We start from the raw sequence: 68,779 nt of genomic DNA on the forward strand, positions 1-68,779 counted from the left end.
CGGGAAAGCTGCCGCCAGCTCCCGGCGGGGCGGGGAGCGGGAAGAGGGGCGGGGGTGGATAAGTGGGGAACAGGAATGTTGGAGGGGCGCTGAAGGGGGGGTGGGGCGATGTAGGGGAATCGTGGAGGTTTATGGGGCGGATGGGAACAGGGCTGCAATTGAGAGAAACTCGGGGGGGGGGTCACTGCGAGGGAAAGGGGGGATGTGGTGGGGGGAGACTGAGAGCCAGACTAGCTGGGGAACGGAGAGAAAGAGGGAAGGGGGCGGGGAAAAGGGGTGGGGAGAGACACGAGGCAGCTCCCCCGCCCCATGGGGCAGGAGAAGAGGACGAGGGGCTGCCCCCACCCAGCAGCCAGACGGGGTCAGAAGCTACAAGGCAAATATCCAGACACCCCCCTTCCCTTACCCCCCCACACCCCCCCCGCTCCCAGTGTGTTATTTTCAGACACACCTGTGCTGGTGGGGTCTGTCTCTCCTGAGTGTTGGGGGCTGCACAGGGCCCTGGTCTGATTTCCAGGCAGGATCCAGATCTCAGCCACACCGGAGTCAGACCGGAGTCACTGCTGGCTCTGGCATGGGGGATGGGCCAATGGGATCAGCCTCTGTCTGCCTGTCCCTGGGGGCTTCAGGAGCAGGACAGGGAGGCTCAGGAATTCGCTGCTGCCAGCAGAGGGCTCCGGTTCTGACTAAGGGAGAGGAGGAGGCTGGTGCTGAAACTGCTGCTCCCCAGCTGGGGCTGTACCAGGACAGACCTTCATTAACCACCCACCCCACCCCGGGCCAGCCCAGGTGGGGCCTTTCACCGTGCCTGGAACCAGCCCCCGCAGCAGCCCCGGGCTCTGCCCACACCAGCCCCTGAGCCGCAGCCTGGAGGTGATGGGGAGACCTGGGAGGAAGCGCTGGGGCTGGGCAGGAAAGGGGAGGGGTGAGACCAAAAGGGGCAGCAGGAAGTGGGGAGGGAGGTTCCCAGCTCCCAGCCCTGCCTGGATCCATTCACTGCACCCCCACCTCCAGCCCGACAGACTGACTCCCCTGGGAACAAGGGGAGGAGCTGACAGAGGAGAAGCCAGGTCCTGCCCCAGCCAAGTCCCTTTGCTGCTGGGGGGGACACGCTGCCCTTGGGGCCAATGTCAGGGGGGATCCCCCAAAGAGGCTCCATTGATTCTGCTCCTTTCTAGCATTTGTCTTAGTGACTCTGTCCCTGGGGGGGTTAAAGGTGTCTTAGGGGTTCCGTGCTGGGGGGAGGGGCCGGGTCTGTGTTGGGATAAAGTGACTGAGGGTTTTCCCAGCGTGGCAGAGTCCAGAGCGTCTGTCTGCAGGGAGAGAGCCTGGGGGGAATCGGGGTGTGACATGGACTCAAGCCCCTTCTGGGACCACCCCCATCACCCCTCTCACCCCGACAGGCTGAGGAATCACATCCACAAGTTGCTCCAGATCGTCCCGTCTTCCAGGGGACAGGGAAGGGAAATGGCTGCGATGGAGCCACCTAAGGTAGGGGATTTTCAAGACAGGGCTGGGAAAACTGATCAGACTCCCACTGGTGGTGCCTGACCCCACTGGGTACAGGCTGCTGTGAAATACAAATGGAAGTTGTCGAGATCCCTGTCCCCTGCTCAGAGCTCTGCTTCCCGTATCAGCCTGTGTCCAGCAGGCAAGTGGGAAATGAGGAGACCCTGCCCTGCTCCATGTTCTGGGGGGGACAAGGAGTTCTCACCTTCTCCCACCCCCTGAAGCCTCCTGGCTGCTCTGAGCAGGGTGCGGGGAGGATTCTGCTTCTCTGGCCCTTCTCCCCCATGACTAGTGGGATTGTGGCTGGGGCAGCAGGTGCTGAGTGGGGGACTCTTGTTGTTTCAGATGCCGGTGACCTTCGAGGAGGTGGCTGTGTATTTCACACAGGGGCAGGGGGCTCTGCTGGACCCCGCTCAGAGAGCCCTCTACAGGGACGTCATGCAGGAGAACTATGAGATGGTGATCTCTCTGGGTAAGGGATTCCCGTCCCCTCGGATATTAGAAGCCGTGTGGTCTGCTTATCTGAATCTTCCCTGCTCAGGTAGATCAGAGGCAGTTGGGTTCCACAATGCACAGCTGCCATGTGAGAGAGACTTGCATCTCCGTGCCCTCTCCAGTGGGACATGGGTGTCAAAACCTAATTGCACAACATACGGGCCCGTGGGTAGGCAAGCGGTGGGGTGGGGCAAGCCGCTGGCTGGCTGGCTGGCTGGCCGGCCGGCGGCTGAGCTGGGTGGTGAAGAGTCCAGTGGCAGGCTGGGGAGTGAGGGTGAGCCAGCAGCAGAAGGTAAGAGGCCGGCGGTGGTCAGGCAGGTGAGCTGGCGGCAGGGAAGGGGGGCTGAGGAGGTGAGTGGACGGGCAGTGGGGGGGGTGGGGGAGGGGGGCTGAGAAGGCGAGCGGGCGGTGAGTAGGCAAGCCAGGGTGGGTAGGGGGCTGAGAAGGCGAGCGGGCTGCGGAGGGGTGAGTAAGCGAGCCTGGGGGGTGGGGGGATGACAAGCCAGGGGAGCAGTGGCGGGGGGGCTTTATACTTGGTGGGGGTGAGGAAGCAAGTGGCAAGTCGGTGGCTGACTTGTTCTACTGATCTTGTCTCTCATAAAAATTGGTCCTTTTTGCCATTTTTCTCTGGGCTGAGGGCTGTCCCAATGCTGCAAAGAGGGTGTTCCCAAAGGAAGGCGCTTGCTTCTAACCCCCGAGGCCGTCAGTACCTCTGCTCTTCTCTAGTCAGCCCACTTGACAAGTGTGATTGTCCTTGGTCCGGCTCCCAGCCCCTCTCCAAGGGTTGCAGCTGCCTGGAGGTGCTGCCTTCCACGCCTTCCTCCTTCACACCTCGTTCATTCAACAGGGCAATTGATTACAAAGTGGGGGGAAGATCTTATTCTACTTCTAGCAAAAAGACATTTTTCTTTTACCTTAATTATCCTACCTTAGGGCCCACTATAACATATTACGAAGGTTTATTTCTGGGTGGGCGGCGCTAGGGGAAGGATTCAGGGGGTGGGCTGGGTGGTGCTGGGGAGGTGTTTCGGGGCGGGGGGTGGTGGGTTTTGGCCCTCAGCTGTTTTCTTTGGAGTAATATGGCCTTCACTGCTTTACAAGTTGTGCAGGCCTGAGTTAAACCATCCCCACCACTCCAACTTTCAAAGAAGCATAAATCCAGCATTGTCCTGTCTCTGTTGTTTCTCGGCTGCACACAAAATCCCCGTTCACCTCCCTCGTTGGGACTAGCTCCAGCCCTGGGGAGGGCTCTGGGCTCTGCAGGTTTAGAAAGAGGCAGGGGTTTAAATCCAGAGCCGTGTGTGAGTCAGCAAGGCCCCCAGAGTGCACAGATCCTGGGAACGCCTAGCGAAGGTGTAGTAATAATTCAACTCACCTCCCCAGACAACTTCCTCTGTCCATGGGGGCTCAGTGACCATTTTCCCATCCTCTTGGAGTCCACGTTCCTTCAGCAGAGCACAGGGAAACATTCCACTCACAGAATGTCCTTTGTGACGAATGCTCCATGCACCCTGATCCAGTCTGATTCCACCCTCTGCACAGGATTTCCCATTCCCAAACCTGAGCTGATTGTCCAGCTGGAACGAGGGGAAGAGCCGTGGGTGCCCGATCTCCAGGCCTGCGAGGAAAGAAAGCTTCCGAGATGTACCCGCACAGGTGAGGACTGACACAGAAACCATCTAGGGAATGAAGGAAAAAGTTGAGAATCCCCAAATATGGTGTGAGTAACACCCTCAGTTCTTTCTCATCTCACCCAGAGCAGGGCTGGAGTCAGCAGATATCGCTCACGACTTTCCAGCCATCCTGTTAGCTGCAGGAGTTTCCTTCCCATCTTTCCTTCCCTGTGAGTGTTTGGGTGGGATCTGGAGGCGGAGTCCAACTGCTCAGTCTTTGTGTTGGGTTTTTCCTTTGTGCTATTCCTCTTTCTCCCCAGCACAATGACTCCTGTCTGGATTAAGAACAGGAGTACTTGTGGCACCTTAAACACTAACAAATTTATTTTAGCATGAGCTTTCCTGAGCTACAGCTCACTTCTTTGGATGCATAGAATGGAACACACAGACAGGAGATATTTATACATACAGAGAACATGAAAAGGTGGAAGTATGCATACCAACAGGAAAAGTCTAATCAATCGAGATGAGCTATCATCAGCAGGAGGGAAAAAAAACTTTTTGAAGTGATAATTAAGATGGCCCATTGAAGGTGTGAGGAGAACTTAACATAGGGAAATAGATTCAATTAGTGTAATGACCCAACCATTCCCAGTCTCTGTTTAGGCCAGTGTTAATTGTATCTAATTTGCATATTAATTCGAGTTCAGCAGTTTCTCTTTGGAGTCTGTTTTTTTGTTGCAAAATTGCCACCTTCAAGTCTGTCACTGAGTGGTTAGAGAGGTTGAAGTGTTCTCCCACTGGTTTTTGAATGTTATGATTCCTGATGTCCATTTATACTTTTGCATAGAGACTGTCCGGTTTGGCCAATGTACATGGCAGAGGGGCATTGCTGGCACATGATGGCATATATCACGTTGGTAGATGTGCAGGTGTACGAACCCCTGATGGCGTGGCTGATGTGATAGGGTCCTATGATGGTGTCACTTGAATGGATATGTGGACAGAGCTGGCATCGGGCTTTGTTGCAAGGATAGGTTCCTGGGTTAGTGTTTATGTTGTATGGTGTGCGGTTGCTGGTGAGTATTTGCTTCAGGTTGGGAGGCTGTCTATAAGCGAGGACTGGCCTGTCTCCCAAGATCTGTGAGAGTGAGGGATCATCTTTAAGGATAGGTTGTAAATCTTTGATGATGCGCTGGAGAGGTTTTAGTTGGGGGCTGTAGGTTATGGCTAGCGGCGTTCTGTTATTTTCTTTTTTAGGCCTGTCCTGTAGTAGGTGGCTTCTGGGTACTCTTCTGGCTCTGTCAATCTGTTTTTTCACTTCAGCAGGTGGGTATTGTAGTTTTAAGAATGCTTGATAGAGATCTTATAGGTGTTTATCTCTGTCTGAGGGATTGGAGCAAATACGGTTGTATCGTAGAGCTTGGCTGTAGACAATGGATCATGTGGTGTGTCCGGGATGGAAGCTGGAGGCATGTAAGTAAGTATAGCGGTCAGTGGGTTTCCGGTATAGGGTGGTATTTATGTGACCATCGTTTATTAGCACAGTGGTGTCTAGGAAATGGACCGCTTGTGTGGATTGGTCTAGGCTGAGGTTGATGGTGGGATGGAAATTGTTAAAATCACGGTGGAATTCCTCGAGGGCTTCTTTTCCATGAGTCCAGATGATGAAGATGTCATCAATGTAGCGCAAGTAGAGTAGGGGCGTTAGGGAACGAGAGCTAAGGAAGCGTTGTTCTAAGTCAGCCATAAAGATGTTGGCATACTGAGGGGCCATGCGGGTACCCATAGCAGTGCCACTGACCTGAAGATATATATTGTCCCCAAATGTGAAATAGTTGTGGGTGAGGACAAAGTCACAAAGTTCAGCCACCAGGTTAGCCGTGATATTATCGGGGATACTGTTCCTGATGGCTTGTAGTCCATCTTTGTGTGGAATGTTGGTGTAGAGGGCTTCCACATCCATAGTGGCCAGAATGGTGTTTTCTGGAAGATCACCGATGGATTGTAGTTTCCTCAGGAAATCAGTGGTGTCTCGAAGATAGCTGGGGGTGCTGGTAGCATAGGGCCTGAGGAGAGAGTCCACATAGCCAGACAATCCTGCTGTTAAGGTGCCAATGCTTGAGATGATGGGGCGTCCAGGATTTCCAGGTTTATGGATCTTGTCTCTCCCAGCAGGTGCTGAGCAAGGGAGTGAAAACGAGGAGGAGAATCATCATGAGGAAGTTCCTGGGGAAGTGAGACCACAGGGGACCTTTGTGGGAAGAGCTGAAGGGAATTTTTCCCATTGGTGGGAGAAGGGAGAAGCATTGGGAAATTGGCACAGGTCAAAGAGGCTTTTGGGAAACCACCCAAGGAAGAGAGTGGATGAATCTATTAATGGCAGGGGAGGAGAGGAGGATCCCAGAGCGCAGCAGACAAATCCCAATGAAGAGACACCCTGTCACCGCCTGCAGTGTGGGAAAGGATTCATTGTGAGATCACAACTTGTTACACATCAGACAATCCATACTGGAGAGAAACCCCTTCAATGCTTGGACCGTGGGGAAAGCTTCAGTAACCGCTCAGATCTTAATAACCACGGGAGAAGCCACACTGATGAGAAGCCCATTCAGTGCCTTGAGTGCGGGAAATGTTTCAGTTCAAAGTCAGTACTAAATTCACATAAGAAAAGCCACAGAGGAGAGAGATCCCATAAGTGCTTAGACTGTGGGAAAAGTTTCAAGCGGAAGTCAGACCTTGTTAATCATCAGGCAATCCACACTGGAGAGAGACCCCATAAGTGTTTGGACTGTGGGAAAAGTTTCACATGGAGGTCAGCGCTTGTTAATCATCAGGCAATCCACACAGGAGAGAGACCCCATAGGTGTGTGGACTGTGGGAAAAGTTTCACATGGAGGTCAGCGCTTGTTAATCATCGGGCAATCCACACAGGAGAGAGACCCCACAAGTGCTTGGATTGTGGAAAAAGTTTTAGGCAGAGGTCGGCGCTTGTTCAACATAAGGCAACCCACACAGGAGAGAGACCCCACAAGTGCTTGGATTGTGGGAAAAGTTTCATACAAAGGTCAAGTCTTGTTCAACATCAGGCAACCCACACAGAAGAGAGACCCCACAAGTGCTTGGATTGTGGGAAAAGTTTCAGACAGAGGTCAACCCTTGTGAAACATAAGGCAACCCACACAGGGGAGAGACACAAGTGCTTGGACTGTGGGAAAAGTTTCATAGAGAGGTCAACCCTTGTTAAACATCAGGCAATCCATATATGCGAGAAACCCCACAAGTGCTTTTACTGTGGGAAACGTTTCAAGCGGAAGATAGACCTTGTTAATCATGAGGCAATCCACACAGGAGAGACCCCATAAGTGCTTGGACTGAGGGAAAAGTTTCACTTGGAGATCAGCGCTTGGTTATCATAAGGCAATCCATATAGGAGAGAGACCACACAAGTGCTTGGACTGTGGAAAGAGTTTCATATGGAGGTCAGATCTCATTAAACATGGGAGAATCCACACAAGTTCTAAACTTGTGCAACACATGGCAAGAAAGGGTTAAGCAACTTGCATGAAATTGACTCAGGTCAACCTTTAGAGAGAGATTTCAGAAGTGTGTCCACCTTAGATAAGCTAGAGTTTGAAATGTAAACGTGTATTGTTAAAGATTTGGAAGAAGAGGGGTAACTGTAGTGGTCTATGTTTAGCTGTATCTTGTTAGAGGTTAACAATTTATCCCAAGGGTTCCTGTGTTCTGTTAATTCAGGGATCAATAATTCAGAGATTATACCCGTCGCCCCTGCCACCTGCCCAATTCTAGCTCAGTCACATTGAACTCACTAGGGGTAGGGCTGAAGGATGGAGGGAATGTTTATAGCTGAAATCACCGAAATGTGTTTTGTGAGGTTAGTGTTAATCGGATCTGTTCCCCTCTCCTGCTCGGACATTTTCTGTGGGGATTCCAGAGACAGAAAGGAGTAGGTGTTACCATCTTGGCTACCAATCCTCACAGTGACTCTCTACACTAGCAATTCTCAAACTGTGGCCAGAGCCTCCCAATGGAGGGACAGGAATGTGTCAAGGGAGGCGTGATCAGTGTGGGTTGTTTTTTTTTAAGAGCACTGGCTGTCGTCCCCAGGTGGTTGGGGCTCATGAAGGAGGAACAGGCCCATCTGGGAGGTGGGGATAAATGCTCAAGCTCTCAAACCCAGGTGGAGCGGCAGCACAGAAGTAGGTGTCAATGGGGTGATAAGTCTGCTTATTGAGGAACATCACTTTTCACGTTGCCACCCTCACTTCTGTGCTGCTATTGGAGGCCTACAGAGCTGGGCGCATCGCCAGCAACTACTCTGCCGTTAGAGCTGGGTGGCGATATATGTGCTTGTGAGAGTGGGGACGTAAATGACCACAGACACAAAGTTGGGGTGGTGTGTGGGGGGGTGATGAAACACCTTTGAGAACCACTGGTCTGCACTATTATGGTCACCACACTTACAAAATGATAAATCTACAAAGCATGTCTTGTGAGGTATCATAGGAAAAGTCATCATCTGCTGAATATTATTGTCTGGTTAAAATGTGTCTGTCAACTTTCCTGGGCCTCCCCGCCCCATCCGGGAGCATTGCAGAGCTGAAGCCGGCAGGGCCCCCCATCCCTAAAGCCGGCTACCCCTCGGCCTGCACCCCGAGCTACCCCCCTATCTGTACACAGCCCCTAGCTATCCCCCTGCCTGCACCTCGAGCTACCCCCTGCCTGCACACAGCCCCTAGCTACCCCCCTGCCTGCACCAAGAGCTACCCCCTGCCTGTACACAGCCCCTAGCTACCCCCCTGCCTGCACCCCGAGCTACCCCCTGCCTGCACACAGCCCCTAGCTACCCCCCTGCCTGCACCAAGAGCTACCCCCTGCCTGCACCCCGAGCTACCCCCCTGCCTGCACCCCGAGCTACCCCCTGCCTGCACACAGCCCCGAGCTACCCCCTGCCTGCACACAGCCCCTAGCTACCCCCCTGCCTGCACCCCGAGCTACCCCCTGCCTGCACACAGCCCAGCTACCCCCTGCCTGCACCCCGAGCTACCCCCTGCCTGCACACAGCCCCTAGCTACCCCCCTGCCTGCACCCCCAGCTACCCCCTGCCTGCACACAGCCCCTAGCTATCCCCCTGCCTGCACCCCAAGCTACCCCCCTATCTGTACACAGCCCTTAGCTACACCCCTGCCCATAACTTGAGCGGTTTTCAAACTTTTTAAGCTGAGTCCCCCCCCCCACTGAGTTACATTTTTTTGGTTGCATCCCCCCACTACCCAGACTGGGTGGCCTCCTGAGTGAGTCGGGGTGGAGGTGCCGCGCCCTCCCTGGACCCTGCTGTGCAGAGCTGGCTTGAGCCCTGCCAACCCTTACCCCCCTGCCCTCCCCCCCAGAAGTAAAACTATGCCTACGCCCAAGGGTGTCCCCTGGCCTGGTGCCCCATGCTCCTCCACCCCTCCCCGCCTCTCCCCCGCTTGGGCCCTGGCATTTTTATAGGATGCAGAAGGGGGCCTCAGCCAGAGAAAGGTTGAGAACCCCTGCCCTGAAGGACGGCTGGACGCTCAGGCCACAGACTGATTGTCACCTGCCCCCTGGTTGGGGGGTGAACTTCAAAGAGGAGAGTGGTACAAAAGCACAGGGGAGAATTGCCTCCATTTTCACCTCTCCTCTCCCATCTTTACAGAAGGCAACAAGATGGCTTGAAAGGCAACAGGGGCCGTGGAGTGGGGAGGGCAGGCCAAGGCTGGAAGGAATCCAGCCTGGGTACTCAGAACTGTGAACTGCCTGCAACAGCGGGTGGGGTGGGAAATCCTGTTAGCTTTGCATTTTCCTTAGTTTAGTAATATTTAGGATTTAAAATGCATGTTTAAATTGTATTTTTTTAACCAGTTCTGACCTTTTACATCCTTCTCCCTTGTAATCCCTGAAAACCCCCTTGCTCCAGTTAGTAAAGTGGTGTTAGTGTTTTGTCTGGACCTGTGTGTTTTCATTGGAGTGTTTGGGGTATTTGACTGGAGAGAACAAGGCTGTGGCCTAATCCGGCCCCTCTGTGGGGGTGACCCACTAATGACTGAGTTTGTCCATCCCAGTGACCAGACTGATCAGTCCAAGATGCACATTCCCGGGGCGCAAGGCTGGGAGGAGAAAACTGGCTGATGTTGCTGTGTCGTTTGGTAAGTTCCTGAGTGTCTGGCTAGTCGCACTCAGTACAGTGCAGCCAGAAGTGACTTTGCAGGCTGGTGGCTGTGTGTGAGCAGAGCGTGGAGGGGTTTGTTGTTCACACAGGGCAGCAGTGTAAAACATGCCCTGGGATGGAGAATTTAAGCAGGACAACAGTCCAGATTGTACCCTGGGGTGTGTCTCACACCCGCTGTCTCCTGGGCCCCACATGGCACCGTTGGGCTTTCATCATCCTGATCCTGAAAGGGAAGCTGAGCAGGGCAAAGCAGAGAAGAGGAACCAGCCGACATCCTCAACTGCTTCGGCTTCAGCTAAACCCTGAACTCCCCCTGGCACGTGAGACTTGAGGTTCTGCTGCCAGCCTTCCCCTCATGTGTCTGTTTCCTTCCCAATGGTCTAAACTATTATGCCAGCCTCCCTCCCCCTTATATTCTCTATCCTTTTGCCTTCTCTCTCTCTCTCTCCCCACTACAAATCTGGCCCAGCCAGCTGAGACACCCAGAGGTTTTGCACCAGTGCCAATAGCCTGTGACCAGGGAGGCAGGTTAAAGCCAGGCCTTAGCCAGCCCAATGTGAAGAGAAGTTTGCCACAGACGAGTGCTGAGTGAGGGAGTGAGAATGAGGAGGGGAATCATCATGAGGAAGTTCCCAGGGAAGTGGAACCGGTGGGAATCTTTGTGGGAAGAGCTGAAGGGAATTTTCCCCAGTGCTTGGAACAGGGAGAAGCCTGAGGAAATTGTCACATGTCAGAGAGTCTTCTTGGAAACCACTCAGGGAAGAAAGGGTGGGAGGAAACAAAGATCCCACAGCCCAGCAGACAAATCCCAAGGAAGAGACACCCAGGCACTGCCTCCAATTTGGGAAAGGATTAATTCTAAGATCACAGCTTGTGACACTTCAGACAATCCATTCTGGAGACCAGGGCCGGCTCCACGTTTTCTGCCACCCCAAGCAGCAAAAAAAAATAAAAAAGCCGAGGCAGCGCAATCGCACCGCTCCACTCTGCGGCGGCAATTTGGCAGCAGGCCCTTCGTTCCGACAGAGACTGAGGGACTTGCCGCTGAAGACCCGGACGTGCTGCCCCAGTAGCGACCAGAGTGCCGTCTCTTGATATTGGCCGCCCCAAGCACTTGCTTCCTTAGCTGGTGCCTGGAGCCAACCCTGCTGGAGACAAACCCCTTCAATGCTTGTACAGTGGGGAAAGCTTCAGTAAGTGCTCAGATCTTAATAAACATGTGAGAAGGCACACTGGAGAGAAACCCTATCAATGCCTTGAGTGTGGGAAATGTTTCAGTTCTAAGTCAGTACAAATTTCACATGAGAAAAGTCACACAGGGGAGAGACCTCACAAGCACTTGTACTGTGGGGAAAGTTTACCATGGAGATCAGTCCTTGTTAAACGTCAGGCAATCCACAGAGGAGAGAGAGACCCCATAAGTGTTTGGACTGTGGGAATAGTTTCAGACACAGATCACATCTCATGAAACATGGGAGAATCCACACAGGGTCTAAACTTCTGTGACACGGGGCCAGAAAGGGTTAAGCAAGTTGCAGGTTAATTGACTTAATTTCAACCTTTAGAAGCATGTTAGAGAAGGATGTAAATGGCAATTAGGGCCATTTTATGTTAGTTGAGGTAGAGTTTGAAATGTACACTTCTATTGTTAAAGACCCAGAAGAAGATGATGTTAGATGATTAACGATGTAACCAAACGGTTCCTGTAGTCTGTTACTTCTGAGATCAAAAGGAAATATTAACATTTAGAATAATAGAATATCAGGGTTGGAGGGGACCTCAGGAGGTATCTAGTCCAACCCCCTGCTCAAAGCAAGACCAATAGCCAGACAGTTTTTTGTTTTGTTTTTTTTAATACCCCAGTTCCCTAAATGGCCCCCTCAGGGATTGAACTCACAACCCTAGGTTTAGCAGGCCAATGCTCAAACCACTGAGCATTTCAAAGAAACATCTATGTAATAATATCATGGTATATCTCTTTAAAGTTTGTGGTAAATCGTCTATGAACTGCTTTATGGATCGTTCTTTTATGTTAATCCCACATAATTAATTACCAGTGATGTTTAGGAAATAGAAGGATACTTCATTAGCCTATTCTTCACCCAAAGACTGTGTGCTGTTAAGAGAATGAAAAAAATCCATACTAAAACTCTTGGGACCTGATTATTTTATCTCAGATCTTCATTGGTCACAACTTCAGAAATGTGGGAAAAGTTTCATTCAGCCATCGCACTTCATTAAATATCAGGAGTACTTGTGGCACCTTAAAGACTAACAAATTTATTTTAGCATGAGCTTTCGTGAGCTGCAGCTCACTTCTTCGGATGCATAGAATGGCACACACAGACAGGAGATATTTATACATACAGAGAACATGAAAAGGTGGAAGTATGCATACCAACAGGAAGAGTCTAATCAATTGAGATGAGCTATCGTCAGCAGGAGGAAAAAAAACTATCACTTCAAAAAGTTTTTTTTCCTCCTGCTGACGATAGCTCATCTCAATTGATTAGACTCTTCCTGTTGGTATGCATACTTCCACCTTTTCATGTTCTCTGTATGTATAAATATCTCCTGTCTGTGTGTGCCATTCTATGCATCCGAAGAAGTGAGCTGCAGCTCACGAAAGCTCATGCTAAAATAAATTTGTTAGTCTTTAAGGTGCCACAAGTACTCCTGTTCTTTTTGCGGATACAGACTAACACGGCTGCTACTCTGAAACGTGTCATTAAATATCAGAGAATCCACAAAGGTGTGAGAGACCCTAGGAATAGCTTGACTGCAGGAAAAGATTCCATCTGAACTCCACATAGAATCATAAAAGATTAGGATTGGAAGAGACCTCAGGGGATTATCTAATCCAGTCCTCTGCTCAAAGCAGGACCAACCCCAACTAAATTATCCCAGCCAGGGCTTTGTCAAGCCCGGCTTTAAAAACCTCTAATGATGAAGATTCCACCACTTCGCTAGGTAATCGATTCCAGTGCTTCAGCACCCTCCTAGTAAAATAGTGTTTCCTAATATCCAACGTAAATCTGCTGCAATGCGACTTGAGATCATTGCGCCTTGTTCTGTCATCTGCCACCACTAAGAACAGCCGAGCCCTATCCTCTTTGGAACCCCCCTTCAGGTAATTGAAGGCTGCTATCAAATCCCCCCTCATTCTTCTCTTTTGCAGACTAAACAATCCCATTTCCCTCAGCGTCTCCTCATAAATCATGTGTCCCATCCCCCTAATTATTTATGTTGCCCTCCACTGGACTCTCTCGAATTTGTCCACATCCTTTCTGTCGCAGGGGGCCCAAAACTGGGTGCAATACTCCAGATGTGGCCTCATCAGTGCTGAATAGAGGGGAATAATCACGTCCCTCGAGCTGCTGGACGTGCTCCTACTAATGCAGCCCAGTATGCCGTTAGTCTTCTTGGCAACAAGGGCACACTGCTGACTCATATCCAGCTTCTCGTCCACTGTAACCCCCAGGTCCTTTTCTGCATAACTGTTCCTTAGTCAGTTGGTCCCCAGCCTATAGCAGTGCGTGGGATTTCCCACTGTGGCAGGGAGAGCATGCTGCTCTGGTATGTAAGGATCAGGCCCTTTTCATGTAGCCATATTGTAAGGCCTAAAACTCTACGGCCTTTGTCTGCAGCCAGACTGAAAGAGCAACAGTCATTAGTTGAGTAGCAGGAAGTCACATCCTCTCGTTCTATCTAAATTACATTAATATAATGCAATGTCAGGCTGTTAAGGACACCCCGTCCTAATGGCACCCACTAGCACCAGATAAAGAACCAGATCTTAAGATGGTTAATGCTACCAAACTACGTTTTTCTTTCTGTCTGACAAGAAATCACTTATCAATAGCTGGGGTTGTGAAATCCCCATTTCTTTACTGTTTTGTCTTTATGGTCCCCGCTTCTCTGGTGGGTCTCTGTCTGGTTCTTTGACAGTTTCTGTCTGTTATATAATTAATTTTTCTAGGTGTAAATCAGTTAAGGGGTTGGGATATAATTGGTTAGAGAATTACATTACAATATATAAGGATTGGTTAGTAACAGTTTAATATAATGATTGGTTAAGGTAGAGCTAAGCAGGGCTCAAGTTTCACTATATAAACTGGGGTCCAAAAGGAAGTTCTTTGGGGAGCCAACTCCAGGACACAGCCCCAGAGATCAGAGCTGCCAGACCTCAACACTCTGCCAATGACCCTGTGCAGAAACTGGAGTCCCCCAGATGGACCTGATCCTGACTGGCCACCAAGAAAAGTTCATCTGTCTTATTGGGAGTGGTGAGCACTGTATGCTTAGCGTGTGTATTCTGTTCTGGTGACCGTTAATAAATAGAGGTTGTCAGGGTTCCTTCCCCACTCTGAACTCTAGGGTACAGATGTGGGGACCCTCGTGAAAGACCCCCTCAGCTTATTTCTACCAGCTTAGGTTAAAAACTTTCCCAAGGCACAAATTCCACCTTGAACAGTATGCTGCCACCACCAAGTGATTTAAACAAACATTCAGGGAGGGCCACTTGGAGCCCTACCTTCTCCAAATATCCCCCCAAGTCCCTACACCCCCTTTCTTGGAGAGGCTTGAGAATAATATCATCACCAATTGGTACAGATAAACACAGAGCCAAACCCTTGGATCTTAAGAACAATGAAAAATCAATCAGGTTCTTAAAAGAAGAATTTTAATTAAAGAAAAGGTAAAAGAATCACCTGTAAAATCAGGGTGGTAAGTACTTTACAGAATAACAAAAGACTCAAGAACACAGAGGACTTCCCCTGTAGGAAAAACGTTAAAGTTACAAAAACAGAGATAAACCTCCCTCTTAGCACAGGGAAAAATTCCCAAGCTAAAACAAAAGGTAATCTAACGCATTTCTTTTCTGCTACTTCTGCAAGACTAGATGCTTAGTTCAGAAATATTTTCCCCTGCCTTGTTTCCTGGCTGGCTCCTACAGACCCAGACCAAAAACCTTCCCCCACAGATCTGAAAGTTTCTTCTCCCCTTATCGGTCCTTTTGGTCAGGTGCCCCCAGGTTATCTGAGCTTCTTAACCCTTTACAGGTAAAAGAGGAATTAACCCTTTACAGGGTAAAGAGGGATTTTATGCTACCCTTAGCTGTATGTTTAAGACAGAGGTTAAATAGGATATTACTGTGTAAGGCTCTTTCACTGGTAAAAGACACCTCAAACATGGAGAGTGAAAAGGTTACACCTAAGCCCTAGGAAATGGGTAAGGATAATGCCTGGAGAGTGTGTGAGTGACAGAGAATTTTCTGTGGGTAACAGGTAAGGAAGGGGTTAAGCAGCCCAGGAAAGGGTTGTATCCCCAAGGTAATGGTGGGAGAGACACCACTCAGCACAGGGGCTGCTCTAGACATTTCGCTGCCCCAAGCACGGTGGCATGCCGCGGGGGGCGCTCTGCCGGTCGCTGGTCCCGCGGCTCCGGTGGACCTCCCGCAGGCGTGCCTGCAGAGGGTCCGCTGTGAAGCCACGGGACCAGCAGACCCTCCGCAGGCATGCCACCGAAGGCGGCCTGCCTGCCGCCCTCCCAGTGACCGACAGAGCGCCCCCCGCGGCATGCTGCCCCAAGCAGAGGGTGCTCCGCAGCTGGCCAGAGCTAATTCTCAGGGGCAACCAGCAGGAGAAGGTGCGGTGGTGAGTCTCCATGTGCTACAGCCAGGTAGCCTGCAATGACCTGCTCAAGGTCATTCTTGGCAGTACCATTGGTGCCCACATGGAGAAGTAGGAAGGGTAGCAGTCCGGGGGCTTGATCTGTCTCGGCAGACACTCCGTCACATCCTGAATTCTAGCTCCAGGCAAGCGGCACTCTTCTCGAGTCTCCCAGTATGGTCGGCAGATGGATGACTGCGTTCCCCTTAGGAGAGAGTCCCTGACCACCACCACTCATCTCCTCTTCTTGGGAGTGGTGGTCATGGAACCCCCATCCCTAGGGTAATACATGTCATGCCTTCCAGTCGATGGAGTCTCCTTCTGATCCCTTCCCTCAGATGGCTCTTCCAAACCATTCTCTGCCATAGTACCTGTGCAGAGAGCCTGAAAATGGTTTCTTACCTCTATCTGCACTGGGGGTACCTGGGTTCTTCTCTTTCTTCTTCTGGAAGTCACATGCTGGCAATTTTCTTCCCTGTTCTGTGCTGCCCTCTCTGATTCTTCAGTATGTTGTGGCCTCCAGAACCAAACAATAACTTCTGTCCAGAAAGTCTTCATTTTCTCTCATGCAACGCAGGATTGATGCTTGGTTCTCTAGTCCTTTACCCTTCTCTTCCAATATGGAGACCAGCCTGCATTTCGTACAGATGAAGTTGCTTCTATCCTCTGGGAGAAAGGACAAACATGGCACATCCTGTACAGGTCAAAGAGCTGTTCACTCATTATCCGTGTTTTCCTTCTAAGAGCCTCCTCATACGCTGTATTTACTGCTCACAGAAGCCTGAAAGGGAAAAACATTCTGTGGGAACTCCCACCAGGCGAACTCCCTCTGTTTGCAGCTCATTCAGTTCGCTACTGGCTGCTTTTTTATAGGTCTGCTGACTTGAAGCAGTAGGCCCAGCTCAAAGCTCATTGATCCACACAACAGAGAGACCTTGAATGCTGCAAGTGGAGTGAAAACCATGTTAGACATCAGAGCAGGGAAATTCTCTGAGTGCCCTGGCTAGGGCTGGAAATAGTAACAACCCCATTTCCTCGTAACATTCCCACACACATCAGGGGGATTTGGCTCCCAAGGATCCAGCTGCCCATTGCTGGGGTGAGGATCCAGCAGGAGCTGGTCAGTGACCCTCTGGCTGCGCCTGGTCTAAGCAAACCCCAGGCAGAGGAGGAGAAGCCCCCATCAGCTCCCTGCTGCAGCCCTGGCTGCTGAGCTGATGGGCCACAGGTGGGGAAAGGGAGAGAGAGAAACTCCTCCAGCCGCTCCCGCTGCCTGGCTGAAGTCCCCCCTGTGACGGGTTGGATCACAGAATCCCCCTTGGAGCTGCGAACTGATGCACCAAGTCTACCTCTGCTCCTGCTTTCCCTCTGCCAGCCTGGGACTCCAGAACCCTGCCTGGGTGCACCAGACACGCTTGCTGGCCACAAATAGAAACCCAGGTCTGAACCACGTCCCCCAAACTGCAAGCTTAATTAAAAGCAGCTTAGGAAGTGTTCCTGTCTTTAACACTCAGCTGCCCAATTCCCAACGGGGTCCATACCCCCAAAAAATCCGTTTTACTTTGTATAAAGCTTATACAGGGTAAACTCACAAATTGTTTGCCCTCTATAACATTTACTGTCTGTACATTTTCTCCCTTATGGGCCAGCATTGACTGGATGCTAAATAGGTGGGGAGCAGGGACAGTAAAATGTGGTCTTGGGGCTTCTGTGCTATTTCAGGTCAATGCAGTGAGTTTGAGGGATTCCCTCCTTCCCCGCTCACCACCAGGGCCGCCCAGAGGATTCCAGGGGCCCGGGGTCTTCGGCGGCGGGGGGCCCTTCCGTTCCGGGACCCGCCATCGAAGTGCCCCGAAGACCCGCGGCGGGGCCCCCCCCCCGCTGCCGAATTACCGCCAAAGCCGGACCCGCCGCCGAAGTGCAGCCCGGTCTTCGGCGGTAATTCGGCGGAGGGGGGGCCCCCGCCGCGGGTCTTCAGGGCACTTCGGCGGCGGGTCCCGGAAGGGAAGGGCCCCCCGCCGCCGAATTACCGCCGAAGACCGAGCTGAACTTCGGCGGCGGGTCCCGCTCAGTCTTCCGCGGTAATTCGCCGGCGGGGGGTCCTTCCACCCCGGAGCGGAAGGACCCCCCGCCGGCGAAGACCGGGAGCAGAAGAAGCTCCTGCGCCCGGCCCCGCAAGAGTTTTCCGGGCCCCCCGGAGGGAGTGAAAGACCCCGCTCCAGGGGCCCCGAAAAACTCTGGTGGGGGCCCCTGTGGGGCTCGGAGCCTGGGGCAAATTGCCCCTCTTGCCCCCCACTCTGGGCGGCCCTGCTCACCATCCTCCTCCACTCTTGACACTGTAACATCTGTCCAAGCAATGGAGAGATTTATCCCATCCCCGTTCTACTCCTCTGCATTCAAAGATGTAACTTACCACTGGGTCCCTGGTTCTCCATGCTAAAGAATCACAGTTTTGATGTCTGTGATCCTAAGTCAGACTCTGGAGGGCTGGAGAACAAAGTGTCATAGACCTGAGAGTGGGCAGGGAAATCCCAATGAACCTCAAAGGACAGTTTGACCTTTCAAAGCTCATAGCCCTGTTTCCACCTATTGGTAAAATTGTTTCCCGGCTCTTTCTCGGCTTAGTACAGATCATTTGTAGATGGGAAGGTTTCTCTTCCTTTTTCTTTTATTAAAAGAAAGTTTTTAGTTGCTAAAACTTTTGCAACTAATACAACCGAATAATGAAGTGAGAAATGAAACCAGTTTAGCCACTTCAGAAGAAAATGGGTACGTTTATTTTCCTGATTTTATGAGTCTTGAAGGATTCTCTGAGATTTCACTTTATGAATGTGAAAGAGTTTTATAGCCCACCCTGGACTGTGGATTTTTCTCTCTTTGTGAAGGCCGTGAGGTCATTTACTTTGATATTAGTGTAGTTTGACAGGATGTAGCTCAGATTTATTGAGGACTTCACGAGACAAATGATCATTTGCTAGAATCGTCCTTTTTTAGATTTTATTTTATCTCAATCTTTATCGAACTCTTTGTCATGAGATTCTTTTGTGTGGTTTGAAAAATGACAGTGATCAGTATCTCTCAGCAGGAATACAGATGGTGCAAACTAGATCGACACTCCGGCGAGGCAGAGACTGAAACGGAAATGAAGTTACTGCCTGATCTCTGCAGTGATGTGAGATATCATTCGGAGGGGGAGAAGGTGAAGGGGAACAGAGCTGGGAAACTGCTGGGTTTGCTCCTCGGAGCCAGATGGCTGAGACTGAGAACTTGCTGCACCAGTGCCAGAGAGCGACCAGACTTGGCCTGTGTAGTGTGAAGCTGGACCTGAAATCTAAAAGCCCATGAACAACACCCGAAGAGAAATGATGTGAGGAGGGGGCAACGTCTCCCTATTGCTAAGATGCTGAGGTTGGGCACAGGCAAGAAGGGAGCAGGGGATGTTAGGAGACCTGGGCAGCCTTGAAGCCAGGCCGATCCCCATCACTGAGGCCAGAGGGAGATGAGGACCCTGACAGCCCAGCCAGTCACGCCCTCCCCATATACCACCCTGACCTGCGTTGGGATGACAGAGAGTTTCTTTGCCCCACTCGCCCATCACTGCATCCCTCTTGTGACTAAGCCCTGGGCCCCATGTTTGCCACTGTATATGGTTTGGATATATTGTGTGCAAAGTGTGCCTGGTGAGGAATCATTGGAATCTCATGATCTCCTGAATGTTGTGCCGTTGAAATATGTGTAACCCCAGGGCATGTAGAATGGTAAGATTTGAATATGTTTGTTGCTAGGCTGATCATATTCCAGGTGCCCCAAAAGAGGGCACCGATGGGGGGTGGGAGCTGGCGGGGGGTGTAGATTTAGGAGTGCTGGAGGGGGTATGGTGGGGGGTACTCATGAGGTGAGGACAGTGTTGGGCGCTCTCACAGTGGCAGGGTGCTGGCAACAGCTGTCAGTCAGCGCTGACCTGTGGGACCCCCTCCCCAGAGCTGGAGCCAGGGCCTGGATGGGCGGGATCCAGCAGCAATCAATCAGCTATTCATCACCAACAGGAAGAAAGGGGTAAATGAAGAAACAAATAAATGTATAGGTTTCAGAGTGGTAGCCGTGTTAGTCTGTATCAGCAAAAACAATGAGGAGTCCTTGTGGCACCTTAGAGACTAACAAATGTATTTGGGCATAAGCTTTCGTGGGCTAGACCCCACTTCATCAGATGTATGGAGTGGAAAATACGGGAGTAGGTATAAATACATGAAAAGATGGGAGTTGCCTTGCCAAACATGAGGTCAGTCTAAGGAGACAATTCAATTAACAGAAGGATACCAGGCGAGGAAAAATCACTTTTGTAGTGGTAATGAGAGTGGCCGGTTTCAAACAGTTGACAAGAAGGTGTGAGTAACAGTAGGGAGAAATTAGTATGGGGGAAATTAGGTTTAGGTCATTACAAAACCTAAATCTAATGAAGAGAGCACCCCAGACTGGGGATAGGACACTGTAACTTCCGTCCTGAGTGATCACAACAAGATGGGGGGTGAAGACCCTCAGGAATCCTGGGTCCAGCCTTGTTGGGGTTTCAGGGACGAGCGTGGAAGGGGAGTCCTTGAGGTCAGGCAGGCCTATGGGTAAAGGGAGTGGGAGCGAGGACTCAGATCCTTTTACTATTCAATTCCACTGGGGTGCTGTATAAGCCAGAGAAGTTCCCCACAGTAGTTGGACCGTTCCCCCGCTTACCTCTGTGTATATTTATTGGTTTCTCCTAAAGTTAGTTAGGATTATAGGGGAAAGTGTCAGAGCGGCCACCAGCGAGAGTTGCTGGCCACACTCTGAGATAATCAAATTTGTTTGTGAGACCCCCTGGGCCAGATGCTCGTGATGGGCCCTTCTGTCCTGAGCGCCTGGGAGTGGAACAGGAGCCGGACCCAGAGATGCTGCAGCGCGATCCCTTCAGCGCTAGGACCCAGGAGCCGCCGGGAGGCGGCTCCGGGCAGCGAGCGCTGGGCTCCGGCCCGGCCGCAGGAAGTGACTCGCAGCCGCTGCGGTGACTCTGGCTCCCAGGCTCCTGGCGAGATCCCCGAGCCCCGGGGGGCGGCTGGTGCTGGGAGCCCGGAGCCCTGGCTGCAGCCGGGAGAGGGGAATCTCCAGCAGGGCCCTTCCCGCTGCTCCCCCCCCCAGGAGCCTCTCCCAGGGCAGAGCCCCCAGCCCGGCCCGGCCCCTGCCCCGGGGGCCCCGCTCGGAGGGAAGGTGAGAGAGACCCGCCCCCCCCGGCACCCCCGGGCTGCAGGGGGAGGTTTGGCCCCAGGCTGCTCCCAGCGGAGCTGGCTGCGATTCCCGCCCGGGGCCCGGGAAAGCTGCCGCCAGCCCCGGTGGGGGCGGGCCGGGGGGAGCCACTCCTGGGGGGCTGAAGGGGTGGGAGCGGGAAGAGGGGCAGGGTGTAGATAAGGGGGGAACAGGGATGTGGGAGGGGCAGGATGGGATGGGGGCAGGGGGTGGCTGAGGGGGGGTGGGGCGATGTAGGGGTATCGAGGAGACTTATGGGGCGGATGGGAACAGGGCTGCAATAGAGTGAAACTCTGAGTGGGGGGGTCACTGCGAGGGAAAGGGGGGATGTGGGGGCCTGGGAATGGAGAGAAAGAGGGAAGGGGGCGGGGAGAAGGGGTGAGGAGACACGCAAGGCCGCTCCCCCGCCCCATGGGGCACCCAGCAGCCAGACGGGGTCAGAAGCTACAAGGCAAATATCCAGACCCACCCCCCCACGCCCTGCTCCCAGTGTGTTACTGTCAGACACACCCAGGCTGGTGGGGTCTGTGTCTCCTGAGTGTTGGGAGCTGCTTAAGGCCCTGGTCTGATTTCCCTGTAGGATTCAGACCTAGGGTGACCAGACAGCAAAAGTGAAAAATTGGGCCGGGGGTGGGGGGGTAATAGGAGCCTATATAAGAAAAAGCCCCCAAAATCGGGAGATCTGGTCACCCTGCTCAGACCGGAGTCACTGCTGGCTCTGGCAGGGGGTGAGTGCGGATGGGCCCGTGGGATCAGCCTCTGCCTGCCTGTCCCTGGGGCCTGCCGGGGCAGGACAGGGAGGCTCAGGCATTAGCTGCTGCCAGCAGAGGGCTCCGGTTCTGGCCAAGGGAGAGGAGGAACCTGGTGCTCCCTGGCTCAGATGCTGCTGCCTCCTCTACCTGAGAGCCCGGAGTGTGAAACTGCTTCTCCCCAGCTGGGGCTGTGCCAGGGACAGACCTTCATTAACCCCCCGCTTCCCCCGGGCCCAGCCCAGGTGGGGACTTTCACCGTGCCTGGAACCAGCCCCTGCAGCAGCCCCGGGCTCTGCCCACACCGGCCCCTGAGCCGCAGCCTGCAGGTGAGGAGAGACCTGGGGGGAAGCGCTGGGGCTGGGCAGGACAGGGACTCTGCACAAAGGGCCCCTTTCCGGGACCTGCTGGTGAGTTTGTACCGGAGGGGGTGGGGCTCCCCGTGTGTCTGCGGGTCCCCGAGCTGCTACCCTCAGTGACACAGCCAGGCTCACCCTGGAGAGCAAACACGGGACAGTCCCCGGTTCTCCCAGGCAGAGGGGGAGGGAAGGAGACAGGAAGGGGAGGGGTGAGACCAAAAGGGGCAGCAGGAAGTGGGGAGGGAGGTTCCCAGCTCCCAGCCCTGCCTGGATCCATTCACTGCACCCCCACCTCCACCTCCACCCCGACAGACTGATTCTCCCGGGAACAAAGGGAGGAGCTGACAGAGGAGAAGCCAGGTCCTGCCCCAGCCAAATCCCTTAGCTGCTGGGGGGGACACGCTGCCGTTGGGGCCAATGTCGGGGGGAGCCCCCAAAGTGGCTCCTTTGATTCTGCTCTTTTCTAGCATTTGTCTTAGAGACTCTGTCCCTGGGGGGGTTAAAAGTGTCTCAGGGGTTCAGCGCTGCGGGGAAGGGCCAGGTCTGTGTTGGGATAAAGTGACTGAGGGTTTTCCCAGCGTGGCAGAGCCCAGAGCGTCTGTCTGCAGGGAGAGTGCCTGGGGGGAATCGGGGTGTGCCATGGACTCAAGCCCCTTCTGAACACAACTCCCCAGTGGCTCTTTTGCCCTGACAGCCTGAGGAATCACGACCACGTTTCGCTCCAGATGGTCCCATCTTCCAGGGGATAGGGAAGGGAAATGGCTGTGATGGAGCCAGCTCAGGGAAGGGATTTTCAAGGCGGGGCTGGGAAATTGACCAAACTCCCACTGCCGGAGCCTGACCCACTGGCCAGAGGCTGCTGTGAAATACGCAGGGAAGCTGTTGGGATTCCTGTCTCTGTCCCTGGCTCAGAGCTGTGCTTCCTGTATCAGCCTGCGGCTGGCAGGTGGGTGGGAAATGAGAAGACCGTGCCCTGCTCCGTGTGCTGAGGGGACAAGGAGCTCTCACCTCCTCCCACCCCCTGAAGCGCTTAACAGGGTGCGGTGGGGGGAGGATTCTGCTTCTCCAGGCCTCCTCCTCTGTGACTAGTGGGATTGTGGCTGGGGCAGCAGGTGCTGAGTGGGGGACTCTTGTTGTTTCAGATGCCGGTGACCTTTGAGGAGGTGGCTGTTTATTTCACCCAGGGGCAGGGGGCTCTGCTGGACCCCGCTCAGAGAGCCCTCTACAGGGATGTCATGCAGGAGAACTACGAGACGGTGACCTCGCTGGGTAAGAGATTTCTGTCCCCTTGGTTATTACAAGCTGTGGGGTCTGCGTGTCTGAATCTGGTCAGTTGGATTGCGGGGGAGGATCGTGTAGTCCACAGCTGCAGTGAGAGAGAGAGAGACTTTCATCTCCATACCCCCTTCAAGGGAACAGGAGAGTCAGAAATATAATAGACATGTTAACTCCTCCCCATCTCTCCAGCTTTCAAGGGGCCAGAAGCAGGGTATTGCCCTGCCTGTTATTTCTCCTTCACACACCGGTCACCTTCCTTCCTGGGACTAGCTCCAGCCGTGGGGAGGGCTCTCGGTTCTGCAGGTTTGGAAATAGGCAGGAGCTTAGCACCCGAGCTGTGTGTGTGTCAGTGAGTCCCCGCAGCACATCAATCCTGAGAAATCATAAAGAGGGTGTGACAACACCCCCCCCCGACCCCAGATGTCTGCGGTTGCCAAGGGGTCTGAGTTACCACAATCCCATGTAGGGGCAGGTTAAACTCAGGGAATGTTCCTTGTGACAAACTATCACTGCTCCATTCACCCTGAGTTTGCCTGATTTCACCCCCTGCGCAGGATTCCCCATTCCCAAACCTGACCTGATCGCCCGTCTGGAACGAGGGGAAGAGCCGTGGGTCCCGGATCTCCAGGCCGATGAGGAAAGGGAGAGCCCGAGAGGAAGCCGCACAGGTGAGGAGTCAGGGAAACGGAGACAGAAACATCTGGCGAGTGAAGGAAAAAGCTGGGACTCCAAACATGTGCTGTGAGTTAAAGCCCTCAGTTGTGCCGCAGCTCACCCAGGTGAGGGCTGCGGTCAGCAGGTGTCGTAGCATCAAGTCAAATATCAGTCCTGGCTTCCCACCCATCCTGTTATCTCTCAGGAATTTCCTCCCTGACTTTACTTCCCTGGGAGTGTTTGGGTGGGATGTGGAGGCAGAATTCAATGTCTCTGTCTCCCCAACAGTTACTGTGTTGTGTTTTCCCTGTTTGCTATTCCCCTTTCTGTTCTTTCTCCCCGGCAGAGGCAGTGACTCCTGTCTGGATTCTCTCTCTCCCAGCAGGTGATAGGACAGTGAGTGAGAACAAGGAAGAGAATCCACAGCAGGAAGGTCCTGAGAAAGTGAAACTGCAGGAGATATTTTTGAGAAGAGCTGAAGGGAATTTTTCCCAGGGCTTGGAACAGGGAAATGCCTGGGGAGAGCAACACAGATCAGAGATGCAGCTAGGAAACTATCCCAGGAAGAAACTGGATGAATCCACTCAACGTGGCAGAGGATGGAAGGATGCCAAGGAAGCCACAGTCCAGCAGACAAGTCACAATGAAGAGAAACCCTACAAATGCCTTGATTCTGGGAAAAGATTCCGTTTCAGTGCAACCCTTAATACACACTGGAGAACCCAGACAGGAGAGAAGTCCTATGAATGCTTGGATGGTGGGAAAAACGTCAATAAGAAGCCATGTCTTCTTATACACCAGAGAGTGCACACAGGAGAGAGACCCTATAGATGCCTCAAGTGCGGAAAACGTTTTGGAAAGAATTCATCCCTCATCAATCATGGGCGAATCCATATGGGAGAAAAACCCTATAAATGCCTTGAGTGTGGGAAAAGTTTCATTCAGAGATCAAATCTTACTAAACACCAGAAAACCCACAAGGGAGAGAAACCCCATAAATGCTTGAACTGTGGGAAAACTTTCAGTCAGCGCTCAAGACTTATTAATCATAGGAAAATCCACACAGGAGAGAGACCGTATAAATGCCTTGAGTGTGCGAAAAGTTTTGTACATAATTCATCCCTTACTATGCATGGGAGAATCCACACTGGAGAAAGACCCTATAAATGCCTTGAGTGTGGGAAAAGTTTTCTGCTAAATTCATCCCTTACTGTACATAGGAGAATCCACACTGGAGAAAGACCCTATAAATGCCTTGAGTGTGGGAAAAGTTTTGTACAAAATTCATCCCTTACTGTACATGGGAGAATCCACACTGGAGAAAGACCTTATAAATGCCTTGAGTGTGGGAAAAGTTTTCTGCTAAATTCATCCCTTACTGTTCATAGGAGAATCCACACTGGAGAAAGACCCTATAAATGCCTTGAGTGTGGGAAAAATTTTATGGCAAGTTCATCCCTTACTGTTCATAGGAGAATCCACACAGGAGAAAGACCCTTTAAATGCCTTGAGTGTGGGAAAAGTTTCCACCACAAAACAACCTTTAATACGCATCAGAAAACCCACACGGGAGAGAAACCCCATAAATGCCTGGACTGTGGGAAAACTTTCAGTCGGCGCTCTCACCTTTCTCGACATGGTAGAATCCACATGAGGGAGAGACCTTATAAATGCCTTGAGTGTGGGAAAAGCTTCAGTAAGAGCTCAGAGCTCACCAAGCATCAGAAAATCCACAAGGGTGAGAGACCCTAGAAATAGCCTGACTGCAGGAAAAGATTCAATTTGACTTCACACATCAGTGATCCACACAACAGAGGGACCTTGAATGTGGGGGAAGGATCATGTGGTTCTCCTGGAGTATCAGGCATCCGCAAATCCGCATAGGGAAGAAACCTCTGAGACGTTCTCAGTGTGGAAAATGCTCCAAGTGGAGTTAACACCATGTTGTACATCAGAGACTCCTCCACACAGGAGGGAAATTCTCTCAGGGCCCTGACTAGGGCTGGCCATGGTGACAAACCCATTTCTTCATTCCCACACACATCAGGGGCATTTGGCTCCCAAGGATCCAGCTGCCCATTGCTGAGGTGAGGATCCAGCAGCAGCCGAGCATCAGCTGGTCAGTGACCCTCTGGCTCTGCCTGGTCTAAGCAAACCCCAGGCAGAGGAGGAGAAGCCCCCATCAGCCCCTCCTCCCTGCTGCAGCCCTGGCTGCTGAGCTGATGGGCCACAGGTCGGGGAAGGGAGAGAGAGAGAGAAACTCCTCCAGATGCTCCCTCTGCCTGGCTGAAGTTCCCCCCTCTCCCTTCCCCTCCCAGCCGGGATCCCCCTGCCATGGAGATGAGGAGAAGGACATTTGGGCCAGGACCCACCTTCAGGCTAGACCCCTGTCCCCTCCCCTATTTTCCACCAGCCCCTGACCTGCATCTGTTCCCTGCACTGGCCTTCGACTCAGGAGACCTAAGCTCTGTTCCCAACACTGCCAGCAGCTTGCGGGGTGACCGGAGACAAATCTGTGCCTTCCAGAGAGGGAATAAATGGGGAGTGATAATATCAGCCTCCGTGCGTCTGTCTAGGGCAGGAGAAGGGGTTGGGATTAGCGAGGGCGTCTCCTTTGTTCCTCCGCCCCTTTTTCTAGTCTGGACTGACCCTGCGCAGTTTATTCCAATCCCCTGTTAGCAGAGAGATGGTTAGAGTCACTAAGGGCCCCCTTTGCAGTGAGATTGTCTCAGTCCCAGATACCCTCACATTGCTCCAGGTTCTGCTGAAAATCATTTCCGTTGTGGTGGGGTTTCTCCCTTACGCACCAGCATTCCATAGAGTCGAAAGAAGCTGGAGCAGGGACAGCAAAAGAAAGTGGTGTTTGAGCGTCTGTGGTGCTTGAGGGGGAAAGGGTGAGTCCGGGAGATTCCCTCCTGCCCCGTCAGTCTCACAGAGCAGCCTCTGCCCAAGCCGCGGAGAGTTTATCCTCTTCCCGTTTTCCCCCTCCACCTTCTTGTGTGTCATTCACCACAGTGTCCTTTGCCCACCGTGCTTAGGAATCAGGCTTTGATTCTCAATGAGACCCCTGAGGGCTGGCGAAGAAAATGTCACACGAATTCAGATGAACCCCAAAGCACCGTTTGATCTCCAGCCTCCAGCTATTGGTAAAGCGGCATCTGGAGTTTTTCCAGCCAAATCCAGATCATTTGCAGATACAGAGTTTTGGGTTAGATTTGTCTTGTTTTTCTCTTATGATGATGATGCTAAAACTTCTGTCCATAACACAGCCCAGTAACGCGGCGGTGCTGAGTAAAACACCTTCAGCCTGTTCAGAAGGAAATGAGTAAATTTGTTCTCCAGATTTTGAGTTTTAAGATTTTCTGGGATTTCACGTCGTGAATCAGAAAGTGGCTTGTAACCCACCCTGCATTGTGGGTGTTTCTCTTTTTGCTGACGGCGGTTCTGTGATGTATTTTGATATTAAATTATTCTGACTGGGATGGAGCTCAGAGTGCTTGAGGACTTCAAAAGACAAATGATCGTTTGCCAAAGTAGGCTTTTCTACTTTTCTTTTCATGTTTCTCTAGCCTTTGTCATGAGATTTTCGTCTTGGAACAATGAAAATGACCAGTGCGAGTGCTGGATACGCACGCCGAGAGTCAGAGACTGAAATGGGGAAGGAAGTTACGGTCTGATCCCAGCAGAGAAGTGAGATACAGTCAGGAGGGGGTGGGTGGGCAGGGCCTTGAAAGGGCCCTGTTTGCTCTTGCGAGCCAGAGAGCTGAGGCTGAGAACTGTGAACTCACTGCACGGGTCCCAGAGAGAGGAAATGCCCTATGAGTGCTGGGTGAAGTCGCCCTTGAACTCTCAATGATGCCCGAAGAGGACTGAGATGGAGAGGGGTCACCGTCTCCCCGTTGCTGAGGGTAGGAGGGAGGGCAAATGCCTCTCTCACGGATTGTGAGTGGTTTTCTACCAGCTTTTACTTGTTCCTCTTTCCCGGCGGGGCTGGAGCAGGCATGTGCTGGGCTGGGGCTATGCCGAACTGGGCATTGGATGGGGGCGGGATTTAGCTTTTATTTCTTGCTTGGAAAAGAATAAAGTAGAATTTAGTCTTTCAAACTCCCAGTGTCCCTTGTCTTGAATAATATGGGGGGGAAAGGTCTTTAACAGACGCAGTAGCATGGGAAGCCCCTTGCAGGTGTTACTTCACCATCCCTGAGCTCCACATGCTGCAGGTTCCGGCTGTGATGTTTTCTCCAGGTGTCCCGGACTGTGAATCACCTGGCTACCCTCCTGCCTCAACACGAGGGAGACGTGCTTCTGCTAAACTGGGTGTCAGTTCCCTCTCACCCCGAGCCTTTAGCTCCCCAGACAAACTCCCCAGGGCTCTGCCAGTCCTTACTTTGCCTTGCAGGTTCACACTAGACACAAGCTTTTCCTCCAGCTCCTCTGACATGTCATTCTGTAGCCTCCAGCCCCGCTTCACTGGACACTCAGAAACTCCCAGGTAAGCCGGCCCCAAAGGGACGGTACCAGCTTGTTTGATTCAGTTGAGGATCAGCACCAATATAACATCAACATGTTGAGAGATTTTTAGTGGAAACAAACAGGAGTTTATTAACTAAGATTTAAGAGAGAGTGAGCAAAGAAATCAGACCAAACCCATTACACATCAAACAGCAGGTATAACAGGATTCAGACAGTCTGAATTTAACGAGTAAGATCCATGGCTAAAGCATTCTCCCAGGGTCACCAGCCTAGGATGATCAGATGTCCCCATTTTATAGGGACAGTCTCGATATTTGGGGCTTTTTCTTCCATAGGTGCCTATTACCTCCCCACCCCCGTTCCGATTTTTCACACTTGCAGTCTGGTCACCCTACACCAGCCACCATTGTTGGGATCCTCCTTTTCGTGAATGCAAAATGTGCTCTCTTGTTTGCTGCCTGAAGGATTGCAGGTGCTGCTCTATTCCCCCAATTATAGTCCAGTAAACTGCTGAAGTCCCCCCCCACACACACACCCCGTTTCTTCTCCAGTGTGCTCTTTCTGTTGGTCCTATATGCAAACTTATCTTGGATTGTGTTCACCTACAATGCTTCATCTACATGTGAATAGGGGTGACAGATGAGTAGACATCGCTTTGTCTGGCAAACCCTGTTTGTCACCCCTGCTTTGATTCTGACGTTAAAACATATTTTCTAGTATATAAACATAGTTCCTTAAAGATCATCTGCCCACACTTCCTGCAGTGATCCTGAGGAACAGTGTGACATGAGCCTTTATTAGAACCCACCCATGACCTACTGTGGGTAAATGCTATGAAAGCAATGCATTAGGTGTAGCGAGTTTGTCAGGCCTGAGAGGCATTGTGATCATAGAACGATGCTCCCTTTTCCAGATGACATTGAGAGGCTTTTAGGGTCATACCAGAGCTGACAGTTCTTCAGGTTTTTTATGGGATGGTGAGGAAAATTTGTCACCTGCAAGGGAAATCCCCTCTGGCTGGCATTTCCCATGTGCCCACCTCCTGTGAAAGGAGAGTCCATCCATCTGGGGAGGCAGATCTTTGAACCTAGGTGGAGCAGTTGGGGGTAAGAATGATAATAGTATGTTTTGTAAAGGGCTGTGAGGTCTCCTGATGAAAAGTGCTATCCAAGAGCCAGGCAATATTATTATTTGTGGGGGGAGACTAGCAAAATGAGGCTCTCCACTTAACTTGGTGGCCTTTATCTGTTTGGAGTTGATGCAAAAACATTTGGATTGCTGCATCTGATCAATTAAAAAGTGGCATAGGCACCCCTCTGGAGATGGCTGGTGATTTGGGTGAAAACTGGAAAACTATTAGAGGATATGGAGGGGGGCACTTGGGACTCTTCTCCATAGACCCTTCTGCTTCAACCAGGTTTGCAAGTGTCTATAGATCAAAGATCTGGCTGATGGCGGCTGCTAAGGCCTGGCTCAGCAAATGGACTTGGTTGGTGCAAAGCCAAACTTTTAGATGTCTCAAAGCCTGCGTTGATCACCTAGGTTCCCTGCACCAGGCATGTGGACAGACAGGCACCTTAGAATGGGATTCACACAACCCAGCATACTAGGCACTGGCAGGGAGCTGCAGAAAGTAGCCAACAGGAGATATTGAGGGGAGGGACATGTCCTAATTCCCACCCCTCTCCAGATATCAGCCCTTCCCAGATTTAGGTACCTCTCTCTAATCGTGGATCCCCACCTGGGACCCCCCTGTTCTGGAGTCAGATGTTGACGTGCTTGTAAGAATGAGTGAGGCAGGCACCCAGGTCCCCACAAAGCAGCCAGAGGAGGGGAGCGTGGGGTGATTCCACCCTTCAACTCATCCCAGGAGTTGGGTCTGTCACCCTGATGTGGGAGACCCAGGTTCAATTTGCCCCTCTGTCTGATGGGAAGAAAGAATTTGAACAGGGGGCACCCACTGCTCCCACCACTGGGCCATGGGATTTGGGGGTCCCTCAATCTCTCCTGTGGAATATGTAATGACTGCTCCAGAGTCCTTAGGAAGGGGGACTGGGCCCTTCCAGGCATCTGCCCCAACCACTGGTCTGCAGAGTCAATCTCTCGCTCTGGCCCAGTGAACTGTTTGCAGCTGGGCTGGGAAAAGAGGGAGGGTGACCAGATGTCCTGATTTTATAGTGAGTGCAACAGTCCCACTATTTGGGATTTGTCTTCTATAGGTGCCAACTCCCCCCACCCCATCCTGATTTTTCACACTTGCTATCTGGTCACCCTACCAAGGGGGCTTGGATGAAGGTCTCTCCCCACCACAGACCCTGCTTGGGACTCAGCAGCTGCTCTGTTCCAGCTCCCAATAGAGGACCCAGGCTGGAAAACAGAGACAGATGGAGCGCAGCCTCCTCTGTCTAAGCAGGCACTAGACCCCTTTGGACACAGCAGCTACTGAATCAACTACCCCCCCGCCCACGACGCCCAACCTTGGAAGACTCAAGAGAAGTCCAGGCTGGATGAAGGCCCAGGCAACCTAGAAATGAGCCTGGCCCCCCTCACCCCTGGCTCCTCTGGAACAACCCGAGTCTCCCTAGAAACCCCCCTTCTCCCCCCTCCCCGGGACCTGCCCGGCTCCCTTCTGTGCCCCCACTGATCCTGTGGCTTCTATGCAGGATGCCGACATAGGGCTGGGAGAAGGGGAGGCGGAGCCCCGATGGGCAGCGGGGCCGGGGTGATGGGTTGATCGCTAGGACCCAGGAGCAGCCGGGAGGCGGCTCCGGGCAGCGAGCCCGGCAGCAGGAAGTGACTCGCAGCCGCTGCGGTGACTCTGGCTCCCAGGCTCCTGGCGAGATCCCCGAGCCCCGGGGGGCGGCTGGTGCTGGGAGCCCGGAGCCCTGGCTGCAGCCGGGAGAGGGGAATCTCCAGCAGGGCCCTTCCCGCTGCTCCCCCCCCCCGGAGCCTCTCCCAGGGCAGAGCCCCCAGCCCGGCCCGGCCCCTGCCCCGGGGGGCCCCGCTCGGAGGGAAGGTGAGAGAGACCCGCCCCCCCGGGCTGCAGGGGGAGGTTTGGCCCCAGGCTGCTCCCAGCGGATCTGGCTGCGATTCCCGCCCGGGGCCCGGAAAGCTGCCGCCAGCCCCGGTGGGGGCGGGATCACGTTACCCCCCATCTGCTGCTTTGTTTCCCTGCCCCTGGCCGCGCTGGTGCGGACGGAGGCTGCAGCTCAGGGGGATTTGAGGAGGGCAGATGGGGAGGGGCGGAAGGTGGGCCAGGGCCAAACTGAACGCAGGGTGGGAGGGGGGCCCAGCTGGGGCCGGGGAAGGAGAGGGGCCCAGGGGCACAACCAGGGCGGGGAGGGGGGCAGCACAGGTGCTGGACCGGGGCTGGGATCCGGCTGAGATTCTGCTGCGGCCACGTGGCCGAGACGGGCGCTGGGGTCCCAGCGCCAGGGGGTCCCTCCGGCCAGCATGGGGCTGCCGGAGTTAATGGTTAAGGCCGGTTAACCGAGAAGCCTAATGTTTATCGGTTAAGCCTTTACATCCCCCTCAGCAACCACATCTCCCGGCGTGTCTGGGGTAACAGTTCCTGTGTCTATTGCAATGGCGTAATGTGAGCGCAGCGCTGACTGATTTCCTGGGCTGGTCTCAAAACTCCTTCAGCTTCCTTTGATCCCCCAATGGGGGTTGCCTTAGCCAATTGCTATTTTGTCTCTCTGTCCAGCACCCCAGTGCTTTATCCCATGTCCCATTTGTGTGTAGAACTTGGTTCCCAAATACTCACTATCGGCCAGAAGTTTCAAGGTTGAAGGCACCTGGATACTTTGTAATATGCCACTAGTGGCCAAAATCCCTTTAAAAATCTGTCCCTAAGGGCCTTAGATTGTCTCCTATACAGGGCTTCTCAAAAGGAACTTTCTGTGGTGTTTTTGTTGTTTGTTTTTTTAACAAAGGATAGATATACAATCCCAAGATAAGTTGACAGCCCCAAGAATTCAAACCCCACCAGTTATGAACCCAACAGTCTAGAATTTAAATAAAGAACTGAATAAACTTTGTTTTTGTCTTATTATGTTTTTGGATCTGAGCCTTTGGGTCCTACTAGCTACGTAGGTTTACTGCTCCCCCTCCCAAAGGATCCATATATCTCGGATGGTTGTACAATCCTGTAACATCCGATGCCATTTTACACTTCCAGGAACATGTGATTTCCCACCACCCCTTGCAAACTGAAAATTGATTTTAAAACCCTATTTCTGTAAGTAAAACCCCCCCCCACACACACTCTGAATGGCCCACTTGACTTTTCTATGACTTCATTTATTGCAGCAGCGATGTAGATTTTTCTACCACATGGTTTCTACTTCTAATGGCCTATTTAAGTTCCCAGCCTTTTATGGATGCTACGTTTTGTGTTGTGATACATTTTCAGGGATGTTCTTCCTTCTGGCAACTACCGGTTTCTATGGCCCAAGTCAAATAATTTTAAAATGAATTGCTCTGTTTCTCCTTTGCATTGGTCAGGCCAGGGGACACTGGGCCGACCTCACCCTTTCTTTTATGTTTTCGCAGTAGGCTAGCTAATACAGGTTAGTTGCCCCATGGTAAATGTGCCCATTTTCTTATAGGCACAGACTCTGTTGCTGATTCCGATGTTAAACGACCCATTATTGTTCATGGACTGAAAACTCTGATACTGATTGTGTGGCTACTGCTCCTGTTCTTTTGCCAAGCGCTGCCTCTGAATGTCTGCACCTGTTTGAGGGGGCATCATGGAAAAGAAATGAAAACATTTAAAACTAAAGATTTAGCACTCTCCCGCCACCACCGATTTCCCACATTCCCTTTCCTTTCCTTCCTCACGGCTTGTCTGATGCTAACAGTGTAAAGTTAATGCAAATAACTCCCAGGGCTTCAAACCCCTGTGTGGACGCTCTCATTCAGATGTAAGGTGGCCTTAGTTTCGACAGTGGCAGTCAAGGCAACCACAGACAAGTGCAGGAGACCTTCCCCCCAGCACTGTCAATTATCAGTCCTTTGATCTCTTCTTGAACATGTTAAAAGCTTGGCTAGTCCAGGTGCAACCCACATCCGATGTTTCAAGTCCAAAGAGAAGGCAGAGGGGTGCTCATCTCATCTTCCCTGAGTGTTGCCTGGTGTGGAAACGGCATTGCGATATTTCACAGCTTTGGCCTGACAAAATTTCATGAAAGGTGTTTGAGGTTGAAATGTAAAGTGATCTCGCGCCTCCTCTCTCTCCTGCACAGGACAGAACTTCCTGCATGAGCAGGAGAATGAAGGCCGGATCGTTTCATGGCATGTTTCATGCTGTACAGGGATCCCCTTTATAAGCAACACAGACCACATGGGGGCACTCTTGTCCCATGAGAATGAACCACAGTTTTGGTGCTTTAAACTGTAAAGACTCTTTGAGCTCAGCATCTCCCTGCTCGCTAACCACAGGGTCGCTAAACTATATCTCTTACTGACTAGGCAGTGCCACGAAAATGTAACTTACACAGGCAGCATAAACTGTCTGTTACTCCTGTCATACGTGGGGATGGTCATATCAGTGACTCTGTGACTGCGATGCTCACAAAGGTGTGAGGCACAGTCTGGCAGCTGTAACAAAAATATATTAAGCTCATTTCACACGTTGTCGTGTTGTGGCTCAGCACAGGTGCAGAGCGCAGGGCTGATCTTGCTCCAAAGCATCCAGAAGCAGGGTGTGGCAGTTACCAGACAGGCTCTGTATTTGTTTCCAAAGCTGCACCGGATGTTTTCATTGCAGGCCAGCCACCGAGCTCGGCTGCACCTTCTTTACTCACCTGAGAGCTGAGGCAGTCAGAGCTCGGAGGGGAGATAGGTGTTTACGACAGCCTCATGTCACAGAGTCACAGTCTCCATGCTCTGGAGCCGCTCTGAATGAAGCCAGGCAGGACTCTGGTGCAGGGTGTCCTGTCTCCCCTCGGAGCACACTCTCACCAGGGCAAGAAGCTTCCTGGGTCTGACCTTGTAGTATTCAGCACCCCTGTTCACATCATGAGTCCACCTGGATGGGACACCTGGGGAAGCCTGACACACCCTTCAGAGGGGCCCTGCACCCCACCTCCTGAGTCAGCTGTGACTCTCAGCTGGCTCGGAAAATAGGTTTATTGGTCACTGGGAACACAGCATAGAACAGAGCTTGTTAGCACAGAAATCAGGAGCTCTCAGCAAAGTCCATCCGGGGGGAATCCAGAGTCTCGAGCCCTGAGCTCTCCCCGCTGAGTCCCAAACCAGGAGACTGACCCACTTCCAGCCCCCACTCCTCAGTGATGCTCAGCTGCCCCTCCTCCATGTTTTCCCTCCTTCCCAGAAAAACCTCCCCCTCTCTCTTTGTTCTCCCACACCTTCAGCTGACTCCTGGCAGCAGACAGGCTCCAGCCATCTCTTGTCAGGATACAGAGTGTCGGCCATTCTCTGTGCCTAGGCAGCCACTCTGCAGTCACACCTGCCCTCTAGGGATGTCCACCATCATCACACACCCGTATCCCACCCCCGGTACTTGAGTAACACATGGGGAAAGGGAGGCACATGCAATATTCAGAAAAAAACATTAAGAACATTCCTACTTCCTCATACCCCTCTGAGACCAGCCCAGGGGCCGGGAAACAGTCCCTAGGATACCTGAGCCTGCAGGTGATGGAGAGACCTGGGGAAAGGGCTGGAGCCGGGCAGGGAAATGACTCTGCACAAAGGGCCCCTTTCAGGGACCAGCTGGGGAGTTTGGCCTACAAGGGGAGGGGCTCCCTGTGTGGGTGAGTCCCAGAGCTGCTGCCCTCAGTGGCACAGCCGGGTTCAACCCCCGTTAGCAGTGTCAGTGGCTGAGCTGCCTGATGAGAGCAAAGGCCCAGGGCAATGGGGCAGTCGCCCGTTCTCCCAGGGCGAGGGAAGAAGATAAAAGGGGGAGTGGAGAGACTGGAAGGGCAGCAGGAGCAGGGAGTGGGGAGGGAGGTTCCCAGTTCCTAGCCCTGCCCGGCTCCATTCCCTGCACCCCCGGGGCAGTCAGCTCTCCTGGGAACAAGGGGAGGAGCTGAGGGAGGAAAAGCCAGTTGCTGACTCTGCTGAGCACCGCAGGACTGAGGGAGCCGGGGCAGAGCTAGAGGGGTTACAATACACCGTGGGGCAGTGCCCTAAAGTGACTCCTTTGATTCTGCTCTTTTTCCGGCGTTTGGCTCAGAGATGCTGTTCTGGGGAGGTGTAGAAGGGACTTGGTGGGGTTAGTTCTAATGGGGGAGGGACCAGGCCGGGAGGGGAATGAACTAACTGGGTTTCTTCCCAGCATGGCAGAGTCCAGAGCATCTGTCTGCAGGGAAAGAGCCTGGGGGGAATCGGGGTGTGACTTGGACTCAAGTCCCTTCTGTAACCTCCCCTCTCACCCCAACAAGCTGAGGAAACACATCTAGACTTTGCTCCAGATCATCCCGTCTTCCAGGAGACAGGGAAGGGAAATGGCTGTGATGGAGCCAGCTCAGGTAGGGGATTTTCAGGGAGCTGCTGGATGAGGTGAGGGAGAGGCAGGGAGGAGACAGGGTGTGAGAAACATTCCCCCATTTCTAAAACAGGACCCAACCCCCCTGGGCAGGGCTGGGTAAACTGACCAGACTCCCAGTGCTGGAGCCTGACCCCGTTGGCCAGAGGCTGCTGTGAAATACGCAGAGAAGCTGTTGGGATTCCTGTCCCTGTCCCCGACTCAGAGCTCTGCTTCCCGGATCAGCCTGTGGCTGGCAGGAGTGTGGGAAATGAGAAGACCCTGCCCTGCTCCGTGTGCTGGGGGGACAGGGAGTTCTCACCTTCTCCCACCCCCTGAAGCCTCCTGGCTGCTGTGATGGGTAGGGGTCTGATTCTGCTACCCTGGCCTCCCCTGAGCTTTGAGTTTTTCCCCCTTTCCCATGACTAGTGGGATTGTATCTGGGGCAGCAGGTGCTGAGTGGGGGACTCTTGTTGTTCCAGATGCCGGTGACCTTCGAGGAGGTGGCTGTGTATTTCACCCAGGGGCAGGGGGCTCTGCTGGACCCCGCTCAGAGAGCCCTCTACAGGGACGTCATGCAGGAGAACTACGAGACGGTGACCTCGCTGGGTAAGGGATTCCCGTCCCCTCGGTTATTACAAGCTGTGGGGTCTGCGTGTCTGAATCTGGTCAGGTTCTTCCCTGGTCAGTTGGATTCAGGGGGAGGGTCGTGTAGTCCACAGCTCCAGTGAGAGAGAGATTTTCATCTCTTTCCCCCTTCAAGGAAACAGAAGAGTCGGAAGCATAATGGACATGTTAATTCATTCCCATCTCTCCAGCTTTCAAGGGGCCAGAAGCAGGGTATTGCCCTGCCTGTGTTATTTCTCCTTCACACACTGTTCACTTTCCTTCCTGGGACTAGCTCCAGCCTTGGAGAGGGCTCTCGGTTCTGCAGGTTTGGAAATAGGCAGGAGTTTAGCACCCGAGCTGAGTGTGTGACAGTGAGTCCCCGCAGCGCATCTATCCTGAGAACTCTGAGTGAGGTTGTAACAACACCCCTGTGCCCCCAGATTTCTGCTTCTCCCAAAGGGTTTGGGTTACCACAGTCCCATGTAGGGTCAGGTTAAATTCAGGGAATGTTCCTAATGGCAAATACTCTACCAGTGCTCCCTGCGCTCTGAGCTATCCTGATTTCACCCCCTGCACAGGATTCCCCATTTCCAAACCTAAGCTGATCGCCCAGCTGGAACGAGGGGAAGAGCCATGGGTCCCGGATCTCCAGGACTCCAAGGACAGGGGGAGCCCGAGAGGCACCTGCACAGGTGAGGAGTCAGGGAAACTGACAAAGAAATCATCTGGCGAGTGAAGGTAAAAGCTGGGACTCACAAAATGTGCAGTTAATTAAAGCCCTCAGTTCTGTCCCTTCTCACCCAGGTCAGGGCTGCAGTCAGCAGGTGTCGTAGCATCAAGTCAAATATCAGTCCTGGCTTCCCACTCATCCTGTTAGCTGTCAGGAATTTTCTCCCTGGCTTTCCTTCCCTGGGAGCGTTTGGGTGGGATGTGGAGGCAGAATCCAATGTGTCTGTCTCCCCAACAGTCACTGTGTTGTGTTTTCCCTCTTTGCTATTCCCCTTTCTGTCCTATCTCCCTGGCACAGGCAGTGACTCCTGTCTGGATTCTCTCTCTCCCAGCAGGTGATAGGACAGTGAGTGAGAACAAGGAGGAGAATCAGCAGCAGGAAGGTCCTGGGAAAGTGGAACTGCATGAGACATTTTTGAGAAGAGCTGAAGGGAATTTTTCCCGGGGCTTGGAACAGGGAAATGCCTGGGGAGATCGACACAGATCAGAGATGCATCTGGGAAACTATCCCAGGAAGAAACTGGATGAATCCACTCAACGTGGCAGAAGATGGAAGGATCCCAAGGAAACCACAGTCCAGCAGACAAGTCACAATGACGAGAAACCCTACAAATGCCTTGAGTGTGGGAAAAGTTTCCATTTTAGTGCAAAGCTTAGTACACATCAGAGAACCCACACAGGAGAGAAGCCCTATAAATGCTTGGAGTGTGGGAAAAGCTTCAGTAAGAAGCCAAGTCTTATTAAACACCAGAGACTGCACACAGGAAAGAGACCCAATACATGCCTTGACGATGGAAAAAGTTTTAGCAAAAGTTCATCCCTTATTAAAAATGCGAGAATCTACATAGGAGAAAGTTCCTACAAATGCCTTGAGTGTGGGAAAAGTTTCAGTTTGAAGTCAACTCTTAATACACATCAGAAAATCCACAAGGGAGAGAAACCCCATAAATGCTTGGACTGTGGGAAAGCTTTCAGTCAGAACTCATATCTTATCGAGCATAGGAGAATCCACACAGGAGAGAGACCGTATAAATGCCTTGAGTGTGGGAAAAATTTCATTTGTCGTTCACACCTTGCTAAACATAGGAGAATCCACACGGGTACCAAACCCTATAAATGCCTTGACTGTGGGAAAAGTTTCATTGACAGTACAAAACTTATTAGACATCAGGCAATCCACACAGGAGAGAGACCCCATCAATGCTTGGACTGTGGGAAAAGCTTCATTCAGAAGATACACCTTATTACACACCAGAGACTGCACACAGGAGAGAGACCCTATACATGCCTTGAGTGTGGGAAAAGTTTCAATTTGAAATCAACCCTTAATACACATCAGAAAACCCACACGGGAGAGAAACCCCATAAATGCTTGGACTGTGGGAAAACTTTTGGTCAGCGCTCACAGCTTACTAAACATAGGAGAATCCACACAGGAGAGAGACCGTACAAATGCTTTGGGTGTGGGAAAAATTTCATTAGCCGCTCACACCTTATTAAGCATCAGAGAATCCACACAAGTGCCAAGCCCTATAAATGCCTCGACTGTGGGAAAAGTTTTGTTGACAGAACAAAACTTATTAGACATCAGGCAATCCACACAGGAGGGAGACCCCATAAATGTTTGGACTGTGAGAAAAGCTTCAGTAAGAAGTCAAACTTTATTAGGCACCGGAGACTGCACACAGGAGAAAAACCCTATAAATGCCTTGAGTGTGGGAAAAGTTTTAGTCAAACTTCAAACCTTATTGCACATCAGAGGACCCACACAGGTGAGAGACCCTATAAATGCCTTGAGTGTGGGAAAAGTTTCAGTTTGAAATCAACCCTTAATACACATCAGAAAACCCACACAGGAGAGAAAACCCATAAATGCCTTGACTGTGGGAAAACTTTCAGTCAGAGCTCACAGCTTACTAAACATGGGAGAATTCACACAGGAGAGAGACCATATAAATGCCTTGAGTGTGGGAAAGATTTTAAGGAAAGTTCATCCCTTACTAAACATAGGAGAATCCACACAGGAGAAACACCTTACAAATGCCCTGAGTGTGGGAAAAGTTTTAGTCAGAGCTCACACCTTATTGCACACCAAAGAATCCACACAGGATTACGACCCTATAAATGTCCTGAGTGTGGGAAAAGTTTCATTTGCCATTCAAACCTTATTAAGCATCAGAGAATCCACACTGGTGACAAATCCTATAAATGCCTCGATTGTGGGAAATGTTTCCTTGACAGAACAAAACTTATTACACATCAGGCAACCCATACAGGAGAAAGACCCCATAAATGCCTGGACTGTGGGAAAAACTTCATTCAGAAGTCACAACTTATTAGACACCAGAGAGTGCATACAGGAGAGAGACCCTTTAAATGCCTTGACTGTGGGAAAACTTTCAGGCAGCACTCACACCTTATTACTCATCAGAAAATCCACACAGGCGACAAACCCTATAAATGTCTTGACTGTGGGAAAAGTTTTGTTTACAGAACAAAACTTACTGATCATCAGAAAACCCACACGGGAGAGAAAGCCCATAAATGCTTGGACTGTGGGAAAACTTTCAGTCAGCGCTCATACCTTACTCGACATGGGAGAATCCACATGAGGGAGAGAACTTATAAATGCCTTGAGTGTGGGAAAAGCTTCAGTAAGAGCTCAGAGCTCACCAAGCATGAGAAAATCCACGAAGGTGAGAGACCCCAGCAATAGCCTGGCTGCAGAAATCGATTCAGCTTGACTTCACACATCAGTGATCCACACAACAGAGAGACCTTGAATGTGGGAGAAGCTTCATGTGGTGCTCCCGAAATATCAGGCATCCGCAAATCCGCACAGTGAAGAAACCTCTGAGATGTTCTCAGTGTGGAAAATGCTCCAAGTGGAGCTAACACCACAGTGGACATCAGAGACTACTCCACACAGCAGGGAAATTCTCTCAGGGCCCTGACTAGGGCTGGCCGTCGTGACAAACCCATTTCCTTGTTCCCACACACATCAGGGGCTTTTGGCTCCCAAGGATCCAGCTGCCCATCGCTGGGGTGAGGATCCAGCAGCAGCCGAGCAGCAGCTGGTCAGTGACCCTCTGGCTTTGCCTGGTCTAAGCAAACCCCAGGCAGAGGAGGAAAAGCCCCCATCAGCCCCTCCTCCCTGCTGCAGCCGTGGCTGCTGAGCTGATGGGCCACAGGTCGGGGAAGGGAGAGAAACTCCCCCAGCCGCTCCCTCTGCCTGGCTGAAGTTCCCCCATCTCCCTTCCCTTCCCAGCCGGGATCCCCCTGCCAAGGAGATGAGAAGGACACTTGGGCCAGGCCCCAGCTTCAGTCTAGACACCTGTCCACAGCCCCTGAGATGGGCTCCCCCACTTACCTGGAGCTGTTCCCTGCAGAGCGAGTGTTCCTGGGGGCTGGTAACTCCTCCCCTCCCCAAATCCCACAGAACACTGGATTCTGGGGGATCCAACATTAAGGCACCAGGACATTGGGTTCTGGGGAGGTCACTGGGGATTGAATGGCTGGGGCTGGGGGAGCTGGGGAGCAGGAGGAGCTGGGTGCTGGGCTATCAAGTGTTTGGGGATCATGGGATAAGAGGCGAGGGAGAGCACAGGGGTAGAGAGGTGCTGCCTCTCCTCACTCACCCCCTCTGCCCCTTCCCCCTGCCCTCTCTGCATTCAGACAGCACCACTGAGAGGGGCTGAGTCCCACAGGGCCTTTTGTGGGAGGCCTGGAGACCCCACCTCTGCCTCCGCAGCATCAGCCTCTGAGCATCTGTCTATGGTAGGAAACGTGGTCAGGATCAGCCAGAGCATCTCTGTGACCCTGCACCAGATTTCCTAGTGTAAATTCGCCCCGAGCATCTTATGTGTAAGGCTAAGAGTTTGTCATGGATATTTTTAGTAAAACTCATAGGTAATAAAGAAAAATTCACAGAATCCCATGACCCGTCCATGAGTTTTACTAAAAACATCCGTGACAAAATGGGGAGGGAGAAGGCTCCAGCACCCATCGCTGCTTGGGTTTGGTGTCCCTTGACTGCTTACTAATGTGTTCTAACTCTCTCCCATTGGCAGGGTGATCATTGGTCCCTGAGTTTCCCCTCTGGGGCCGGATTGTCTCATTCCCAGATCGTCTCACATTACTCCTGGCCAGGCTGAAAAGCATTGAGTGTTTGTACATTTTCTCCCTTATGGAGCAGAATTAACTAGATGCTAAAAGAATGTGCAGCAGGGATAGTAAATGTGGTGTTTTACCTTCTGTGCTATTTCAGGGTGATGGGGTCTGTCCGAGGGTTCCCTCCTTCCCCCCATCACTGTCACACAGGAGAGCCTCTGTCTCAGCCATGGAGAGTTGTATCATGACCCAATTCTACCCCTCCGTGTCCCAATGTCACTTACCACCGTGTCCATGGCTCTCCATGCTTAGGAGTCACAGTTTTGATGTCAATGATCCTAAGTCAGACCCCTGAGGGCTTGGGAAGACAGTGTCCCAGAACTAGGAGTGGGCAGGGAAATCCCAATGAACCTCAAAGCACAGTTTGACCTTTCAGATCTTGTAGCCCTGTTTCCATCTATTGGTAAAATTGCTTCCTGACTTTTTCTAGGCTAGTCCAGATCATTTGTAGATGGGAAGATTTTTCTTTCTTTCTCTTTCTTTTATTATAATGATGCAACCAATACAACCGAATAATGAAGCTCGAAGTGAAGCTGGTTTAGCCACTTCAGAAGAAAACGGGTACGTTTATTTTCCTGATTTTGAGTCTTAAAAGATTCTTTGAGATTTCACTTTATGAATGTGAAAGTGTTTTATGGCCCACCCTGGATTGTGGGTTTTTCTCTCTTCGTGAAGGCCGTGAGGTCACGTACTTTGATATTAGTTTAGTTTGACAGGATGTAGCTGAGGTTTATTGAGGACTTCAGGAAACAAATGATCGTTTGTTGGAATCATCCTCTTTTAGATTTTATTTTAATTTTTATCTGATGCTTTGTCATGAGATATTTTTGTGTGGTTTGAACAATGACAGTGATCAGTATCTCTCAGCACAAACACGGATGCTGCGAGCTAGATTCACAGTGCAAGAGGCAGAGACTGAAATGGAGAATAAAGTTACTGCCTGATCCCTGCAGCGATGTGAGGTACTGCTGGGAGGGGAAGAAGGCAAGAACAGCAGAGCTGGGCAACTGCTGGGTTTGCTCCTGAGAGCCTGACGGCTGAGGCTGAGAACTGTGAACTCGCTGCATCACAGCCACAGAGCGACTACACTTGGCTTGTCAGTTTCATGTGAAGCTGCCCCTCAAATCTAAAGGACCGTGAATGACACCCCAAAAATGATAGGGGGAAGGAGTCAGTATCTCCCTATTGCTGAGATGCCGAGGTTGGGCGCAGGCAAGAAGGGAGCCTAGGATGTCAATAGACCGGGGCAGCCTTGAAGTCAGGCCGACCCCTATCGATGAGCCCGGAGTCCGACCAGGTGGTGGATCCTCCAGTGCCGGCCGACACCCAAAGCACCACATCGGCCTCCTCACCCTGTCCGAAGGAGCTGATTGTGGCCCCACCCCACTCCGTCCTGCAGGACTACCAGGCCTACCAAGAACTGGGTCCTCTAAGGCCTGGTCTACACTAGGAGTTTATGTCGAATTTAGCAGCGTTAATTCGATTTAACCGTGCAACCGTCCACACCAGGAAGCTAATTAGTTCGACCTAGAGGGCTCTTTAGTTCGAATTCGGTACTCTACCCCGACGAGGGGAGTAGCGCTAAATTCGACATGGCTATGTCGAGTTAGCCTATGTGTGGATGGAAATCGACCTTAGTAGCTCCGGGAGCTATCCCACAGTGCACCACTGTGTTGACGCTCTGGACAGCAGTCTGAGCTCAGATGTTCTGATCAGCCATACAGGAAAAGCCCCGGGAAAATTTGAATTCCTTTTCCTGTCTGGCCATTTTGAATCTCAATTCCTGGTTGGACATCGGGGTGAGCTCAGCAGCACTGGCAGCGATGCTGAGCTCTCCAGCAGAGGAGTCCATGCAATCTCAGAGTAGAAAGAGGGCCCCAGCATGGACTGACCGGGAAGTCTTGGATCTGATCGCTGTGGGGGGCGATGAGTCTGTGCTTTCGGAGCTGCGCTCCAAAAAACGGAATGCAAAGACCTACGAGAAGGTCTCCAAAGCCATGGCACTCAGAGGATACAGCCGGGATGCAACGCAGTGCCGCGTGAAAATCAAGGACCTGAGACAAGGCTACCAAAAAATCAAAGCGGCAAACGGACGCTCTGGAGCCCAGCCCCAGACATGCCGCTTCTACGAGGCACTGCATGCCATTCTCGGTGGGTCTGCCACCACTGCCCCACCAGTGACCGTGGACTCTGAGGATGGGATAGTGTCGACGGGCTGTTTCTCGGCGATGTTCGCGGATGGGGAAGATGAGGAAGGGTTTGTGGAGGACGAGGCAGGCGACAGCACTTACAATACTGCTTTCCCCGACAGCCAGGATCTCTTCATCAGCCTCACAGAGATCCCCTACCAACCCTCCCCAGCCGTTAACCCGGACTCTGAATCAGGGGAAGGATCAGTTGGTAAGTGCTATAAACATGTAAACATTTATTTTTTAAAAAACAGGAATAAAAACTATATGAAAAGAAGGTCAATACATATAGGGATTGAACAGAAATCCTCTTGGGACAGTTCCACGAAGCTCTCGTAGAGGTACTCGAAAAGCCTCCGCAGGAGGTTCCTGGGGAGAGGTGCCTTATTGGGTGCTCCGTGGAAGCACACTCTTCCGCGCCCGGCCATCCTGAGGTACAGTGGGAGCATTGCCTCAACCAGCATGGCAGCATAGGGCCCTGGTCTGTGCAGGGATTCACGCAGCATGCGCTCTCTGTCTCTCCTAGTGACCCGCCTCAGGGTGATCTCGCTCGGCGACTGCTGCATCTAATTAGGGGAATTACTGTAATGTTACTATTGTGAATGCTTGACTTTTCCTTTGCATAACAATGACCGTCGTTTAACAGCCACGTGGTGGAGGCTGCAGAGGAAAAGCATACAGGGATCTTTCCCGGGGACAGCTGCGAGGGGCTGGAACAGGGTCAGACTTTATGCTTTCCAGATTGCCTGCAGCAGGAGGGCACTGCTATCCATTAACTGTTAAGCAGCCTAAAGTTTATGGCTTATCAGGCCTGGCTGCTACACGGATTCTGCTGTCCTGCCCCGCTTGTCCGATCTCCAGTGCAAGACCCCAGGCAATGAAAGCAAATGCCGAAAATTCGAACTTGTCCTGAGAGCACATGAGATAGGTGCCCTGTATGGTCTTGTTCACAGAAACTGAGCAGACTGTGTTCAGTGTTCGCAAACATGTATCTTTGCAAGGAAATCACTTCCTTTTTCCCATCACACAGCTGCGGCTCTTTCCCGAACTGCCCCGGCATCCCCCTCACAGAGGCTGGCGCACATTAGGCGGCGAAAGAAAAAGACTCGGGACGAGATGTTCGCTGAACTGATGGCCTGCTCCAGAGCCGAGGCGGCCCAGCAGAGCCAGTGGAGGGAGACCCTCTCTCAGCAGCAGCGCTCACACAGCGAATGGGAGGACAGGTGGCGGCAGGAAGACCAGCAGGCGACTCAAACGCTGCTTGGACTAATGAGGGAGCAAACGGACACGCTCCGGTGCCTTGTGGATGTTCTGCAGGACCGCAGGCAGGAGCAGAGAGCCCCCCTGAACTGTATCTGCAACCGCCCTCCCCCGCCACAAAGTCCTGTCCCCCCCTCACCCAAAATCACAAGAAGGAGGGGCGCTAGGGGCCGTGAAAACTGTCACTCCACCCCAGCAGAGCGCTCATGTACCAAACAGCTCTCATTCCCTAAAGTATGAGAATTGCTTCCCTTCCTGGCTCACCCGATCCAAAATCCCAGTTTCATCCCCCAACTGTGTAGTTGAGTATTAAAAATAGTTTGCTGTTCATTACTGTTTCCGTCATGTTTCTTTGCAGAAGACTTTGTGTGAAGGGGAGATAGGGGTTTGTTAATTGCATAGGACAGCCACCATTACCATGGTACTGACATGGGGGCAGGATCAACAGCAGGTCACACACAGAGTGCAGTCACTAGGCACCCGGGTCACTCTGGGAGGTGTCTGCTGCCCCAGGTCAGTCTGGGAGGTGTATGCTGCCCCAGGATCCGAGCGCCTGGCATCCACAAATGGCAAGGCAGGCTGCCCTTACCATGCCCTTCCACCCTAGCCATGAACCTCTCCGATGCCCTGAGCCCCAGCCAGAGCCATCATCCCCCTACACCTACTCACCCTTCCCACACACCCCTCACCCCTTCTGCAAACCCACCCCTTCCTGCACACCCTCCTGTAACCGTTCTCCCCCCAGAGACCGCTGTAGGAGCAGGAGCCTGTCAGTCCTCGAGTGTAGAAGCAGTATGTACATCACTGCACACCGTACCCACCACAGTCTGTGTCCCTGTTGTAACCCTTTAACTCAAATTCGTTAGTAAAGAAAACTTTGTGAATTAAAAATGTTCCAATAACTTTATTTTTAAACGTCTGTTGGAAGGGGGGAAACCTGGTGAACGGGGTATGTAACCGCTGAAAAAAGTCAATAGTAACTGAAACAGGGGCAGGTTCAGCTTCTCTGTAAAGAGACTGGACAGTCATAGGTTACCCTGCTCTCTGAGGAACCTAGCTTTCAAAGCCTCCCGGATGCACAGCGCTTCCCGCTGGGCTCTTCTAATGGCATGGCTTTCTGGCTGAGCGTAATCAGCAGCCAGGCGATTTGCCTCAACCTCCCATCCCGCCATAAAGGTCTCCCCCTTGCTCTCACAGAGATTGTGGAGCACACAGCAAGCTGCAATAACAATGGGGATATTGGTTTCGCTGAGATCCGAGCGAGTCAGTAAGCTCCGCCATCTCCCCTTGAGACGTCCGAAAGCACACTCCACCACCATTCTGCACTTGCTCAGCCGGTAGTTGAAGAGCTCCTTGTCACTGTCCAGGGCGCCTGTATAGGGCTTCATGAGCCAGGGCATTAGCGGGTAGGCTGGGTCCCCGAGGATCACTGTAGGCATCTCCACATCCCCAAAAGTTATTTTGTGGTCCGGGAAGAAACTACCTTCCTGCAGGCGTCTAAACAGACCAGAGTTCCTGAAAACACGCGCGTCATGAACCTTGCCCGGCCACCCGACGTAGATGTTGGTAAAACGTCCCCTATGGTCCACCAGTGCTTGCAGCACCATTGAAAAGTAGCCCTTTCGGTTAATATACTGGCTGGCCTGGTGGGCTGGTCCCAGGATAGGGATGTGAGTGCCATCTATAGCCCCACCGCAGTTTGGGAATCCCATCGCGGCGAAGCCATCTATGACGACCTGGACGTTTCCCAGGGTCACTACCTTTGAGAGCAGTAGGTCAACGATTGCGTGGGCTACTTGCATCACAGCAACCCCCACGGTAGATTTGCCCACGCCAAAGTGATTCGCTACTGACCGGTAGCTGTCTGGCGTGGCAAGTTTCCAGAGGGCTATGGCCACTCGCTTCTGCACAGTCAGGGCTGCTCACATCTGGGTGTCCTGGCGCTTCAGGGCAGGGGCCAGCAAGTCACACAGTTCAAGGAAAGTGCCCTTACGCATCCTGAAGTTTCGCAGCCACTGTGATTCATCCCAGACCTGCAACACTATGCGGTCCCACCAATCCGTGCTTGTTTTCCGGGCCCAGAATCGCCGTCCCATAGCATGAACGTGACCCATTGCCACCATGATCTCCACGGCGCGGGATCCCGTGCTTTGTGAGAGGTCTGTGCCACTCTCACACTTCATGTCCTCACCACGCTGCCGGAGCCTCCTTGCCCGATTTCTCAGCAGCTGACTGTGGAAGAGGTGGACGATAAGGTGCGAGGAGTTGACAACGGCCATAAGTGCAGCGATGATCGCAGCGGGCTCCATGCTCGCAGTGCTGTGGCGTCCGCGCTGTCACTGACCAGAAAAGTGCGGTAACAGTTTTCCCGCCGGCGCTTTCAGGGAGAGAGGGCGGGAGTGACGGTTGAATGACGACAGTTACCCAAAACCACCCTCGACACATTTTTCCCCCAGCAGGCATTGGGGGCTCTACCCAGCATTCCAATGGGAAGCGGGGACTGCGGGAACTGTGGGATAGCTGCCCAGAATGCACCGCTTCCAGTGTCGACGCTTGCCCCGTTAGTGTGGACTCACAAAGTCGAATTAGTGTCCTTAGTGTGGATACACAAATTCAAATTCATAAGGTCGAATCCACAAATTCGACCTAAGTTAAATCGAACTACTCTTGTAGTGTAGACATACCCTAAGGGCAAGCAGGGGGGTAAAAGGCGGTTTTGATGGGATGCTCGGGGGTACCTCACCAGTTCTCAGCAGAGATGCACCCCTAATAAAGCTTCCTTTCTCCAGCCCGTTGTGTGCTTTCCTCCCGGAATGGTCAGGGCTCACTTCAGACCGATGGGTCCTCAACACCATTTCCCGAGGTTACACCTCTCAGTTGACCTCCTACCCCCTCTGAGGAGCGCCGTCGCCACACGCTCGATGTGAGGCGGGCTCTGGCTTTCTACCTCGAGCGAACCAAGCCATTCTGAAAGTCCTTGCAACTGTTTGTCCCTTTGGCTGAGTGCGTGAGAGCCAGCCGATTTCCACTCAGCAGCTTTCCAACTGGATCACCTTGTGCATCTGCTCCTGTTATGAGCTGGCAGGTGTCCCCACCACCACCCATTGTGAGGGCATACTTGACATGGGTACAGGCCTCATCGGCTGTCTTCCTAGCCCACGTCCCTATACAGGACATTTGTAGGGCCACCATGTGGTCTTCAGTTCACACATTCACTTTGCACTATGCAATAGTTTCCCAAACCAGGGATGACACCATGTTCGGCAGGGCGGTACTCCATCCTGGGAACTTGTGAACTCCTACCCACCTCCAACAGACATAGCTTGGAATCACCTACTGTGGAATACACATGAGCAATCACTCAAAGAAGAAAAGACAGTTACCTTTCTATAACTGGTGTTTTTCGAGGTATGTTGCTCATGTCCATTCCACATCCCACCCTCCTTCCCCTCTGCCGGAGTTGACAGGCAAGAAGGAACTGAGGGGGAACACACAGCTCCCCTTATACCGTGCCAGGCAGGCACCACTCCAGGGGTCGCGGGGGGCGCTCCCCACTTATGGGTACTGCTAGGGGTAAAGCTTCCGGCACCAGTGCACATGGTGAGCATGCACCGACCATGGAATAGACGTGAGCAACATATCTTGAAGAACGCCAGTTATGGAAACGGTAACTGTCCTTTATCTGGCCGTCCACCAATTGGAAGAAAGGGGTAAACAAAGAAATTTACAATTCATCTGTAGAACACTTCAGAGCTCACTTACACCATGGAGTTGCCTGACCCCAAGACCCAGCAAAGACTTTTCCAGTATAAAGGATGGGAGAATGAGAAGGAGGAAAAAATGCCTCTGGCCATCTCCCCTCCCCTATTCCAATTCATGGCAGCAAGGTACCTTGAAAGTGCATCACTGAACTCAGGGAGTGGTCCTGGCTGGAAGACTTTCCAGTGAGTTCGGGCTGCTGACTGCTTTTGGGTGAGCGACATCCTTTTGCTTATGGGGGAACCTATAAGTTGTCCACACTATCCTCCTTGGGTCAGTGGTGTGAGTCCTCATGAGGAGCACTTCCACCGACCGAAGAGGGGGCATGTGAGGAGCTGAGAGCCTGGTCTCTTAGCTCCAGCAGCAGGTCCCTCCCAGGAGCCTGGTTGCCCGATAGGCTCTGGGTGAGCTGCCCCACTCTATTTGCCATTCCCTGGAAAGAGCAGGGGAAGCCACCTGGAGCTTCTCCCCTACACATACACAGTACCCCTCCCACACCTTGTTAAACATCAGAGAATCCACCCAGGAGAGAGATTCCATAAGTGTTTGGGCTGTGGGAAAAGTTTCATGCAGAGGTCAAACCTTGTTAAACATCAGACAATGCACACAGGATAGAGACCGCACAGGTGCTTAGACTGTGGGAAAAGATTCAGACAGAAAACAGCCCTTGTTTCACATCAGAGAATCCACATGAGAGAGACCCGAGAAGTGCTTGGACTGTGGGAAAAGTTTCACACAGATCACACCTCATTAAGCATGGAAGAATCCACACAGGATCTAAATTTCTGTCACACGTGACAATAAAAGGTTAAGCAACTTGCATGCAATTGACTCAGAGTTAACCTTTAGAGAGAGATTTAAATGTGTGTCCACCTTAGATAAGCTAGAGTTTGAAATGTAAATGTGTATTATTAAATACTTGGAAGAAGTGGGGTAACTGTAGTGGTCTATGTTTAGCTGTATCTTGTTAGAGGTTAACAATTTATCCCAAGGGTTCCTGTGTTCTGTTCACTCAGGGATCAATAATTCAGAGATTATACCTGTCACGCCTGCCGCCTGCCCAGTTCTAGCTCAGTCTCATTGAAATCACTGCGGGTAGGGCCTGAAGGATGGAGGGAATGTTTATTTCTGAAATCACCAAAATGTGTTTTGGAAGGTTAATGTCAATGGGATCTGTTCTGCTCTCCTGCTCGGACATTTTCTCTGGAGATCCTGGACACAGAAAGGAGCAGGTGCTACCATCTTGGCTACCAATCCTACAGGTGACTATCTACATGAGCATTTCTCAAACTATGGGGCAGAGCCTCCCAAGGGAGGTGTGTGGGTTGTTTTTGTTTTTTTTTTAAAAAGAGCACTGGCTGTCGGCACTGGGTGGTTGGGGCTCATGAAGAAGGAACAGGCCCATCTGGGAGGTGGGGATAAATGCTCAGGCTCTGAAACCCAGGTGGAGCAGCAGCACAGAAGTAGGGGTGTCAATGGGGTGATAAGTCTGCTGTGAACAGTGATACTGAGGAATATCACTTTTTACGTGGCCACCCTCACTTCTGTGCTGCTATTGGAGGCCTTCAGAGCTGGGCGCATCGCCAGCAACTACTCTGCCGATAGAGCTGGGTGGTGATATATGTGCTTGTGAGGGTGGGGGCGTAATGACCAAAGACACAAAGAAGATGTGGGGGTGGCGGGGACTGATAAAATGCATTTGAGAACCACTGGTCTACACTATTATGGTCACCACGTTTACAAAATGATAAATCTTCTCCAAAGTATGTCCTGTGAGGTATCAGGAAAAGCCATCGTCTGCGGAATATTATTGTCCCATTAAAATGTGTCTATCAGCACTGTCCATGGAGCTCGGAGAGTTTGCTGTAGGTTTGTTACATGCTGTAAAGCTGGAAAACGCCCCCAGAGGAGCTCCCCAGAGACAGCGGCACCTGCACACCAGCTAGGTGCTAAGTGGCCATTAATTGCTCAGCCGGCCCTTCACCAGCTGTGGAGCCGGGAACCAGAGAGTTACAATTCACCGGAAGGACGGCTGGACGCTCACTTAGGCCACAGACTGATTGTCGCCTGCCCCCCGGCTGGGGGGTGAACCTCAAAGAGGAGAGTGGTACAAAAGCACAAGGGAGAATTGCCTCCATTTTCACCTCTCCTCTCCCATCTTTACAGAAGGCAACAAGATGGCTTGAAAGGCAACAGGGGCCGTGGAGTGGGGAGGATGGACCAAGCCTGGAAGGAAATCCAGCCTGGGTACTCAGAACTGTGAACTGCCTGCAACAGCGGATGGGGTGGGAAATCCTGTTTGCTTCGCATCTTCCTTAGCTTGGTAAAATGTAGGATTTAAATGCATGTTTTAATTTTATTTTTTTTAACCAGTTCTGACCTTTTACATCCTTCTCCCTTGTAATCCCTGAAAACCCCCTTGCTCCAGTTAGTAAAGTGGTTTTAGTGTTTTGTCTGGACCTGTGTATTTTCATTGAAGTTTTTGGGGGTATTTGACTGGAGAGAACAAGGCTGTGGCCTAATCTGGCCCCTTTGTGGGGGTGACCCACTAATGACTGAGTTTGTCCATCCCAGTGACCAGACTGAGCTGTCCAAGATGCACATTCCCGGGGCGCAAGGCTGGGAGTAGAAAACTGGCTGATGTTGCTGTGTCGTTTGGTAAGTTCCTGAGTGTCTGGCTAGTCACACTCAGTACAGTGCATCCAGGAGTGACTTTGAAGGCTGGTGCCTGTGTGTGAGCAGAGCGTGGAGGGGTTTGTTGTTCACACAGGGCAGCAGTGTAAAACATGCCCTGGGATGGAGAATTAAGCAGTTCAACAGTCCAGATTGTACCTGGAGTATGTCTCACACCCGCTGTCTCCTGGGACCCAGCATGGCACCGTTGGGCTTGCATCATCCTGATCCTGAAAGGGAAGCTGAGCAGGGCAAACCAGAGAAGGGGAACTAGCCAACTGCATCTTCAACTGCTTCGGCTTCGGCTAAACCCTGAACTCCCCCTGGGATGTGAGACTTGAAATTCTGCTGCCAACCTTCCCCCCATGTGTCTGTTTCCTTCCCACTGGTCTAAACAATTATGCAACCCTCCCACCCCCTTCTATTCTTTATCCTTTTGCCTTCTCTGTCTCTCTCTCCCCTACAAATCAGACCCAGCCAGCTGAGACAACCAGAGGTAGCCTGTGACCAGGGAGCAGGTTAAAGCAAGGGCTTAGCCAGCCCAATGCAGAGAAAAGTTTGCCACAGACGGGCTGATCAGCCAGCAGCGGGTGCCCAGGTTTCTCCTGCAGGGAGGCTGCAAGCAAGACTAAATGCTGACAGGAGACGTTTCTATGCGGGATGCCCCCTTACTGCTGGAAGAAGCTGCCCGAATCCAGGGGCAGTGGCTCCCCAGGGGGCAGGAACTGGGACGGGGGCTGCAATGCAATGGGTTCTATTGCTAGGACCTAGGAGTAGCTGCAGGAGTGATCGCTGGCTGGGCTCAGGCCCAGCAGCAAGAAGTGACTCAGGAAGCAGGATCGCTTGAAAGACAATAGGAGCATCATTGAACTGGGGTGAGTGGTCCTCGCTGGAAGGCTTTCCAGTGAGCAGGGACTGCTGAAACCTCTTGGGTGAGAGACGTCCCTTTGCTTGTAAGGGTACGTCTACACGCCAAACCTAACCCAAGCTATATTAGGTTGACTTACAGCCACCAGAGTAATTACTGCGGAAGGCAATGTCCACACTACCCTCCTTGGGTTGGGGGACCTGACCTCACCAGGAGCACTTCCACCGACCTAAAAGAGGCCGTCTGTGGAGCTGAGAGCCTGATCTCTCAGCTCCAGCTGTTGCTCCCTCCCAGGAGCCTGGCTGTCCCAGAAGCTCCGGGTGGGCTACCGCTCCCTCACTCCCTGTTCTCTGTCCCCCACCACACCCACCCGCTGCCATAGGTGGTGACTCTGTGGGTGCTCCGGGGCTGGAACAATCACAGAGAAAAATGAGTGGGTGCTCTGCAATCACGGGCAGCCAAGCTCCCCTTCCCCCCGCCCTCCGCATCGTGTCCCTGCTTCTCCGCCTACCTCCTAGCACTTCCCGCCCTACCGCTGCCAAACAGCTGTTTGGCAGCGTTCACATGCCGCAGGAGGAGCAGGAACATGGCGCTCAGAGGAGGAGGCAGGGAAGAGGTGGGACTGGGCTGTGATTTGGGGAAGGGAATGGACTAGGGGCTGAGTTGCAGGGCCGGTGCTTGGGGTGGCGTGCCGCGGGAGGGCGGCAGGCAGCTCCGGTGGACCTCCCGCAGGCGTGCCTGCAGATGCTCCACCGGAGCCGCGGGACCAGTGGACCCTCCGCAGGCACGTCTGCAGGAGGTCCACCGGAGCCGCGGGACTGGTGACCGCCAGAGCGCACACACACACACCCCCGCGGCATGCCGCCCTGCTTGGGGCGGCGCAATTCCTAGAGCTGCCCCTGCCGAGTTGGGTGGGGATTTTGGGAAAGGGGTTGGAATGGGGGTGGGGTAGGGGTGGCGCGGGGCCTCATGGAAGGCGTGGTGTGGGGGTGGGGCTGGGGGCAGATGAGGGTTCAAGCACCCAGGGGAAAGCGGGGAAGTCAGCGCCTATGCTCCCTGTTCCCTGTAAAGAGCAGGAGAAGCCACATGGGGCTTCTCCCCACCCCCACTGTTCCCATCCCTGTTTGACCCCAGACCATTGGTAACTACTCTGTCTCAGAGTACAGTCTTTCAACCAGTTGTGCACCCACCTTCTTGTAATTTCCTCCAGACCAATGGCTTTGTCCCTGCTGGTGAGAACCGAGTCTAACCCGGCTGCCCCCTGCTCACGTCCCCCATCTTTGGAAAGCCAAAGTTGTCCCCGACGCGTTCCCAGCACTTATTGCACATTGGGGGCTATTAGGGTGGCCAGGTGCCCGGTTTTTGGCTGGAAAGTCCAGTCGAAAAGGGGACCGGACAGTGTCTGATCAGATCTATTCACTAGACACCCAAAGTCTAGTTACTGCAGGTGGCGGAGCACTGGGTCATCTGGGGCTGCCTCCTACCTGCAGCTCCCAGCCCTGACTCGACAGGCAAATCCCTCCAGACCCGGAGCATTGCACTGGCAAAAAGCATCGCACTCCCCGTCGGGGAACCCGGTCTCCTGCGTGACAGGCGGGAATACTCACCACTATACTAACAAGGAAGTGGTTTAGAAGAGACCTAGGCCAGATGCTCATGATGGGCCCTTCTGATCATAGCGCCTGGGAGCGGAACAGGAGCCGGACCCAGAGATGCTGCAGCTCGATCCCTTCAGCGCTAGGACCCAGGAGCAGCCGGGAGGCGGCTCCGGGCAGCGAGCGCTGGGCTCCGGCCCGGCCGCAGGAAGTGACTCGCAGCCGCTGCGGTGACTCTGGCTCCCAGGCTCCTGGCGAGATCCCCGAGCCCCGGGGGGCGGCTGGTGCTGGGAGCCCGGAGCCCTGGCTGCAGCCGGGAGAGGGGAATCTCCAGCAGGGCCCTTCCCGCTGCTCCCCCCCCCCCAGGAGCCTCTCCCAGGGCAGAGCCCCCAGCCCGGCCCGGCCCCTGCCCCGGGGGGCCCCGCTCGGAGGGAAGGTGAGAGAGACCCGCCCCCCCCGGCACCCCCGGGCTGCAGGGGGCGGAGGCTAAAGAGGTGCCGGGGGTGAGGGCAGGCGGGGGGAGCGGGGTGGGGGCAGGAGGCGGGTGCGGGGCTGCGGGGGGCAGGCTGGGATGGGGGCGGGGGCACTGAAGGGAAGATGGGGCGATGCGGGGGATCGGGGGGATTGTGGGGCTGAGGGGAGCGAGGCTGGAATGGGGGAAGATGTGGGGGGAGCACTGCGAGGGAAGGGGGGTGTGGGGAGGCGGGAGGGGGACAGAAACTTAGCCCCACCCCACCCCCCACTCTGCTCCCAGTGTGTGTTATTGTCAGACACGCCGGGCTGGCGGGGTCTGTGTCCCATGAGTTTTGGGGTCTGCCCGGGGCCCTGGTCTGATTTCTGGGCAGGATTCACATCTCAGCCCCACCGGAGTCACTGCTGGCTCTGACCAGGGAAGAGTGTGGATGGGCCACTGGGCTCAGCCTCTGCCTGCCTGTCCCTGGGGGCTACTGGGGGAGTCCAGGGCAGCTCGTTCTTCAGGTGATGCCACCAGAGGGCTCCGGCTGTTCCTCAGGGAGAGGAGTTTACAGGGCAGTGCGGGGAAATGCCCCAAAGTGGCCCCTTTAGTTCTGCTCTTTTTCTAGCACTTGGCTCAGAGACGCTGTTACTGGGAGGGTCTGAAGAGCCTGGGGGGAATCGGGGGGGTGACATGGATTGAAGCCCCTTCTGGTACCTCCCCCATCACCCCGACAGGCTGAGGAATCACGTCCATGTTTCGGTCCAGATGGGCCCGTCTTCCAGGACGCAGGGAAGGGAAATGTCTGTGATGGAGCCAGCTGGGGTAGGGGATTTTCAGGGAGCTCCTGGGCAGGGGCAGGGAGGAGACAGGGTGTGATAAACCTGCTGATTTTCTGAGTGGGCCCATTGGTGATGGGGGAGGGGAGACAGGACATTCCCCCATTTCTCAAACAGGATACACCCCCCTTGCACAGGGCTGGGAACATTTTCAAGGCTCCCAGTGCTGGAGTGAGACCCCACTAGCCTGAGGCTGCTGTGAAATACGCAGGGAAGCTGTTGGGATTCCTGTACCTGTCCCTGGCTCAGAGCTCTGCTTCCGTATCAGCCTGTGGCTGGCAGGAGTGTGGGAAATGAGAAGACCCTGCCCTGCTCCGTGTGCTGGGGGACAAGGAGCTCTCACCTTCTCCCACCCCCTGAAGCCTCCTGGCTGCTCTGAGCAGGGTGGGGGGTGGGGTGGGAATTTCCATTTCTTTATCCTTCCTCCCACGTGACTAGTGGGATTGTGGCTGGAGCAGCAGGTAATGACCGGGGCCTTTTGGTGTTTCAGATGCCGGTGACCTTCGAGGAGGTGGCTGTGTATTTCACCCAGGGACAGGGGGCTCTGCTGGACCCCGCTCAGAGAGCCCTCTACAGGGACGTCATGCAGGAGAACTACGAGACAGTGACCTCGCTGGGTAAGGGATTCCCATCCCCTCAGATACTAGAAGCCGTGGGGTCTATGTATCTATATGTGGTCATGTTCTTCCCATATCAGTTAGATCAGAGGTGAGTGGGTTCCATAATGCACAGCTGCCGTGTGAGAGAGACTTGCATCTCCGTGCCCCCTCCAGTGGGACATGGGTGTCAACACCCAAGGGACAAGCTAAACCATCCCCACCCCTCCAGCTTTCCAAGGGGCATAAATCCAGCATTGTCCTGTCTGTGTTGTTTCTTGGCTGCACACACAATCCCTGTTCACTTCCCTCGTTGGGACTAGCTCCAGCCGTGGGGAGGGCTCTCGGCTCTGCAGGTTTAGAAAGAGGCAGGGGTTTAAGTCCAGAGCCGTGTGTCAGTCGGCAAGGCCCCCAGAGCGCACAGATCCTGGGAACGCCTAGTGAGGGTGTAGTAATAATTCAACTCACCTCCCCAGACAACTTCCTCTGCACAAGGGGACTCAGTGACTGTTTTCCCGTCTTCTTCGATTCCACGTTCCTCCAGCAGAGCACAGGGACAGGTTCCACTCACAGAATGTCCTTTATGACAAATACTCCACCAATGCTCCACGCACCCTGATCCGGTCTGATTTCACCCTCTGCGCAGGATTCCCCCATCCCAAACCTGAGCTGATTGTCCAGCTGGAACGAGGGGAAGAGCCTTGGTTGCCGGATCTCCAGACCTGCAAGGAAAGAAGGCTTCCGAGATGCCCCCATACAGGTGAGGACTGACACAGAAACCATCTAGGGAATGAAGGAAAAAATTGAGAATCCCCAAATATGGTGTGAGTAAGCACCCTCAGTTCTTCCTCATCTCAGCCAGGACAGGGCTGCAGTCATCAGATATAGCTCACGCCATTCCACCCAGCCTCTTACCTGCAGGAGTTTGCTTCCCAGCTTTCCTGCCCTGTGAGTGTTTGGGTGGGATGTGGAGGGAGGAGTCCAATTGCTGAATCTTTGTGTTGGGTTTTCCCTTTGTGCTATTCCTCTTTCTTCCCAGCACAGTGACTCCTGTCTGGATTGTGTTTCTCCCAACAGGTGCTGAGCGAGGGAGTGAGAATGTGGAGCGGAATCATCATGAGGAAGTTCCCGAGGAAGTGGAACCGCAGGGGACCTTTGTGGGAAGAGCCGAAGGCAATTTTCCCCAGTGCTTGGAGCAGGCAGAAGCCTGGGGAAATTGGCACAGGTCAGAGAGGCTTCTGGGAAACCACCCAGGGAAGAAAGTGGATGAATCTATTAACAATGTGGGAGGAGAGGAGGATCCCAAGGAAGAGACACCCTGGCACTACCTTCAGTGTGGGAAAGGATTCATTGCGAGATCACAGCTTGTGACACATCAGACAATCCTTACTGGAGAGAAACCTCTTCAATGCTTGGACCCTGGGGAAAGCTTCAATAAGCTCTCAGATATTAATAACCACGGGAGAAGACACAGAGGAGAAAAACCCTCTCAATCCCTCGAGTGCGGGAAATGTTTCATTTCGAAGACACAAATAATTAGACATCAGTTAAGCCACACAGGGGATAGACCCCACAAGTGCTTGGAATGTGGGAAAAGTTTCATAAGAAAGTCAAACCTTTGTGAACATCAGGCATTACACACAGGGGAGAGACCCCACAAGTGCTTAGAATGTGGGAAAAGTTTCAGACAGAGGTCACACCTAGTTTGTCATCAGGCATTACACACAGGAGAGAGACCCCACAAGTGCTTGGACTGTGGGAAAAGTTTCATACAGAGGTCACAGCTAGTTTCTCATCAGGCATTACACACAGGAGAGAGACCCCATAAGTGCTTGGACTGTGGGAAAAGTTTCATAAGAAAGTCAAGCCTTGTTGAACATCAGGCAATCCACACAGAAGAGAAACCCCACAAGTGCTTGGACTGTGGGAAAAATTTCACACAGAGGTCACACCTAGTTCGTCATCAGGCATTACACACAGGAGAGAGACCTCACAAGTGCTTGGACTGTGGGAAAAGTTTCATAAGAAAGTCAAGCCTTGTTGAACATCAGGCAGTCCACACAGGAGAGAAACCCCACAAGTGCTTGGACTGTGGGAAAAATTTCATAAGGAGGTCACACCTAGTTCGTCATGAGGCATTACACACAGGAGAGAAACCCCACAAGTGCTTGGACTGTGGGAAAAATTTCATAAGGAGGTCACACCTAGTTCGTCATGAGGCATTACACACAGGAGAGAGACCTCACAAGTGCTTGGACTGTGGGAAAAGTTTCATAAGAAAGTCAAACCTTGTTGAACATCAGGCAATCCACACAGGAGAGAGACCTCACAAATGCTTGGACTGTGGAAAAGGTTACATACAAAGGTCAGACCTTGTTAAACATCAGGCAATCCACACAGGAGAGAGACCCCACAAGTGCTTGGACTGTGGGAAATGTTTCCCAAAGAGATCAAGCCTTGTTAAACATCAGGCAATCCACACAGGAGAGAGACCCCACAAGTGCTTGGACTGTGGGAAAGGTTACATACAAAGGTCAGACCTTGTTAAACATCAGTCAATCCACACAGGAAAGAGAGCCCACAAGTGCTTGTAGTGTGGGAAAAGTTTCATCAGCAGGTCACACCTTGTTGAACATCAGAGAATCCACACAGGAGAGAGACCCCACAAGTGCTTGGACTGTGGGAAATGTTTCTCAGTGAGATCTAACCTTGTTAAACATCAGTTAATCCACACAGGAGAGAGACCCCACAAGTGCATGGACTGTGGGAAAAGTTTCATAAGAAGGTCACAGCTCGTTTATCATCAGTCAATCCACACAGGAGAGAGACCCTACAAGTGTTTGGACTGTGGGAAAGGTTACATACAAAGGTCACACCTTATTCAACATCAGGCAGTCCACACAGGAGAGACTCCAGAGGTGCTTGGACGGCGGGAAAAGTTTCATATGGAAGTCTGACCTCATTAAACATGGAAGAATCCACACAGGATCTAAACTGCTGTGACACATGGCAAGAAAGGATTAAGCAAGTTGCATGTAATGGATTCAATGGGGATAGGGGCTGAAAGATGGAGAGAATGTTTATAGCTGAAATCACCAAAATGTGTTTTGCAAGGTTAGTGTTAAGTGGATCTGTTCCGCTCTCCTGCTCGGACATTTTCTGTGGGGATCCCGGAGATGGAAAGGAGCAGCTGTTACCATCTTGGCTACCAATCCCCACGGTGACTCTCTACACTAGCAATTCTCAAACTGTGGCCAGAGCCTCCCAATGGAGGGACAGGAATGTGTCAAGGGAGGGGCATGATCAGTGTGGGTTGTTTGTTTTTTAAAGAGCACTGGCTGTCGGCCCCAGGTGGTTGGGGCTCATGAAGAAGGAACAGGCCCATCTGGCAGGTGGGGATAAATGCTCAGGCTCTCAAACCCAGGTGGAGCAGCAGCACAGAAGTAGGTGTCAATGGGGTGATAAGTCTGCTGTGAACAGCGATATTGAGGAATATCACTTTTCACGTGGCCACCCTGAATTCTGTGCTGCTATTGGAGAGCTTTAGAGCTGGGCCCATCGCCAGCACCATGTTTACAAAATGATAAATCTTCTCCAAAGTATGTCCTGTGAGGTATCATAGGGAAAGTCATCACCTGCTGAATATTATTGTCCAATTAAAATGTGTCTATCAGCACTGTCCACAGGGGTGGCTCCAGACCCCAGCACGCCATGCATGCCGCAGGGGGCGCTCTGCTGGTCACCAGGAGGGCGGCAGGTAGCTCCGGTGGATGTCTTGCAGACGTACCTGCGGAGGGTCCGCTGGTCCCGCGGCTCCGGTGGAGCATCCGCAGGCGTGTCTGCAGGAGGTCCACCGGAGCCGCGGAATCGGTGACCGGCAAAGCGCCCCCCGCGGCATTCCGCCATGCTTGGGGCGTCTAAATCGCTAGAGCCACCCCTGACTGTCCATGGAGCTCGGAAAGTTTGCTGTATCTTTGTTACATGCTGTAAAGCTGGAAAACGCCCACAGACGAGCTCCCCAGAGATAGCGGCACCTGCACACCAGCTAGGTGCTAAGTGGCCAGTAATTGCTGAGCCGGCCCTTCACCAGCTGTGGAGCCGGGAACAAGAGAGTTACAATTCACCGGAAGGACGGCTGGACGCTCACTTAGGCCACAGACTGATTGTCGCCTGCCCCCCGGCTTGGGGGTGAACCTCAAAGAGGAGAGTGGTACAAAAGCACAAGGGAGAATTACCTCCATTTTTAACTCTCCTCTCCCTTCTCTACGGAAGGCAAGAATGTGACTTGAAAGACAACAGGGGCCGTGGAGTGGGGAGGACGGACCAAGGCTGGAAGGAAATCCAGCCTGGGTACTCAGAACTGTGAACTGCCTGCAACAGCAGGTGGGGTGCAAAAACCTGCTTGCTTCACATTTTCCTTAAATTGGTAAAATGTAGGATTTAAAATGCATGTTTTAATTGTATAGGTTTAACCAGATCTGACCTTTGACATCTTTGTCCCTTGTAATCCCTGAAAACCCCCTTGCTCCAGTTAGTAAAGTGGTTTTAGTGTTTTGTCTGGACCTGTGTGTTTTCATTGAAGTGTTTGGGGGATTTGACTGGAGAGAACAAGGCTGTGGCCTAATCCGGCCCCTCTGTGGGGTTGACCCACTAATGACTGAGATTGTCCATCCCAGTGATCAGACTGAGCTGTCCAAGATGCACATTCCTGGGGCGCAAGGCTGGGAGGTGAAAACTGGCTGATGTTGCTGTGTCGTTTGGTACGTTCCTGAGTGTCTGGCTAGTCCCACTCAGTACAGTGCAGCCAGGAGTGACTTTGCAGGCTGGTGGCTGTGTGTGAGCAGAGCGTGGAGGGGTTTGTTGTTCACAAAGGGAAGCAGCAGGGTGGATTTGATTTAAATAACTAGTCAGGACGACTCCATTTAATCATAGTTTTCTACATAAAAATGTATTCTTGTTGGTTGTTATAACCTTAGTACATATTCTTCACAATGCAGAGATAGATGTAGGTTTCATTTTTGGAAGGTACACACTATACATTTTTAAACAGTGATTTATTTTGAAAACTTTTCAGATGAGTTTTACAGCTGTATCAGACAATGAATGTTTGGTTATTTCATTTCATTTAATTTCATTTGGTTATTTCATTGCTTGGTTATTTCATTCATGCCATTTTGCATTAGGAGGAGAACATCACCAGACAGACATTTACATAACAGAAATCTGATTTTCTTGATTATTTTTTTTATGTCATTGATTTTTATTCACCCTGGGATAAAACAGTCCAGATTGTACCCTGGGGTATGTCTCATACCACTGTCTCCTGGGACACACATGGCACCGTTGGGCTTTCATCATCCTGATCCTGAAAGGGAAGGTGAGCAGGGCAAAGAAGAGGAACCAGCCGACATCCTCAACTGCTTCGGCTTCGGCTAAATCCTGAACTCCCCCTGGCATGTGAGACTTGAGGTTCTGCCGCCAGCCTTCCCCCCACGCGTCTGTTTCTTCCCAATGGCCAGGAGTGAAAGTAACTTAAAGGACTTAGCGATATGCTGGAGTCTTGAGCAGGGGGAGGGGCCTCAACCGGAATTGAGATTTAAAGGGCCCGGGACTCTGGCTGCGATAGCAGTGGCTTGGAGACCCAGGCTCTTTAAACCATGGCGGGAGCTGTGGCAGCGGCCGGGAGCCCCGGGGCTCTGGCAGCGATGTAAAAGGCCCAGGGCTCTGCTGCAGTAGCGGGAGCCAGAGCCCCTGGCCCTTGAAATAGCGGCCAGAGCCCTGCTGCCGGAGCCCTGGGGTAACAGCAGCAGCTGGGAGCCCCAGGGTTTGGGTGGTGATTTAAAGGGTCCAGGGCTCCATAAAACAGGAGGCTAAACCTAAAGGTGGGGAACCTGGAGTATGAAAGGGGTTTCTGCAGTGAATAAGGAAGCAGGAGAGGAAAAGTGGGTACCCGAGAAACTGTAAAGAGAAGAGATCATTCACCTGTGTCAGTCTATGGCCCACCGAGGAATAGAAAATACTCTCTTTTAAGGTAAAAAACATTTTGGAATACGGCCTAATGTGCGAGAGGATGTAGAAAATTTGGCTAAAAACTGCATAAGATGGGCAGCAGACAGGAATAGATCACTGAATTTGGGACCCTTGTGGCACCAAAGACTTGCAGGGCCACGGAGTAGAATACAGGTTGATTATATTAAGACCCAAAGAGGGAATCAATATTTATTAGTGATAACAGATTCTTTTTCTGGCTGGGTGGAGGCAGTTTCCACCAGGAATCATTCTGCAGAAACCACCGCCAAGAAGTTGTGGAAAATTCTGTTTAGTAGATATGGGGCTCCAAAAGTAATTGGTTCATATGATGGAGCAAATTTTATAGGAAAGGTAATTATAAAAATGTTAAAAGCTTTAGGAGTAAAGCAACAACTGCTGATCTCCCACCGTCCTCAATCATCAGGGACAGTAGAAAGGATGGATCAGACTATGAAGCAAGCCCTTCGCAAAGTGGTTCACGTCGCTGGCAAAGGTTGGGACAATAAATTACTGATGGTGTTGGCAGCCATCCGGAGCAATGATGGATTGGATACTGACTACCAGCCGTATCCCATTCTCTGTGGAAGGTCTATGAGCTTGTGGAACCCTTTAGTGTGGAACCCTTTATTATATGGAGGAGGAGAAGTCTCTGTTTCACAGCTTTGGCCTGACAGAATTTCAGTAGATGGGTTGAGGTGGAAATGTAAGGTGATCTCGCTCCTCTTCTCTCTGCTGCAAAGGACAGGACATCCTTCATGAACAGGAGGGCAAAGGCCAGATAGTATCATGGTAGATCCTGCTGTGTGCACAGAGGGTGTTGGCCTGTCTGCTTGGTGATCACCTATATAAGGAACACAGACCAAGTGGCTGCACTCTTGTCCCATGGGAGTGAACTATAAAGACTCCTTTGATCCCTTTCCCTGGTGAGAGTGTGCCCTGAGGGAGAGAGACTGCACCAGAGTCCTGCCTGGCTTCATTCAGAGCCGTGTCAGGGCATGGAGACCGTGACTGTCCTAAACACCTATCTCCCCTCCAAGCTCTGATTGCCTGAGTTCTCAGGTGTGTAAAGAAGGAGTGGCTGTGCTGTGTGACATGTGCCCAATGAAAACATCCGATACAGCTTTGGACACAAGTACACAACATATCTGGTAATGGCCCCTCCCTACTTCTGGATGCTTTGGAGCAAGATCAGCCCTGCTCTCCGCACCTGTGCTGAGACACAAAATGACAACGTGTGAAGTGAGCTTAATATATTTTTGTTACACCTGCCAGACTGTGCCTCACACCGTTGTGAGCATCGCAGTCACAGACTCACTGATATGACCATCCCCATGTACGACAGGGGTAACAGACACTGCTGTCTGTCCAAGTTACATTTCCCTGGCAGTGCCTAGTTACAAGGCAAATATCCACATGCAACTACTTCCCTTCCCTCACACACACATACTGCTCCCGGCTTATGCTGGATTTTTTAAAAAAGAGACAAACTCCTGGTCTTTGGGGCTTTGATTCTTGGGTGTTCAGGGCTGCCCTAGGTCTTGGTCTGATTTGCGGGCAGGATTCAGATCTCAGCCACACCGGAGTCACTGCTGGCTCTGGCAGGGGGGGGAGTGCGGATGGGCCAGTGGGATGAGCCTCCGCCTGCCTGTCCCTGGGGGCTGCTGTAGGAGTCCAGGGCAGCTCGTTCTTCAGGTGATGCCACCAGAGGGCTCCAGATATTGCTAAGTGGGAGGGGTTTACACTGCAGTGTGGGGAAATCCCCCAAAGTGGCCCCTTTAGTTCTGCTTTTTTTCTAGCAATTGGCTCAGAGATGCTGTTACTGGGAGGGTCTGAAGAGCCTGGGGGGAAATCGGGGTGTGAGATGGACTGGAGCCCCTTCTGTAACCTCCCCCATCACCCCTCTTGCCCTGACAAGCTGAGGAATCACGTCCACATTTTTCTCCAGATCGTCCCGTCTTCCAGGAGACAGAGAAGGGAAATGGCTGTGATGGAGACAGGTCAGCTAGGGGATTTTCAGGGACCTGCTGCGTGGGGGGAGGGAGAGGTAGGGTGTGATAAACCTGCTGATTTTCTGAGTAGGACCATTGCCAGCAAAGGGGAGAGAGACATTCGCCCATTTCAAAAACAGGACATAAGCCCCTGTACAGTGCTGGACCCTTAACCCACCGGCCAGAGGCTGCTGTGAAATATGCAGGGAAGCTGTTGGGATTCCTGTCCCTGTCCCTGGCTCAGAGCTCTGCTTCCCGTATCAGCCTGTGGCTGGCAGGCGTGTGGGAAATGAGAAGACCCTGCCCTGCTCCGTGTGCTGGGGGGGACAAGGAGCTCTCACCTTCTCCCACCCCCTGAACGCTCCCGGCTGCTCTGAACAGTAGGGGTCTGATTCTGCTACTCTGGCCTCCCAGAGCTTCGAGATTTTCCCCCTTTCCCGTAACTAGAGAGATTGTGGCTGGGGCAATAGGTGCTGAGTTGGGGGGACTCTTGTTGTTTCACATGCCGGTGACCTTCGAGGAGGTGGCTGTGTATTTCACCCAGGGGCAGGGGGCTCTGCTGGACCCCGCTCAGAGAGCCCTCTACAGGGACGTCATGTGAGAGAACTACGAGACAGAGACCTCACTGGGTAAAGGATTCCTGTCCCCTGGGTTATTAGAAGCCGTGGAGTCCATATGTATTGATCTGGTCAGGTTCTTCCCTCGTCAATGATCAGAGGGGACTGTTTTGAATCCTGCACAGCTGCTGTGTGAGAGAGACTTGCATCTCTGTACCCTCTCCAGTGAGACATGGTGTCAAAACTTAATGGCCATGCTAGCTCATCCCCACCCCTCCAGCTTTCAAAGGGGCAGAATTCATTCCTTCTCCATTCTGTATTGATTCCCATTCACACACACAATCCTTATTTACCTCCCTTCTTGGGAATAGCTCCTGCGATTGGGAAGGCGTAGGGTATGCTACACTTGCAGATGTACAGCGCTGTGAGTTAAACCTGCCTTTGTACAGTTGAGTAGGGAAAGCGCTGCAGTCTGTCCACACTGACAGCTGCCAGCGCACTGTCATGGCCACATTTGTGGCACTTGCAGCAGCATTGGGAGTGGTGCATTATGGGCAGCTATCCCACAGAGCACCTCTTCCCATTCTGGCGCCGTGGGTTGTGGGAGAGGGGCGGGGGCTGCGGGGCATTCTGGGTCCTGTCCCAATGCCCCGTAATGCATCGCTTCGCATCCCAGCAAGCCCTGTGTTTCCATCCACATTTCACGTCATCTTTCAACAGTTTCTGTGCAGCGTGATCTGTGTTCTGTTTCGGTCTGCGGGAAATGGAGCCCGAACTGCTGAGGAGTATGCTGATGAGTCTCGCCAGCACATCACGTTTGGCAGTCGAGCTATTCCTTAAGATCTAAAGTGACAATGAGGAGGCCGACGATGATATCGAGTCGTGTAACATGTATGACAGGAAATTGCTTGTGGCATTCACGGACATGCTAAGCACCGTGGAACACCGCTTTTGGGCTTGGGAAACAAGCACTGAGTAGTGGGATCACATTACCATGCAAGTCTGGGATGACGAGCAGTGGCTGCAGAACTTTCGGATGAGAAAAATCACTTTAATGGAACTGTGTGCTGAGCTCGCCCCCACCCTGCGGCACAAGGACACGAGATTGAGAGCTGCCCTGCCGGTGGAGAAGCGGGTGGCTATTGCAATCTAGAAGATGGCAACTCCAGACAGCTACCGATCAGTCGCGAACCAGTTTGGAATGGGAAAGTCGACCACTGGAATCGTGTTGATGCAAGTTTGCAGGGCCATTAATGCATCCTGTGCAGAAGAAGCGTGACTCCAGGTAACGTGCAGGACATTGTGGATAGCATTGTACAAATGGGTTTCCCTAACTGTGGAGGGGCGATAGATGGGATGCATATTCCTATTCTGATACCACCCCACCTAGCATCCAAGTACGTTAATCGTAAGGGGTATTTCTCTATGGTTCTCCAGGCACCGTGGATCACCATGGGCGTTTCATTGACATTAACACAGGCTGGCCCAGAAAGGTGCATGATGCACGCATCTTTCAGAACACTGGCCTGTTCAGGAAGCTGCAGGCCGGGACTTTTTTCCAGAGCGGAAGATCACAGTAGGGGAAGTCGAAATGCCCATTTGTTCTCCAGTTTTTGAGTCTTAAGATTCTCTGGGATTTCACTTCATGAACAGTAAAGTGGTTTGTATCCCACCCTGCATTGCAGGATTCTCTCTCTTTCCTAGTGGCGGTTCTGTCACATATTTTGATATTAAATCAGTTTGAGAGAAGCTAGCTCAGATTTCCTAAGGACTTCAAAAGACAAACAATCATTCGCTGAAGTAGTCCTTTCTGATTTTCTTTTCACGTTTCCTTTGCCTTTGTCATGAGATTTTCTTCTTCATTGAACAATGACAATGATCAGTATCTATCAGCAAAAGCACTGGGCGCGAGTGCTGGATATGCACTCCAAGGGTCTGTCTCCACCACTGTTGGTCAACGCTCTCCCATTGACCCAGCACGGGTGTAGGCACCACAATAAGTTGACCCCAGGATTTTTCTGTGTTAGTCCAGATAATTTGTAGATGGGAAGAGCTTTATATATATATATATATATATATATATATATATATATATATTTATATATATATATATATATAAAGATGATCATGCTAAAACTTTTCTAACACACACAACTGAATAACGAGAAGTGAAGCTGGTTTACCCACTTCAGATGAAAATGGGTAAATTTATTTTCCTGATTTTTTTGAGTCTTACGGAGTCTCTGGGATTTTCCCCCTAACAGCTAGCCAGAGGGTCAGTCTGGGTGCCCAATATAGAGCCCTGTCCACCCGCCACCCCCTCAGTTCCTTCTTGCTGGCTGAGGGGGGTGGATATTGGAATGGACACGAGCAACACATCTCGAAGAACAACAGTTACGAGGTGAGTAACCGTTTTTCTTCTTCGAGTGCTGGTTCATGTCCATTCCAAGCAAGTGACTCACAAGCCCAAATTCAGGTGGTGGGGTCAGAGTCTTCCACTGATTGGAGCACTGCCCTGCTGAAGGCCATGTTATCTCTAGCCTGCCAGGTGATCACATAGTATGCAGCAAAGATGTGGCTGGAGGACCACGTCTCCACTCTGCAGATTTCCCTGTTCCGAAGCACTAGAATGAAGACTCCATCATCTTCCTCTGCATCCCCCACTCCTGAGAGAGAGCGACCTGCAGGAGAATAGCAAGATCCACCCCCAGCACGCCCCCGGAATAACGCTTAGGCAGATCAGAGAAGAAAGGATAATTTTTGCAATGTCTCGACAGCACACAGTCATTGGCTGAACAACAGGCTTTTGAAATAACCTTCTATTTCCTAAACATCACTAGTAATTAATTACATGGTTTAGCATGAGGTGATTCTCCATAAAGCAGTTCATAGACAAGTTTATCAACAAACTTTCAGGAGACAAACAATGACATTATTACAGCCAAGTTTTGTCTAAATGTTAATATTCTCTTTTGAGCTTTGAATTCACAGAATACAGCCCTAGACAGGAACTGTTTATTTCCATTGTTAACCTCTAACAAGATACAGCTAAACAAACATTACTACAGTTACCATCTTCTTCCATGTCTTTAACAATACACGGTTACCTCTTGAAGCTCTAGTTTATCTGAGGAGGACACACTTTTCTAACATGTCTCTAAAGGTTGAATCTAGGTCAATTACATGCTATTTCCTTAACACTTTCTGTCTCTGTGTCAGAGAAGTTAAGATCCTGTGTGGATTCTCTCATGTTTAATGAGGTGTGATCTCTGCGTGAAATTTCCTCACAGTCCAACCACTTGTGGGGTCTCTCCCCTGTGTGGATTGACTGATGTCTAACAAGGTTTGATCTCTGTATGAAACATTTCCCACAGTCTAAGCACTTGTGAGGTCTCTCTCCTGTGTGGATTCTATGATGTTTAATGAGGTGTGACCTACATATGAAACCTTTTCCACAGACTAAACACTTGTGGGATCGCTCTCCTGTGTGGATTCTCTGATGTTTAAGAAGGTCTGACCTCTGTATGAAACTTTTTCCACAGTCCACACACTTATGGGGTCTCTCTCCAGTGTGGATTGCCTGATGTTTAACAAGATCTGACCTCCGCATGAAACTTTTCCCACAATCTAAACAATTATGGGGTCTCTCTCCGGTGTGGATTGCCTGATGTTTAACAAGGTCTGACCTCTGTATAAAACTTTTTCCACAGTCCACGCACTTATGCGGTCTCTCTCCTGTGTGTAACGCTTGATGTTTTAAAAGAGCTGACCTCCGACTGAAACTTTTCCCACAGTCCAAGCACTTGTGAGGTCTCTCTCCTGTGTGGATTCTCTCATGTTTAATAAGGTCTGACCTCCATGTGAAACTTTTCCCACGGTCCATGCACTTGTGGGGTCTCTCCCCTGTGTGGATTCTCTGATGATTAACAAGGATTGACCTCCGTATTAAACTTTTCCCACAGTCCAAGCACTTATGGGGTCTCTCTCCTGTGTGGATTGCCTGATGATTAACAAGGTCTGACATCTGTTTGAAACTTCTCCCACAGTCGAAGCAGTTATGGGGTCTCTCTCCTGTGTGGCTTAGCTGATGTCTAATTAGTTCTGACTTCCAAATGAAACATTTTACACACTCAAGGCATTGAGAGGGTTTCTCTCTTCTGTGGCTTCTCCCATGGTTATTCAGGGCTGAGCGATTATTGAACCTTTCCCCACAGTCCAAGCATTGAAGGGGTTTCTCTCCAGTATGGATTGTCTGATGTGTAACAAGCTGTGATCTCACAATGAATCCTTCCCCAAAACCGAGGCATTCATAGCGTTTGTCTTCCTTGGAATTTGTCTGCTGAGTTGTGGGATCCTTGTCTCCTATCCCACATTTAATAGATTCATCCAGTTTATTTCTTGGGTGGTTCCCCAGCAGCTTCTCTGACTTCTGCCCATTTCCCCAGACTTCTCCCTGTTCCCAGCACTGGGAAAAATTCCCTTCTACTCTTCCCACAAAGGTCCCCTGTGGTTCCACTTCCCCAGGAACCTCCTCATGATGATTCTCCTCCTCGTTTTCACTCCCTCGTTCAGCACCTATTGGAAGAGAGAGACAATCCAGACAGCAGTCATTGTGCTGGGGAGAAAGAGGAATAGCACCGAGGCCAAACCCAACACACTAAAGTTGCAAATACTAAGC

The 68,779-nt window shown here is 52.0% G+C and overlaps 4 protein-coding genes and 1 long non-coding RNA gene across 8 annotated transcripts in view; all 5 read left to right on the forward strand.

Moving 5' to 3' along the window:
* LOC123345506 overlaps positions 1–1,900 on the forward strand; it is a 3,131-nt gene extending 1,231 nt beyond the window's left edge. Inside the window, exons 2-3 of the long non-coding RNA XR_006572794.1 lie at positions 1,404–1,491; positions 1,855–1,900. This is a non-coding gene — a long non-coding RNA (uncharacterized LOC123345506). The remainder of the gene's footprint in view (positions 1–1,403; positions 1,492–1,854) is intronic.
* Positions 1,901–1,928: 28 nt separating this feature from the next.
* Positions 1,929–8,402, forward strand: LOC123345494 (zinc finger protein 501-like). Its single transcript, XM_044982451.1, has 3 exons — positions 1,929–1,981; positions 3,547–3,660; positions 5,796–8,402. Exons 1-3 carry the CDS (start codon positions 1,948–1,950, stop codon positions 6,980–6,982), a joined length of 1,335 nt encoding a protein of 444 aa, XP_044838386.1. The 5' UTR covers positions 1,929–1,947; the 3' UTR covers positions 6,983–8,402.
* A 14,698-nt stretch (positions 8,403–23,100) lies between these two features.
* On the forward strand, positions 23,101–27,873 carry LOC123345487 (zinc finger protein 501-like). Of its 3 annotated transcripts, none has more exons than XM_044982440.1 (3): positions 23,101–23,154; positions 23,718–23,831; positions 24,164–27,873. In XM_044982440.1, exons 1-3 carry the CDS (start codon positions 23,121–23,123, stop codon positions 25,567–25,569), a joined length of 1,554 nt encoding a protein of 517 aa, XP_044838375.1. In that variant the 5' UTR covers positions 23,101–23,120; the 3' UTR covers positions 25,570–27,873. The 3 variants fall into 3 exon arrangements, with proteins under 3 accessions (XP_044838375.1, XP_044838377.1, XP_044838378.1); XM_044982442.1 differs by having other exon boundaries at positions 24,200–27,872; XM_044982443.1 differs by having other exon boundaries at positions 24,203–27,872.
* An 8,489-nt stretch (positions 27,874–36,362) lies between these two features.
* On the forward strand, positions 36,363–42,806 carry LOC123345475 (zinc finger protein 850-like). 2 transcript variants are annotated; one of them, XM_044982420.1, is made up of 3 exons: positions 36,363–36,394; positions 36,973–37,086; positions 37,456–42,806. In XM_044982420.1, exon 3 carries the CDS (start codon positions 37,614–37,616, stop codon positions 39,837–39,839), a length of 2,226 nt encoding a protein of 741 aa, XP_044838355.1. In that variant the 5' UTR covers positions 36,363–36,394; positions 36,973–37,086; positions 37,456–37,613; the 3' UTR covers positions 39,840–42,806. The 2 variants fall into 2 exon arrangements, with proteins under 2 accessions (XP_044838355.1, XP_044838356.1); XM_044982421.1 differs by having other exon boundaries at positions 37,459–42,806.
* A 12,569-nt stretch (positions 42,807–55,375) lies between these two features.
* LOC123345483 (zinc finger protein 436-like) lies at positions 55,376–60,088 on the forward strand. Its single transcript, XM_044982434.1, has 3 exons — positions 55,376–55,547; positions 56,173–56,286; positions 56,604–60,088. Exons 1-3 carry the CDS (start codon positions 55,421–55,423, stop codon positions 58,118–58,120), a joined length of 1,758 nt encoding a protein of 585 aa, XP_044838369.1. The 5' UTR covers positions 55,376–55,420; the 3' UTR covers positions 58,121–60,088.
* The last annotated feature ends 8,691 nt before the right edge of the window (positions 60,089–68,779 follow it).

This window comes from Mauremys mutica, chromosome 12 (genome assembly GCF_020497125.1).
Source record: "Mauremys mutica isolate MM-2020 ecotype Southern chromosome 12, ASM2049712v1, whole genome shotgun sequence".
Taxonomy (NCBI): domain Eukaryota; kingdom Metazoa; phylum Chordata; order Testudines; family Geoemydidae; genus Mauremys; species Mauremys mutica.

Excerpts from the sequence above, each read along its gene's own strand:
- LOC123345494 (XM_044982451.1), top strand. The coding sequence starts at position 1,948 with ATGCAGGAGAACTATGAGATGGTGATCTCTCTGG. Across the intron at positions 1,982-3,546 it reads TGAGATGGTGATCTCTCTGG|GATTTCCCATTCCCAAACCT; the intron begins GTAAGGGATTCC and ends CCCTCTGCACAG. Across the intron at positions 3,661-5,795 it reads TCCGAGATGTACCCGCACAG|GTGCTGAGCAAGGGAGTGAA; the intron begins GTGAGGACTGAC and ends CTCTCCCAGCAG.
- LOC123345487 (XM_044982440.1), top strand. The coding sequence starts at position 23,121 with ATGCAGGAGAACTACGAGACGGTGACCTCGCTGG. Across the intron at positions 23,155-23,717 it reads CGAGACGGTGACCTCGCTGG|GATTCCCCATTCCCAAACCT; the intron begins GTAAGAGATTTC and ends CCCCCTGCGCAG. Across the intron at positions 23,832-24,163 it reads CCCGAGAGGAAGCCGCACAG|AGGCAGTGACTCCTGTCTGG; the intron begins GTGAGGAGTCAG and ends TCTCCCCGGCAG.
- LOC123345475 (XM_044982420.1), top strand. The coding sequence starts at position 37,614 with ATGCATCTGGGAAACTATCCCAGGAAGAAACTGGATGAATCCACTCAA.
- LOC123345483 (XM_044982434.1), top strand. The coding sequence starts at position 55,421 with ATGCCGGTGACCTTCGAGGAGGTGGCTGTGTATTTCACCCAGGGACAG. Across the intron at positions 55,548-56,172 it reads CGAGACAGTGACCTCGCTGG|GATTCCCCCATCCCAAACCT; the intron begins GTAAGGGATTCC and ends CCCTCTGCGCAG. Across the intron at positions 56,287-56,603 it reads TCCGAGATGCCCCCATACAG|GTGCTGAGCGAGGGAGTGAG; the intron begins GTGAGGACTGAC and ends TTCTCCCAACAG.